Genomic DNA, 72,089 nt, shown 5'->3' on the forward strand with positions numbered 1-72,089 from the left:
TGAATGAGGAGATGAAAAACATGGTGACTGACTTCATTCAAGTCTCAACTAAAATTTCACTTTCTATTGGAAGTCTTTCCTAATCCCCCTTAATTCTAGTACCTTCCTTCTATTATTTTCAATTTATCCTGTATAGAACCCACATAATTGTTTTCATATTGTCTGTGTTAGACTGTGAGCTCCTTGAAAGTAAAGATTGTCTTTTGCCTTTCTTTATATACCCAGCACTTATCATGATGCCCTGCACATAGTAGGTGCTTAAAAATCTTTCACTGACTGAGTCACTGGGGAAGGTGTAATTAGAGAGGCTTTACTTCCAATTTCCCGGACCTTGGTGAAACAGATTTTGGCAATTAATAGGACTACTCGATATGGGGAGGAGTCATGTATACCCATCTGTGGGTAAGGACTTGATAGAAAATGCTTTCTTCATCTATGAAGATGTAGCTGTAGCAGCAGATTCCCCATCTACCAGCATCATCTACCAGAGACAAGTCCTGCATTTGTGGGTCCTGACATTATTCTCAAATGTCTACAAGGTGAGCTGGGGCAATGACCTAACTTTGAGACAAATTAGTTATGACATGGATCTATGGCGCATGTGAGTCCCTGACCATCTGTTGTTCACTGGAATGGGGCTTGAGGGATCTACAGGAAAACTGTAGATGGGCGGGAAAATGAGGGGCAGGGTTTTTTTTTTTACTACAGAGATGCTAGTTTTTAGTTAATGCCAACAGATGGATAGAAAACTTGTCAATTCTTGTTAAGGTCTTGATTTTTACAGTACTTTTTACTAATCTTATTAAACTGTTTGTTTAATTATGCTACTTATGTTAGAGAAACTGAAACAAAACACTGGACCTGAGAAGACTAAGAGTGGCTGGCAGATGGGGGCAAGAATCAATGAATGATAAGTCATGATTGTCAGATATTCTTTCATAAAGAGCCAGGGTGTATATAACAGTTATGGAAGTGAAATGCTGCCTAGGACATCTGGCCCAAATCTGGTTATAGGTCTCTGTTACAAAGATTATATTTGACACCTGTTAGCATTCACTTCCTTTCTACAGGACAGAGCATTGCCCAGATCCAGACCCTTTCTCGTCACCCCTTCCCTACAACATATAATCCAGCCCTCTTTTCTTGTAGCTAGACCAGAGGTTTCATCACGCTTTCTTTGTCCAGTTCTTAGCCAATCTTGGTTGCAGACATTCCCCCTTTGTTTCTTTCTCTGCCTGATTTAGAGCTAATAAGACACATAGCCTCATGTTTAAATAACCCAGCTAGGCCATGAGAGGTACTGATTTCTAATCTCCTTTCACCCCTTTTCTCCTTTAAGGAATACTAATGCATCTGTATCTTTTGGATTATTGTTAAGAATTATAATCTTAAATTATAGATGAAATTTTGGATAGATTCATAGGTTTGTGTGGAGCTATAAATTTCCCAGTTCATGTGCTTATCTATTTTCATTAAATACTCCCTTTATTACAGACTCATTTGAAATCCTGTTTGTTTTATTGACTAAGATTCAATTGCCCCAGTACTCTAACTGGCTACTCCCTAAAAGGTCCCCAGAGATGCTGGCTGGAAAAGAGAGTCAACTAACCCTAGGATCTCTTCCTAGAGTAGGAATTATAACAATCCTTCTAGGAATTCACAGGCTCCCTGTCTCCTGAAAATACATTAAGCAGTGAATAAAAGATCCTTCTCAAAGCTCCCTATCACATAGTCTCAAGTAGACTTTTATCTCCTCAGAATCTTGAATTTTTACCCTACCAAATAAACTTGATAATTGTTCTACAAGAAAACTTAAAGAGTGGAAAGAAAAATAATAGAAAATTGGAAAGGAGAGAGAAAATAGCAACAAAGGGTTTCTAGATCCTGGAAACTGGAGGACTGGTTTATTTTTAGACAGATGATAGTACTATGTGTCACAATAACAAAAAACCCTGTGTTATAAAGTGATTCTCTTCTAAGGATCTTACACCATTTTCTATTTAAATGTTCCAAGACCACACAGTGAATCAGCATTAAAGTTTGGATAGAAGTTATTTTCTCTCCCAGATCAGTGTTTTTATAATTGATAATTATCTTTGGGGCAAAAGGTGCTATGGCTCAATGACATCGAACACAAATAGAAACAAGGATACATACATAAGGATGCCCTGGAGTTGCATATTGACTAAATTATTTAAATGTAGTATTATCTATGGTTTATTGTATTTTTCTATAGTGTGTTAAATATCTCCCAATTACATTTTAATCTGCTTCTGACAACATTCAGGAGTGTTGTGGGTCAGATGTAGTGTGTGGACCATGTCTTTGACATTTCCAGGGTAGTAGATATATTGCTAGACTGAGAAAGGCCTGAGTTCAAATTTTGTACCTTGCAGGATTGTGGTAAGACTCAAATGAGCTAATACATGTAAGAGAGTTTGCTGTCTTAAAACACCATTGTAAATGTCAGTTACTGTTTTTACTGGTAACGTTCACCTCTGCTATGTGACTTTGCGTAGTCCATTAAGTTCATACAAAGTAATGATCATATGATAGATTTAGAACAAGAAGGAATTTTAGGCCCCATAAGAGTCAGCCTAGAGCAGTAGAAAGAGTGATGCACTCAGAGTCAGAAAGATGGGTTCAAATCCTTGCCTCAGTCACTGAGTATGTCAACTTGGGCAAGTCACATAACTGTTCTTTGTTTCAGTTTCCTCATCTATAAAAAGAGAAGGAATGACCCCTAAGGTTCTTCTTATCATTAAATCTATGATCCTGTGGAACCAAATTTTGCAAACAAGGAAACTGAGAATCAGGTAGGTTAAATGACTGGCTATGTTAAGTGTCACCAGGTGCAATGGATAGAGCACTGGGTCTGGAGTCAGGAAGACCTGAGTTCAAATCTGGCCTCAGACACTAGCTGTGTGGACAAGTCACTTAACCTTGTTTACCACAGTATCCTTATCTGTAAAATGAACTGGAGAAGAAAATGGCAAATCACTCCAGTATCTTTGTCAAGAAAACCCCAAAGGGGATCACAGAGAGTTGGACACGACTGAACCACAGCAACAACACATTAAGTGTCACAGCTGGGAATCAAATTCAAGTCCTCTTGACTCCAAATCCATAGGACCACATTGACTACCCCCATGTCATAGGGTAATTGTAAGGATCAAATGAGGTAATGTACATAAACTCCTGTGTCAGTTGTAAAGTGCTATAAAAGTAAGGTTGTATTGTTATCATTTGCAGCAATCAATCGATCAATAAACATTCATCGCCATGACTTGCACTTGATTTTGTTTTGAGTGAGGGAGGGCTGTGCAGGTCACCAGCCTCACTTCTGCTCCAGAGCCATCTGAATCCAGTGAGCAGATATTCATCAGGATGACTGGAGATGACCCAGGATGAGGCAATTGGGGTTAAGTGACTTGCACAAGGTCACACAGCTAGTGAGTGTCAAGTGTCTGAGGTGAAATTTGAACTGAGGTCCTCCTGACTGAGTCCTCACTGCACTGGTGCTGTATCTGCTGCACCAATTGTAAGGATTTGAATTTAGATCTTTTGATTTCAAATCCAGTATGGTTCCACCACACCATACTGCCTCTTCACACAGGGCCCACCCAATGTGGTGATGGTGAGGAAGGAGCCTTCCTCACTCTCTCTTGATATTTTGGAGACATCAATAGAGCACCTGAGCTGTCTTTAGATTGCCTCTCATTTAGCCTCTTCTCTTTTTCATGAATGCATTTATTTAATCATTATGATAAATAAATAAATTGGGGCAGCTAGGTGGTGCAGTGGATAGAGCACCAGTACAGGAGTCAGGAGGACCTGAGTTCAAATCTCACCTCAGACACTGGACACTCACTAGCTGTGTGACCTTGGGCAAGTCACTTAACCCCAGTTGCCTCATTCTGGGTTATATCCAGTCATCCTGATGAGTATCTGATCACTGGATTCAGATGGCTCTGGAGCAGAAGTGAGGCTGGTGACCTGCACAGCCCTCCCTCACTCAAAACAAAGTCAAGTGCAAGTCATGTCATTATTTCTCTAATGGCATGGTCTTCTTTGGCAATGAAGGATGAACACACACTGAAACATTCATTATAATGATAAATATTATTCATAATAATATTGATAAATATGTTAGACTTTGGGTTCAAATCTTGCCTGTGCTAGTTATTATCTGTGACCTTCGACAAGCCATAATTTCTTTGTGTCAAAGTTTCTTCAGGTACAAAATGAAGGTGTTGGACTAGACCCCTCCTGTCTATAAATCTCTGATCTAATGATGATTCTTTGAGTTCAGGACTATAGAGAAATGCCAGTGAGAAAACAATGGGCAACTGTCTCTCAACTTATAGTTTTAGAGAGTTGTCTCCCTTGAAGGCTGTTTCATTCATTCAATAGTTATACTCAATATTCCATAATGTTATACAGTAAAATACAATAGTAATAATAATTGTTGTTGTTATAGTTAGCTGTTGTAACCAATAATATTATAATTTGTCTCTTTTTTTGGTAGAATATTTTTCAGCATTTTAATGAATATATGGGTGTTCATTCTCTTCAACTAGTTTATAAGCTCCTTGAAGGCAGGGATTACTTTTTCTGTTGGTGTGGTTGCTGTTGCTTTTTACTACCAAATAATGCTTATTGTGGTGATTTACCACACTCTGGTTTTTCCTTTAACTTTAGTTTCCATAATTATGTGGCCAATTTTTCTCCAAACATGGATTGGAATGATGATTCAAAATCCACAGGACATTTACATGGTTTATGTAAGGATTATTCTGCCTAATGGAGATTAGATCCATCACATATTTCATGGTTACTCTTATGATTACATTTTTCTCCAAATATAGTGAATCCTTATGGGTTGTAGCCAATTCTTCAGTGAGAAACAAACTATTATTTCCCCCAGGTTACTTGAAATCAATTTGTAGTTTTCAAGAGTATAACTTGATCATTTGCAAAGAATTTTTTGCCAAAACTGATTTGGCTTAAACCATCACCACATACACACACACACACACACACACACACACACACACACACACACACACACCCAAAACCACCGCCACCACCACTAAAATAAAATAACTAAGAAAATAAGCAAGTAAATATTTAAAGATTTCACGATTTTGTGGGCATGGATGAGAGGGAAATTTGCTAACTGATGGTATTCCTTCTATGATCAAGTAGGCAACCTTCAAAAAGCTGCTGCCACCCTAAAATTCATAATCTTGTATCTAGTCTGGTGTCTAGGCTAGGCAGTTAGTGAGACTGGTTCTCTGGAAACACATTGTTTAACATTAGGCCCATAGCTGACTTTTTAACTTGCCAGGACCTGCTCGAATTCAGCTATTAAAGTCTTCACGAACTCATGAAGGTAACTCCATAGTAGTATGAACATCTGTAGGGGACTCTCATCAAGTGCCTTAATGGTATCTATCATGAACTTGAAGAGTTTTACTTCAGTAGCAATTTGATCAGACTCTTCCACCCCTCAACAGGTAGTTCAGGAGTTAAGTCACCACAGTGCTGTTGAATACAACAGCAAGAAAAAAACGAACAACAAAACCTCTTCTATTTCTATGAAGACATATTTGGAGCTAAGAGAATTCCCAGGATAAAATAGCCCCCACACCCTCCAAGAGACAGAGAAAGAGAGAGAAATTCAGGAATAACTGTAATTGGAATCCCAGAAAAGAGACTAGATTAACCACTAGAGCCTTGGGAGCCCTGGAAAACCTAATAATGAAACTGAAGGAAAAGCTAAAGAAGCTAGAAAAAAGTAACCAAGCAGTGGAAACCCTAAAAATGGTTGAAATGGTACTAAAATTTAAATAATACAATAAGTAATATTAGAACAAAGTAAAAAAAAAAGAACAAAACTGGAAGAAAATGTGTGGTATTTACTGAACAAAAAGGTCAGAAAAATAGGAAATGGAGAGGTAATCTAATAATCATCAGGTTCCCAGAGTGACTAAACCAAAGAATATATTGTAAGAAATCTTGAGTTGGTGCAGTGGATAAAGCAACAGCCTCCAAGTCAGGAGGACCTGAGTTCAAATCTAGCCTCAGACACTTGACACTTCCTAGCTGTGTGGCTCCTAGCTATGTCACCCTGGGTAAGTCACTTAACCATGATTGTCTTGCTATGCCCCCCCCCCCCAAGTCATGAAAGAAAATTGCTCAGAAGTACTGAAAGCAAAGAATAGCTAGAGAGACTCCACAGATCACAATGTACCTCAGATGTAACACAGCAAGGAAGATGATTGCAAAGATCCTGAGCTCCTAGGTCAAGGAAATAAAACTGCAGGGCTAGAAGGAATTGATCATAAACCAAGTAATCTTTATAATATTTGCATAGGAATATGTATCACTTAAAAGAAAGGAACTAGCAGAATATGATATAGTGAAAAGCAAAGAAAATGGCTGCCATCCAAGAAAAATATTCTGAAAAGTTGAGTATAATGTTACTCAAAGGGACCCCTGATCTAATTAATGTGGATATTCTGAATTATATGCAGCTGTCTCTTTCTGCATCCTATCAGTTCTCCACAAGGGATCCACTTAATGCACTAAGTACTTTTTTCCACTTACACCTAACAACACCTACTACATGCATCATCCTTGCTCTCTGAGTGATAATCATTTAAATTCTTCAGAAGTTGTAGTATTTCATAATTCATAGCCATACAGCAAGAGGCAGAAAATGGACTTTTAGCAGAATTGACAACTTGCAAGTATCCATATTGAGTGAAAAATTTCTGAGCAAAGTCTTCAAAAGGCAAACAGCAAATGAAAGTACCTTTAAAAATGAAAACAATTGGAACATAGCCACGATGGCAGAGTAGAAAGATACAGCTACTCTAGTTCTTCCCCCATAGCCCATAATATACCTGTAAAAATGACTCTAAACAAATTCTAGAGCAGCAGAAGCCAGAAAAAGACAGAGTGAAAGAGATTTCCATCCCAAGGGAGCCTGAAAGGCAAACAAGAAAGGTCTATTGCACAGGGTGCAGAGCAGAGCACAACCCATGGAGCTCAACCCAGCCTTAACCATGCAGCACCAGCAGAAACAGGATGGAAGCAGGCTTTGGGGGCGGAATCACAAGGAGCAGCTGTGGTTCACAGAGCCCTTAACCCACAAGTGCCAAAGACAGCTTCAAAGGTTGAGAAAGCTTTTTCACCTGGGTGAGAAGGGAACAGGGTCCTCCCCTAGCCCTGGCCCCAGGCAGTGGTGGCAGTAGCAGCAGTATCCATTTTTGGAGCCCTTGGCTTAATGCCCCTGGGGGAATTGAGCCACTGATCTGGGTCTCAGCCCTGAGTGGTGGCCCTGGGGTGAGGAAGAGTGCTGGCTGAAGTGGTGAAGGTGGAGGTGGAGGTGGTTGTGGAGAGAGAATCCTACTCGCAGATCCTGGGCAGAAAAACTTGTAGTTGCTCCCAGATCAGAGTGCAGGCCAGAAGAAGAGTAACCTCTTCTCCATTGAATGTGTCACCTTGGAGGAACTGAGAACATACAAGTCCCTAGAGTATACTCTCTGCTTGACAAAGGACTCAAAAGTCAAGTAACTGTCTGGAAAAATGCCCAAATAAGGGGAAAAAATAAAACTATAGGAAGTGACTTTCTTGGTAAACAGGTATTTTCCTCCAGCCTTTCAGATTAGGAAGAACAAAGCAGACCAACAGAGGAAGACATCAAAGTCAAGGTTTCTTCATCTAAAACCTCCAGAATAAATTTCCAATGGTGTCAGGCCATGAAAGAGCTCAAAAGAGATTTTGAAAATCAAGTAAGAGAGGTGCAGAAAAACTTGGGAAGAAAAATGAGAGCAATGAAAGAAAACCATGAAAAGTGAGTCAACAGCTTGCTAAAGGAGACCCCCAAAAATGCTGAAGAAAAAAATCACCTTTAAAAATAGACTAAGTCAAATAGCAAAAGAGGTTCAAAAAAGCCAATGAGGAGAAAAATGCTTTAAAAAGCAGAATCAGCCAAATGGAAAAGGAGGTTCAAAAGCTCACTGAAGAAAATAGTTTTTTAAAATTTAGAATGGAGCAGGTGGAAGCTAATGACTTTATGAGAAACCAAGAAATTATAAACCAAAACCAAAAGAATGAAAGAATTGAAGACAATGTGAAATATCTCATTGGAAAAACAACTGACCTGGAAAATAGATCCAGGATAGACAATTTAAAAATTATGGGGCTACCTCAAAGCCATGATCAAAAAAAGAGCCTAGACATCATCTTTCATGAAATTAGCAAGGAAAACTACCCTGATATTCTAGAACCAGAGGGTAAAATAAATATTGAAAGAATCCACCAGTCACCTCCTGAAAGAGATCTGAAAAGAAAAACTCCTAGGAATATTGTAACCAAATTCCAGAGTTCCCAGATCAAGGAGAAAATATTGCAAGCAGTCAGAAAGAAACAATTCAAGTATTGTGGAAATACAATCAAGATAACACAAGATCTAGCAGCTTCTACATTAAGGGATCAAAGGACTTGGAATATGATATTCCAGAAGTCAGAAGAACTAGGATTAAAACCAAGAATCACCTACCCAGTAAAACTGAATATAATACTTCAAGGGAAAAATGGTCATTCAATGAAATAGAGGACTTTGAAGCATTCTTGATGAAAAGACCAGAGCCGAATAGAAAATCTGACTTTCAAACGCAAGAATCAAGAGAAGCATGAAAATGTAGACAGAAAAGAGAAATCATAAGGGGCTTACTAAAGTTGAACTGTTTACATTCCTACATGGAAAGATAATATTTGTAACTCTTGAAACTTTTCTCATTGTTTGGGTAGTTGCAGGGATTTTCCATATATATATATATATATATATATATATATACATATATGTATGTATGTATGTATGTATTTATGTATATATAAGGCACAAGGTGAGTTGGATAGGAAGGGATGATATCTAAAAAAGTAATATTGAGGGATGAGAGAGGAATATATTGGGAAAAGGACGAAATAGATTGGGGCAAATTATCTCTCATAAAAGAGGCAAGAGAAAGTTTTTTCAATGGAGGAGAAAAGAGGGGAAGTGAGAGAGAAAAAGTGAAGGTTATTCTCATCACATTTGACTTAAGGAGGGAATAACATCCACACTCAATTTGGTTTGAAAATGTATCTCACACTACAGGAAAGTAGGGGAGAAGGGGATAAGTGGGGTGGGGGGATAATAGAATGGAGGGCAAATGAGAGGAGAGAATAATAAGAAGTAATCACTTTAGGGGAGGGACAAGGTCTAAAGAGAGAACAGAATAAATAGGGGGTAGGATAGAATGGAGGGAAATATAATTAGTCTTTCACAACATGACTATTCTGGAAGTCTTTAGCAAAGCTACACATGTATAGCCTATATTGAATTGCTTGCCTTCTCAGTGGGGATGGGTGGGGAGGGAAGAAGGGAGAGAAGTTGGAACTCAAAGTTTAAGGAATGAATGTTGAGAATTGTTTTTGCATGCAACTGAGAAATAAGAAATACAGTAATGGGATGTAGAAATCTATCTTGCCCTACAAGAAAAGAGAGAAGATGGGGATAAGGGAAGAGAAGGGTATGATAGAAGGGAGAGCAGATTGGGGGAAGGGGTAATCAGAATGCATGGTGTTTCAAGGTGGGGGAGGGGAGAAATGGGGAGAAAATTTGGAACTCAAAATCTTGTGGAAATGAATGTTGAAAACTAAAAATAAATAAATAGACAAATTTTTTAAAAAATGAAAACAATTTTGAACATGAAATGGCTAACTGATTATTCAGTACTTATATTCTGAAAGAGGGAAAAGAGACTGTCTCTTTAGAGTCTCATCTTTTCTAAAAGTCAATGAGGAAACAAAGAAGGGTAAACTATAGACTTTGGTGTTGCAAAAAGGAATCTAACAACAAATAAAACCCTAAGGAAAAATGGGGAAAAGAGGAGTAGAGAGAAACATAATATATCACATAATTGGGGCACCAAAAGACAATATATTCAAATAAAAAAGTATAAGATAGAGAGCAATGTAGATCTCTTGAACCTTACATATCTAGGCTGAACAAGTTGGGATTGATATTTTTTAAAAGAGAGAACATATAAAGGCCTCACTTCTCAAATATATAGAGAATTGAGTCAAGTTTATAATAATATAAACCGTTCCTCAATTGATAAATGCTCAAAGGATATGAGAAGGTAATTTTCAGATGAAGAAATCAATACTATTTATAGTTATATGAAAAATAAAATGCTCTAAATCACTACTGATTAGAGAAATGCAAATTAAAACAACTCGGAAGTACCACCTCACACCTATCAGATTGACTAATATGACAGAAAAGGAAAATACAAATGTTTGAAAGATGTGGGGAAAGTGGGACACTAATTAATTCTTGGTGGAACTGTGAACTGATTCAACCATTCTAAAGAAGAATTTGAAACTATTCCCAAAGGACAATCAAACTGTGCATATGCTTTGATCCAGCAATACCACTACTAGGGCTGTATCCCAAAGAGATCATTAAAAAAAAAGGGAAAAGGACCTATATGTACATGTACAAAAATATTTATAGCAGGTCTTTTTGTGGTGGCATCAATTGGCAAATGTCTGAACAAGTTGTGTTATATGAATGCAATAGCATACTATTATGCTTAAAGAAATGATGAGCAAACTGATTTCAGAAAAACCTGGAAAGATTTAACTGAACTGATGCAAAGTGATGTGAGTAGAAACAGAAAAAATATTGTACACAGTAACGGCAACATTGGCTGACCACTCTTTTCAGCAAGACAATGATCCAAGACAGTTCTAAAAGACTCATGATGAAAAATACTATTTATATCCAGAAAAAAACTGATAGAGTCTGAATGCACATCAAAGCATATTATTTTCATTTTATTTTTTCATAATTTTTCCCTCTTCTGTTTCTTCTTTCACATAGGACTAATTTGGAAATATGTTTTACATGATTGAATATATACAACCAACCTATGTCAAATTGCATACTGTCTTAGAGAGGAGGGAAGGAGGGGAAGGGAGAGAATTTGGAACTCAGGGTTTTACAAAAATGAATGTTAAAATTTGTCTTTTATGTAATTGGGAAAAATAAGATTCCATTTAAGATAAAATAAATAAAAGAGAGATCATAAAAACAGGAATATAATTTTTAAAAATAGGGTATTAGATGGGAGATGAAAAAGAAAGTGATGAGACAGACAGGAAGAGAAACAGGAAAAGATTACTAAGCAAAACAAACCATGTTAAGGAAGTTCAATTATAAAATGGGATAAAAAGAAAGACCTCAATACCTGTTTTTTGGAGTTATTTGAGGAAGGAGAGGGAGAGAGATGACCAGGGTGAGATTTTCCTATATGAACTATAGATCTTTAGGGCTAATTTAATAGTTTTTCTTTTTTTCCCTAAAAAAAATAACTTATCAATGGATTATGGAGACAGAGGAAATATTACAGGAGAATTTGATAGAGAGAAAAGCAAACAACTGTGAGAGCGAACAAAATGAATCCATCATAGAATGAAGGAGGATGGCAGATGGACTCAGAAGCAAACTCCATTTGCATATAAGAATCATATTGAAAATACAAATTTGTGTGGGTGTGGGTGTGTGTATGTGACGAGAGATGGTCTAAGTATTCATAGTTATAACCACAGTTATGGCCATAGTTATTCTTAGTCTGTGATTTCGTTAGTGTGGGGAACTCATGGTGAAGAAATTCCCTCCACTGATAAAGAGCATCGACTCTCTGCAACTTAGAGTGCTGGAAAGTTGCTGGGGCAGTGAGGCATTAAATGATATGTCCATGATCAGAGAGCTAAGATGTGTGAGAGTAAAGCCTGAACCCAGGTATTCCTAAATCCAGGGCCATCCCTAAATTGACTATGCCATGCTCCCTCAGCTTCATTTGGTGCCTTAGTCATGTCCAACACTTTGTGACTCCTTAAGGGATTTTGTTGGCAAAGATACTGGAGTGGATTTGCCATTTCCTTCTCTAGTGGATTAAGGCAAACAGAGGTTAAGCGACTTGCTAGATTCACATAACTAGTGAATGTCTGAAGCCCGATTTGAACTCATATTTTCCCGATTCCAGGCCAAGTGCTCTATCCACTGGACCACCTCTCCACACAGAGTTAAAATGAGGGGATACAGTCAAATTTATCATGCCTCCTTCAAAAATAAATAGGAGTATCTAATATTTCAGGGAAGGCTGAAGTAAATATAGACATGGTTAATAGAAAAGGAGATAATATTATGCTTAAATAAAACATAATGAATCGATATAAATATAATACATTTGTTATTGCTGTTACTTGTGCTTCATTCTCAGAGGATCATGGCATCAGGAAGGCAATGCTGTAACTTGCAAGTCAATTGGATTTAAGGGTTGTGCAAAGTCACCAGCCTCACTTTCTCCTCCACAGCCATCTGGGTCCAGTAGCCAGATATAGATCAGAACAACTGGAGACGTCTCCAGATGCAGTGGGAGACCTTGGTCTTTTTAAGCTACAGTCTTTGCCAGGTCTCAGTTTGACTGATTCATTTAGGGATTAAAACTAAGAAATGAGACAAAGAATGGCCTCTTTCACCTAGCCAAAAAAAAAAAAAAATCAGTCTGGGAGAAGATGGTGTGCTTCTGGCCAAAACAGAAACAGTTGCTATTTACGTTCACTCTGGGCCATCACGGCCCAATCAATGACCAGACAGAGCTTGGGCTTGGACCTATTGATGGACAGTCAATGAGAGCCAGACTGAATTGGGTTTAAGGCATGGTCTTTAAGAAAGAAATCCAGCCCATAAACCCCAAGATATCTTGTGAGGTTTCAGCAATTAAAACTTACCTTCCTTTGGGCAGAGCACCCATAAGTAAGGATATACCTACCCTACGTCTGCAGAGGGAGAGGAAAGAGGAGAGGAAGGAGAAAAGAAAGGAGAACAGAAGAGGGGAAGGGAGGGGAGAGGAGGAAAGGGGAGAGGAGGGGAGGAGAAGAGAGGAGAGAAGAGGAGAGGAAAGGAGAAGACAGAAGGGGAGGGGAGGGGAGAGGAGAGGAGAGGAGTTCCTTTGCTCAACTGGAACTGGGTAATTGAGTCCCCAGTGGGGCAGCTAGTACTACTCAAAGGCGGTTGTTTGTCCTTTGTCCTCGAAAAGGGCCATAACATCAGTGAGGAAGGGTTTTGCAAAATCACCAACCTCACTTTCAACTATAATACACACACACACACACACACACACACACACACACACACACACTCTGAATGACATAGTGTGATAATTGTAATATTTGTGTTGTTTGATGTTATAGTTCTAATGACAGAACCCCATTACAGAGTCACTTAGCCTAAGTGGCTCTAATGCCCACAAAGCATAAATGCAGTTGCAGATAGTTTTGTACTTTTCCAGTGTTGTGACCTATTTTAACCCTGTGTCAAACAGTCCAAGTCTGCAGCTTCTGATTGAATAAAGCACTGGACCAGCTGGAGTGGCTTGTGCCCCACTCCTCCTCTGCTGCCTCACATAGCCAACTCAACCTTCTGCCAGTGCCTGGACCCAAAATACCCCACCCCCGCCCCGAACCTTACTGTAGCCTGATACTGGTAAGTGACCCTAAGAACTTCTCCACCTAATCTGGATCTAGTTAGGAGTGCCCCTTCCCTCATGTGGCACAAGTTATCTTTTCTTCTTCAAGCCTATTTTTTAAGATATAAAACTTCCCTGAACCTCAACTTTGAGCATGTAGCCTCCCTGACGCAAATCCCTCTATCTCATACTGAATTTCTTGTATCTTGTGGAAATTAACCTCCATCTGTCTATATTGCCATACAGTGTATGCCTTTGTTTTTGTAGCCCACTTTCTGCAGGACATAATGGTAAAGCCCTTATTTATACCAGCTTTCCAAGTACCAATTTCGTAGAAATACTCTAATAAAGCTATACTATCTAAATACGTAAAGGAAAAACTTATTGAATGGCAGAAAAACCTAATTAAGAAAATAGTAGTTGTGGGGGTATTTAGTTTACTCTTTTAAGACTTAAACAAACTAAATAAGAAAATGAAAAAAGAAATTAAGTATCTGAACAAGACAAAAAACCTAAATAAACAATATTCTAAATAGCTAGCAATTAATGAATAGCATTATTACTGAGAATAAAAATGACACCTACGAAAATTGTTCTCATCCTGGGACATAAAAAACTCATTAATAAATGCAGAAAGGCAGAAATATTAAATGAATTCACATACCATAACACAATAAAATTTGAAACAATGAGGAAAATATATACAGAAGACTAATATTTAAACTGTCAAAAAGAAACTTCTATCCATCTAGCTGGTTGTAGAAGTAAATTCTATCAAATATTTTTTTAAAAATATATAGTTTGCCACATAGATTGTTTTGAAAAATCAAGAAAGAACAAAACTTTCAGTGATACAAATCTTTTCATGATACACAAACACAAAACATGATACACATGATACACAAACAAGCAAGAGATAAAACTATACACCAATGTCATTAATTAATATTTATGTAAGCATTAAATAAAATATTAACAATGAGGTTATTTCTCTATATTTGAAAAATTACTATAGCTAGGGTGTTATTGCAGGAATCCAAGGATAGTTTAATATTAGGAAAATTATAAAAATAATATTAATAAGAAACCATAAAGGCCATGATTATAACAATAAATTCAGAAATAAAGTCTTCAAAACTATAGCATTTATGTTCAAAATTATTAGAAAGCATAGGAATAAAGAATAACCTTTCTTCAATATGATCAAACTTCCTAAAACCAAAAGTTAGCATTGTTTGTAATAAACATTAGTTTTCCCAGTAAATAAATGAACAAAACAAATTTGCCTATTAATCTCACTATTGTTTGATACAGTGTTACAAATGTTAACTATGGTGGCAAGACAGGAAAAATAAACTGAGGAAAAAATAATAAGCAGAGAAGTTAATTGAGACCACAATGTTAGTAAAGTATTAGAAGCAGATATAAAACAAATATACAAAATCATCAGTCATTCTATATATTGCTAACAAAACTTAGGAGAAAGAAATAGAAATATAAATTCCACACAAAATAACAGTAAATTGCATAAAATATCTGAATTAACCTACCAAGTTAAAAAAATAGAATCATAGACTCTGAAAGGGACCACAGAGTTGGAAAGGACTCTGGAAGCAGTCTAATAATCTAGTCCTACATCTTCATTTTTCAGAAGAGGAAAACTACTCAGGACTTGTATTAATATAATCACAAAAATTTTACAGAAATATAGGCATACGATTGGAGAGATCTGTTGTTCATGAGTGGGTTATGCTAATAAGATAACTGTAATAATCAGATGATATTGCTACCGAATTTATAGATTTAGTGTTATACCAATCAGTCTTCTGAGAGTTTACTTTATAAAACTAAATAAAATGATAGTAATATTCATTTGGAGGACCAACTAATGAATAATTTAGAGGAAGATAATGAAGAAAATAGGGGAAAAGAGCATTGTGAAATAGCAAACGATCTTACAAAGCAATAATCTTAAAAACTATATGGTCTTGATAAGGGAAAATATTTCTAAACAAATGGAAAATTATAAAAAAGAAACAGATGAGACCAACAAAACCTAGAAGCAGATAAACTAAGAAGTTGTGTCAAATAATCCTAAGAATCTTTTTCACCCCAAACTTAAATAGTAGCATGTCATTTTGAGTGAGCCTGACATCCTGTCAATAATATAAATGATTTGTTAAAATTGATGCCGAAATTTACTTTAGTCATTCTGAAAGTATGTACTGAAAAATATAACCAGCTTGCCAGTTTCTAACTTGAAATTAACATGAACTGCCCAGAATAACATTGAATCAGCATGACTTTAAAATTTGGTTATCCTTCCTTTTGTAATTTTGCCTCCTTTCTCTATACCCCTACCCATTTTCTCTTTATTACTATCCACCTAAATTATTAAGTTGACAAATATAAAATAGAAATTTGGAGCAAGCTTGGTCTGAGTGCTTAACTATATCCTAACAAAGCTTAAAAAGCAAATGTGGAAGCCTCACTACCATATAGTTTGAGGCAATTCATTTCCCCCGCATCGTTTAGCCTTTCCAAACACAGAGTCTTCCCAGATCTGGAAGAGCTATATTTCAGCCTAGAAAAAAAAATGAGCTATCTATATATTGGAATTATCATTTATCTTTCATTTTAAAAGCATATTATCATAAGCATCCCCCTGTTTATGAACTTTCTATTAACTTTCCATACATGCAAAGAGAGGGCATGAGGATCTATGTCCAAAGTCTGAACCTCATGCAGACAACTACCTCTGTCTCCTAGTTCTAAATGTCCAGGGAATTTGTGACTTGACAGATTACTAAATTGTAAGTTCATTGAGCTCAGGGATCCTGTCTTACCTTGAACAGTTGTCTCCTAGCTGCCTAGCATAATGCTAAGTAACACAATAAGTATTTAGTTAATATTTATTGAATGAATAAAGGTCCAGAATCCTAGAACTAGAAGAGACTTGGAATCTGGAGAGAAATTGCTTCTCTGTTTTCCTCATGTTTTATTATTTCTTATTCTGTCATATTAATGTGTCACAATTAGTTAAACTGTTTCCAAATCAAAGAGCATTCCCCTAATTTCCAAGTTTTCCCTCTATATAGAGTACTCTTATCAATATTTTAGTATACATGTGACTCTTTTGTCACTGACTCCCTTGGGAGAGATTAGATCTCTGGGTCAAAGCTAATTAGCAACCTTTCTCAAATAATTTCAAATTGATTTACAGAATGATTGAACAAAATCACAGCTTCTCCAACAGTACATTAGCGTATGTGACTTTCAACAGCTCCTCCAACACTGGTTTTTTGCAGTCTTTTATCTTTTCTATTTTGATGGATCTGAGGTGAAACCTGAAAGTTACTTTAATGAGTATTTCAATTATTATTAGTGATCTGGTGTGTTTTATATGACTGTTAATATTTTGCGTCTTTCTGTTGAAAACTGTTTGTATCTTTGACCCGCATATCTATGGAGAGAATTGCTCTTTATCTTAGATATGTGTCATTTTTCCACTCATAGAGGATCAGTCTTTTATCAGAGATATTTAATGGAAAGGGATATTTCTAGTTGGCACCTTCTTCTCCCATCCTAACTCCACTGATTTTGTTCATGAAGAAACTCTGATTTCACTTAATCAAAATAATTCATTTTGTCTTTTGTGATTTCCTTTATTCCTTGTTTGACAATAAATTCCCCCCTCCCACATTCCCAGCAAGTATAGGCTTGAAAGTTACTTTCTTCTATTTCTTTCCCAAGCTCAGACTCTTAGACTCTTTTCTTTAAGCTTTCACTTCTGTCACCACGATCAGAAGACTTTTCCTGGTTCCTGCAGTTGCTAGGACCATCTCCTGGCATTGTTCTGACCCATCTTGCTGGGACTCTGACTTCTCCAGCATGTAGACTTAGGTGCAAGGGTGCAGGACAGCGTTAAGTGCTATCATTTACACAATGACTGCTTTCACAAAGGTCCTCTTAAGGACTGCAATCTAAACTGGAAAAAGTTGGATTCAGAGCAGGAAGCAACAGTAGATCTGGGGAAAAACATGAAGTTCAGAACCAGAAAACCAATGTTTGAGCCTCTTCTCCTCTGTCCTTTAAGTTTGTGACTTTGGAGCAACTTTTGGCCTTAGTTTCCTCATCTGCAACTTAAGGCTGCTGGACTAAATGATTGATAAGGTCCCTTACAACTCTAACCTATGATCTTAGGAGTTTAACAGTCTGCTGATCCAGTCCACCTTTCATAGGTGTGAGAATCTTCATAGTTTCTGTTCACAGGGGCTCTAAGTGGAACATGGCCAGTGCTGTCTGCCTGAGGTTGAAAGTGAAACTCTGCTGAGCTACCCAAATGGAGACTGGCAAGGGTGGGTGGCAAGGTCTCAGGTTTATTCAGAAGCAGGCCTAGACCTGTAGGTGGAGAAGTTTATCATTTGTGGTCCCTGAGCCTACTTGTTCCAGGAGGTACTCAAGCGTACTTGGAAAAGTCTTGGCTTTAATGTTAACATCTATATTAACTTGGGAAAACCTCTTCACCTCAGACTCTCAGTTTTCTTCATTCGTAAAATGAGAGAGCTGAACTAGATCATCTCTCGCAGCACTAACGTTCTGTCTCAACATTTTGTGATCTGTGCTTTTTTCCTTATGGGTAGCTTCTCCATAATTCATGACCTGCTTTTAAGGATCCCTGATATTCTTCCTTGAACAGGGGTCTTTAAAAAAAAAAACCAAAACAATAGTATAGTTCTGGACCCGAAGTCTTGGGTTCAGATTTTGCTTTGCTACTACATCTGTGACCTTGGGTGAATCATTTAATTTCTATCTGCCTCAGTTTCCTCATTTGTAAAATAAAAACGATAATAGCACCTTCCTCTCCAGGTTGCTGTGAGGATCAAATTAGATATTTGTAAAGTGCTTTCCAAACCTTAAAGTGCTACACAAATGTAAGTTATTAGTATTCTTTACTACTTAGCTTCCCTAAACCTCAGTTTCTTCATACCTAAAAGGAAAGAGTTAGACTAAATGGCAGCTGAAGTCCTTTCCAGTTCTAAATCTCTGATTTTAAGACTGTCTTCCTCTTCTTGAGAACTTTGCATCCTTTACCATTCCCCATAGTACCTGATAGGGCTCCACTTAATCCATGGCACCAAGTAATTTTGTTAGTTTGGGTGGCTCTCCTAGGTAAAGTGAGAAGTCATCAAGATTCACTCAGATTCACCCACGGATAACCAGCTTTGCCATTGAAACCACAGGATAGCCTAACCCACATTATCAGTGTGAGAGAAGATCCTTGTCAGACCTAATTTTTTCATCTTAGAGTTTTCTCAAGGAAGATAGGGGTACCAAAGTTGTACACAAAGAGTTTTCCTGCTCTTATAAATGATCCCAAAATTCTTTGGATCTTGATGGGTCCAAATTGAGATATTTGTGAGTGCCCAGAGAGCCCCATATAAATACTCTGAGGACTCTAGTCAGAAACCTAGCTTGAGAGACATGGAGGACAGTAGGAAGGAATGACGGAAGTATCTCTGTCTTTGCCCCATTGTCTTGAGGTAATGTTCCTCCTCACCTCCTTTCTAACCCCATCCAACAACTTCTGATGGATTTGTGGGTACCACATATAGCTCTATTGAGGAGCCAGGATGGGCATTCTCAGGAGACATGGGAAGCTGTCCATCTCATGGGAACTTCAGAACCATCTCAAGGTCATTCTTTTGAAATAAGATGACTAGCACAGTGCTTTACACATAATAGACTTTTAGCAAATGTTCATTGTATTGAATGGAATCTAATTTTTATTTAATTACACTTAGAAATCACAAATAATATATCTATAATTATCAATTTATGATGAAATAGTAACACCTTAGAGTCATAGTAGCTAAAGACAACTTTCCAAAAACAATATCCTCATACCATCTGACTATAAAGGATCATGATCAGATCATTCAATAGCACCCCATTTTGTTACTTGAGAGGGTTATCAGTGGAGGTTCTCTGCTTCATACAAACATTTGGGCTCGTCGTTTTGCTCTATATTCCTTAGAGGGAAAGGAATTAAGTCTTCATATTTCAGAAAGCTCATCTTCATTCCTGTGGATGCATCTTGCACTGACAAATCTTAACCCCTCTATACTTTAACAAAGAATTCTTAAGCTTGGATTCACAAACCTGCACCCCCAGAGTCTCTTAGATGGAGAACAATTACATCTTTATTGTAACATAATTGGTTTCCTTTGCAATTCTATATCTTTTATTTTATACATTCAAAAAAATTATTCTGAGAAAGTGCTTCACCAAATTGTTAAAGGGGTATGATGAAAAAAAAAGTTTACAAACCCATGAGGGCTTAGCAGATGGTGCTCATGAACTGCTGTGGACAAAAATTGTCTAGTGTCCAACTTGCCAATGAAGAGTCTTCCTGTGGTCAGCCTGGATAGTCCTTGAACAACAGACACAGTCTGTCACTGGGCTTATATTCAAAGCCTTTCCAGCTTGGTAGGAAATGCCAGAACTCAGGCTCTGCTGGCAGAGCCATTAAAAAACTCCCCTTCTCCATGAGTTTTTGGAGATATTAGCAGAGGATGCTATCAACCTTAAAAAAATGGTTCTTGATGCTCAAATGACATAGAACACTGGACCCCAGGAAGGCAATTTTAACATGTGACTTTGGACAGGCTTTCATTCCATTCACAGCTGCTGTGATTTTACAAGAAAACATCATTATTAATGTCTACTGACGGTGGCAATAATAACATATTTGTTTAGTCCTTCACCATAGAGAAAACGCTTTTGCAGATATATTTCACTAGATTTTTCACAACAATGTGGGGTAGAGAGGGCAGATACAAAGAAAGCAAGAATTTTATAAAATTGAGGTTGGAAGATGGAGAATTTATCTTATGAACCCTTTTGGCAATTTGAAGAAACCTATGGACTGCCCCCAGTTCAGAACAATATTGTTTAAATGCATCAAATAAAATTCATAGAATTACAAAGCAAAATAATGGTATATTTTTTAAAATAAGTCACGGATTCCAAATTAAGAACCCTTGATCTAGAAATATGAGTTTATGAAGTCCAATGGACATAAGTGATATCACAAATAAAACTTACTCTGCTTTTTCCTCTCATCCCAATGTTTCTCCTAATCAGAGAGGAAAATAGACAGACAGAAAAAAATGCCATATCCTTATTAGTTAGCAATTAGACATGAACAAACTCATTTAAGCAAAAAAGAAGAAAAACTCAAGGGGTACATGATAGTTGTCTTCAAACATCTGAAGGACTAGCAAGTGATGGAGGAATTAAATTTGTTCCACTTGGCCCCAGGAGGCAGAACTGGGATACTGAAAGAGGAAAATTTAGACCAGATAACAGAGAAAACAAACAAACAACATTCTAACTCTTAGAGCTTTCCCCAAGTGGACTAGGTCACCTAGAATAGTAATGAGTACTCCCTCCAAGAAGGGAATGGATGATACCTTGTTGGGTAAGGTAAAGAGGAGATTCCTGTTATATATGGATTAGACTAGATGGTTTTGAGGTCCCTTTTAGCTTTCAAATTCTATGACTCTATGATTTTTTTCATTGGTTACCTCCAAAAGTACTTTGTGTTTACTCCTAAGCTTCTTCTCTGAAACTGAGGCCCATTATTTAGAACGGGGTTACTTAACCTGAAATCCCTTAACAAATTACAGGAAGTTCATAAACTTGGATGACAAAAAAATGCATCTTTATTTTTACTAATCTTAAATATTTCCTTTAATCATTTAAAAACATTATTCCAAGGAAGGTCCATAGGCTTCACCAAGCTGCAGAAAGGTCCTTGAAACAAAAATAGGGCAAAAAGCTCTCGTTCAGAAGGATGCAATTTATACCTGGGGTAACTCCAGCTTTTTTGTTTTTTCTTAAAGGGATCTCCATGAGGATGAAATGACACAGGTTATTTGAGCCCAAATAAAGATGATGGTTTGGGATGTCTTGCTTTTATTCCTCTTAAAAGTCCAAAATAATGGGTCAAAACACACGACTGGTTTGCCTCAGCAGAAGAACTCATTAGAGTGCCATTCCCTGATTTCTTTCCACTCCCTTTTCATCTTGTCCTTTACACTGTTTTTACTTTTCCCTTTGGTTGTTATTCTCTCCATGCCTCACCCTTCAGCAAGGCCGAGTTTATTTTGATGGAGACAGTTGGCAGAAGTTGGAGTCATTGGAAACGAGCAGCTAGTGTTCTTTTCAAGGTGAAGGAATTTAGGCGTTTTGGACTATATCAAAAGGTTTGGGGTTTTGGTTTTTTTTTAATTTTTCAAAGACTTGGAAAGGGAGAAATTTCATGACGTTTAAGAATCTTCTTATAGGGAATAATATTCCAATAATGGAATCAGTTCCACCCTTGACAACCAAGGAAGACAGGGTAGACAATATCTCCCTCTTCTTCGTGGAGGGAAAGAGAGCCTCCCCAGTTGTCTCCTTCCATTTCCCTGGAACCAGAGAATTGCTTTGAAGTCACTTATGACCTGAATTGGTCCTGGGAAATAAATAGACCTTTGCTCATTTCATAGGGTACCGCCCTAGGGAAACGTTTTAGGGACCTATCAACTTGGTCCTCTGACTCAGACTTGGGTCACTCTCCCTTTGGGGACTTCACACTTGACTAATGTCTAGTCAGGTGAAACTGTTATATATTCTTCTAGTGCTATTTTTTTTTTTAGGAGATTGGGGAGGAAGGGGAGGAGAGGAGGTAAGCTTGGACATCACCACTTTGCTTTGGTCTTTAGCCTGTTCCCCCATGTGGATAGTGTGTGTGTGTGTGTGTGTGTGTGTGTGTGTGTGTGTGTGCATGTGTGTTTGTAGGGGATGGGGGAGGGGGAACCTAGATGTGAATCAATGAATCTTTCTACTCTCCATTTATTTGCATTTATTCTCTTTCTATTGATTCAGTGTTTACTTAAGTCGATTCACAAACGTTTCAAGTAACTAAAACATACAGAACAAATTCTGTGCAGGTAGAGGATACAAGTAGAAAGGATGAAACAATCTCTGCTTGCAAGAAGATTAGACTTAATGGGGAATACAAGAAATGTGTATATAGGATATATCAAATAAACATAAAAGAACAAAATACAAATAAGTTCAAAGTAGTGTGATACAGAGGCACTAATAGTTGCTAGGATCTAAAAAGGCTTCATGTAGAAAGTAGTACCTGAGCTGCATATGGAAGGGAAGGATTCTGTCAGGTGGGGGTGAGGAAGGAATTCTTTCCCCAGATGAGAGTACAAAGGCACAGAGAGGGGAGATAGTATCAAGTGTGAGAAATAGAAGGATAGACAGTTGGTTGGCTCACAGGGAGAAGGAGGGGGTGTAATGTTCAATAAGACTGGAAAGATGGGTTGAGGTTAAGTAGCATAGGGCTTTAAAAGCTAAATTGGAGAAGGAAATGGCAAAACACTCCAGGATCTTTGCCAAGAAAACCCCAAATGGGGTCATGGAGAGTCGAACATGACTGAAACCATTCAACAGCAACAGTGATAAAAGCTAAATAGAGGAGTTTTTATTTTGTCTTAGAGGCAGTAGGAAGCCACCAGAGACAATTGAACAAGGGAGTCACAAGGTCATACCTGCACTTAAGGCAGTGTTACATGGGATGGACTGGCATGGAGAGAATTCTGAAGCAAGAGAATGAATTAGGAGACTTGCAATAATCTAGGTGAGAAGAAAACGGAAAGGGAATAAGAATTTATGAAGCACCTACTATGTGTCAGGTACTATGCTAAGCACTTTACAAATATTAGCTCATTTGAGATATAATAGTCTTAACTAAGGTGGTAGCTGTGTGAATAGAGAGAAATGGTCATGTGTGAGAGACGTTGTATAAGAAGAAATGAAAAGATCTGACAACTGATAGGATATATAGAGCCCTGGAGGATGAAGAATTAAGGATAATGCAAGGCTATGAACCTGGCAGACTGGAAGAGAGGTGGCTTTTATAGAAATAGAACATTTTGAAAGAGAGAAGGGTTTGATAGAGAGGAAGTAGAAAATGGATTCATTTTTGGACATATTATGATTGAGACGTCCTAGGCACATAGTTTGGAAGGTCCAATAGGCAATTAGTGATATGGGACTGAAGTTCAGTTTAGAGATTGGGGATGGATAAGTAGATCTATGAGCCATATGCATGGAATTGAGTCAGATGCTGGTAAGCTGATGTGATTACCAGGAGAGAGATTATAGGGGGAGAACAGGAGAGGGTTTACGGACAGAACCTTGGGGATATACCCCTAGTTAAGTGTGATGTGGATGGTAAACTAACAGAGTTAATAAAGAAGAAGCAGGCAGACAGGAAGAATGATGTGTATGATGAGCCAGCAGAGTTAATGGAGAAGAAATCATCAAATAGAGCTTCTTTTGAACTACAAGAGAGTAGTGTGCCAAAAACTCACAGAGCAAAGAGTATCTGGGGGAAAGAAGAGTCAACAGTGTCCAATGCAGCCGATAGGTTGAGAAGAATGAGAACCGGGAAAAGACCATCAAATGTGTATCATGACACATATGTGTACTTCTTATCTCTCCTATTAGAATACCAATGCCTTATAAGTAAGAATTATTTCCTTCTTTGAATTTATGTCTCTAGACACAATATATGTCTCTTATACACAATAGGTACTTAATACGTACATGCTGACTGATTTCTAACTATAATAATAGCAATACTCAAATTGATCTTTGAACTCATTGAGGAGATTTACCTGCAGTGACATGCATCGTGACTCCTTTAGCTACTTAACTCCTTCATGTCCTCTTATAAGTTTATAGGACTTAGAAGTTCACAGTGCAATAGTCTCTAGGGATCTTAAAGGCTGTTTAGACCAATCCTCTAATTTTATAGATTAGGAAATTGGGACCCAGAGCAGTGATGTGACTTGCCAAGGGTCATACAAGTAATGAAGAGTATAATGAGGATTTGAACTTAGATCTTTTGATTCCAAATCCAGTATGGTTCCACCATACCATACTGCCTCTTCACAGAGGGCCCACCTAATGTGATGATGGTGAGGAAGGAGGCTTCCTCATTCTGTCTTGATATTTTGGAGACATCACTAGAGCACCTGAGCTGTCTTTAGATTGCCTCTCATTCAGCCTCTTCTCTTTTTCATGAATGCATTTATTTAATTATTATGATAAATAAATAAATTGGGGCAGCTAGGTGGTGCAGGGGATAGAGCACCAGTGCAGGAGTCAGGAGGACCTGAGTTCAAATCTCACCTCAGACACTTGACACTCATTAGCTGTGTGACCTTGGGTAAGTCACTTAACCTCAATTGCCTCATCCTGGGTCATCTCCAGTCATCCTGATGAATATCTGGCTCTGGAGGAGAAGTGAGGCTGGTGACCTGCACAACCCTCCCTCACTAAAAACAAAGTCAAGTGCAAGTCATGTCATTATTTCTCTAATAGCATGGTCTTCTTTGGCAACAAAGGACAAACACACAATGATAAATAAATAATGCACTCTGCCTTATGTAAAATGTAATGGTGGAGATAATATAGCCAATAAACATGGTCTTATTGCTATGAATGCTAAAGACCCTAAATGAAAGTGTTCCCCTTTTTAGAAAGCTTTGGTGACATGAGGCTAGCTAACTTTCCCATCACTCAAACAGTTAGTACAACTTGTATAGCCCATCCCAGCTTCCAGACACTGGTCAGATTGTTGAGTTACACCCACCCTATCCCCTCAGGTCCCATAATTCTAGGAAATCATATTTACTTTTTTGTTCATTTATATCTGGTGGCAAGTGCTCCGACTGGGATGGAAAAGAACACAGAATGGTATGCAAACTCTCCAGATGGTCCAAACATCTGTGTCAAGCAAGTTGCTATTGGACCTCTGTTTAAAGGCCTCTTCTCTACTCCCCCACATCTCACTCTCAACCCCACCCCTGTCTTTGCTACCAGCCACACTGAGAGAATGCTATGTACTCTGATTTGCTGCCTGACCTTTGCTAATGATTTGTTTGTCCTACCAGACGTCCGGACAGTCTAATTCAGGCTACAGATTTTGACTGCCAGGACTTTCCTTCTTCATGTTATTTAGGCTCCTTTGCCTCTCAAATATATGACTGGGCTACTGTCCTTTCTCTCACTTCTATCTGTTACACAATTTGCCAGTGAAGTGGCTAGGTTTTGCTTCATTTATTTATTCTTTCTAAATTTTTTTTTTAAATAACAGAATTAAAATAACTGATGATTTACCCACCTGTCTCCTCAGAGGTTTTCCCTCCAAGGCTTCAGAATCCAGTTGGCATTTCAAATGGATGTCATTACTGTTTTTAATCTCACTAACACTTTGTGCAAAGTATTACCAAACTGATTCTACAACAAAGTCCCAACCAGAGTTTCTTTTCTTTCCCAATTGACTTCAGTAGTGTTGGTTTAGAGGAAGTTCCTGCTTGCCTGTCACACCTCCTTCTTGCATATCCTGCCTGCAGGCACCAGGCAGAGGGGTGGAGCTCTGGACCTGTTTTGTATTACACACAGCAGAAAGATGATTGGCTCTCAAGAAATAAATAACCAGATCAAGCCAAGGAAATAGACTTCTTGGAGCAGAAGATGAATGATGTATCCTAGCTGCAAAGCTTCCTGAGCCAACCACACAATGATGGGATAAGGATCTCTCTCCTCTTCGTCTTGATTAGCTAGCCCTCTTCAACTTCCAAAGCCATCAAAGTCCTTTTGTCTTCTCCTGTTTTCATCTTCCCATGGAACCTGACTCCTCACTCAACTACAGTTTTACTCTATACTCAGCAATGGTGCTGTTCTGCCTTGGAGATCTACTTTAGGTCCAGACATCAAATGATGCTCTGAGATCCCTTCTAGTCCTCAATCCTGTGACCAATGACTCAAGATTTATCAGAAGAACCAATGTCTAAACAATCAGCGAATGATCCACATAGAAAGAAGAAGTAGAAGACCCTTAGTTCATTGACTTTTTCCTCAAGGGAAGTTTTAATACCCATACACATATACACGTATATATGTTTAATAATTTGAGTGATAAACATGATTGGGAAATAGCTTTTGTAACATGAAGGGAAAACTAGATATAAGGTCAAAAAAGTTGTCTTTCAGTCATGTCTAACTTGTTGTGACCCCATTTGAAGTTTTCTTGACAAAGAGATCTGCTATTTCCTTCTCCAACTCATTTTATAGATAAGGAAACTGAGGCAAACAGAGTTAAGTGACTTGCCCAGTGTCACACAGATAATAAGTGTCTGAGACCAGATTTGAACTCAGGAAGATGAATCTTCCTGACTAGCACTGTATCCACTACACCATGTAGTTTCCTGGGGTCAGAAAGTCCTGAGTTCAAATTTAGCATTAGCATTAACTAGATCTGTGACCCTAGGCAAATCACTTAACTTCTGTCTGCCTCAGTTTCCTCAACTACAAAATAAGGACAAAAGTAGCACTTGCCTCCCAGGGTTATTGTGAGGATAAAATGAGATAATTTGTAAAGCATCTTGCTAACTTTAAAGCACTATGTTATTATACTAATTATTATTTATGTTAATTATTAATAACAATTTATACTCTTGTTATACAATATTTGTACATTACTATGTTATGGTGTTAGAATACATTATAATAAGCACTTCACAAACCTAAAGCCCTATATAACTACATTAATTATTTATATTAACATTAATCACTAATATGAAAAACATCATAGTTGTATATAATATTGTGGTTACTGATATAATTATTGTTACTATCAATAATTAATGTTATAAACAGTGATTATTGGTGCTTATTAAAATAATATTATTTCTAGTTATTATTCCTTTGGTGAGGGTGCAATAGGGTCAGTGCCTAACCTTTCAACATAAAGAATAAAGACTAGATACCATGCCTTTGTGAAGATCATTTAAAAATAACTGGTGATGCTTGGTCTAGAGAAGGGATGGATTATGGGTGCACTTGATAGCTATTCAAGCATTTGAAGGGTCTCCAATGAAAAAGGGACTAGCCTTGTTCTTCTTGGCTGCAAAGGGCACAACTGAGCAATGGGTGGAAGTTTCAGAGCAAGAGATTCAAGCTAGATGGCAGAAAAATTTTCCTCAACAATTAGAGTCATCCCCAAGTGAACTGGGAAGACTGAAGAAATCAGGAGATCCCTATCACTGGTGGTCTTCAAGTGAAGGCAAGATGATGACTTTGGAGGGATGGCGACAAAGGAGTTTCAAAGATGGCCTCTGAGGCTCCTTCTAATGCTGAAATCCTGAGATCCTTCTATATGTTTCCATTTCTATACTCCCATGGCTTGATAAGGAAAAGATAACTTAGAAAGGTCCAAGGATGAGCAGGAGACCTGACAGCAGAACAATAGCCAGAGGAGGGATAGTGGAGCTGAAGAAGCAGCAGCTGGGATGAAAGTGAAGATACAAGAATCTGATGTTTGGGAAATATGCAGAAAGACTCTGTTTGTCCACCATATTTGGAGGAACAGTATCCAGAGAGAGTTTCAGCTGGATGCAGACTAGATTAGGATTCCTGGAGTTATGTTGGTAGGATCATGTGGTTGTGGGCAGCTAAGTGTCACAGCAGATGGAACATAGGATTTGGAGTCAGAAAGACCTGAGTTCAAATCCTACCTCAGACACTTACCAGTTGTGTGATGCAGGACAAGTCCTTTAACCTCTTAGTACCTCAGTTTGTTTTTTATTTATAAAATGAAGAGCTATTAATGTCTTCATTTTACAACTTCAAAAGGTTATTGTGAGAGTCAAATGAGTTAACATAAAAACATAAGAGTTTTCCAAACATTAAAGCATTATAAAGTTATTATTAGTATTAGGGCCTCCCTAACTTTGCTTTTAGACAGAAGTAGGTTATTTTTTTTTCCAGAGAAGCCTTGGAGAATGATCTTAGAGAAGGACATGAATCCAGAAGGATGGTTGCCTTCCAAACTCATCTCAGATTATAGCTGTTAAGGTCACAGCCAAAGAGTTTGAAACAAAATAATCCAATAAAGGGGAAGGAGTAGGATTTTTTGTGCTAGTACAGGTGCACATTCACCCTCTGAACCTAAGCTAAAAAATATTAAAAAGTATGTGCAAATGAGCCTGTCAAAAATCCATTTAAAAACTACAGGTTGATTTAGCGGTCACAGCCAACTTTAGTTGAACTGGGAATTCCCCTTTTTATCTATGGAGGAAGGTAGTCATGGGAGACAGAATGGGATGTCATGTAATGGATGGCATGTCCTTAAAATTAGGAGCACTGGGGAAGTGAATGGGATGAGAAATCAGTTCCTATGGCAAAGATATCATTGGATCAAGGAAGCAAGAGAAAACCACCTACTCTCAGGATTCCTTCTTGCTTTTTAATTGTTCACAGATGAACAGAGGCTGAAGGTACTCTCCCTTTGTCCCCTACCCTCCAGTCTTCTAGTCCTGTGCCTACAAGATTTAATCTAGCCCCAGTGAAAGAAACAATAGCAAATTGGAGTTACCAAAAAGGATGTGTAACCTGTGGCTCAAGGCCAATTGTATGAAACTCTCTCTTCATTGATGGAGACTGATTGCTTACCTCCATGAGGGGCAGATGAGACTGGTGAAATCTGGAGAGAAAAGAAATCTGGGCTCTTCTTGCTTCCAGTTTTGAGAGAAGAGACTGGTGATTCCAATGTCTCTACAAAACCATGGAGGGAGAAAGACTTTGAGAAGGAGAGAGGTAAAGAAACTGGCATTCTCTATCATGCCCCTATCCCTACTTTGCTATATGAAGGACTTTGGGGAATTTCCGTTTGGTGAGATCTAGAACTCTCTCCCTTTGGGTTCATTGTGGAGCCTAAATAATAAATAAAATGTATGTAGAGCACTTTGAAAACCTTTATTATTCTTATTACTGTTGTTTGGGTCACATTGGTTAGAGAATTTTCACATGCTTCCAAAACTAGAGAAGTTCATCAACTTTTCCAAGAGATTATGCAAAAGCTGTTCATCAATTCTTCTTTACGCAAGCCAGCAAAAATGATGCACTGGAAAGATACAATTCTTCTACCTAGCAGATGCTCTCCAGGGATTGATAATTCAAAAGAGACAGTGACCCTTCTAGTAAAGTTTCCATGGGATCTCTGAACCAACAGAGCAAGTGGGTCATATATATGTCAGCCCAGGGTGGTGAAGCCAGGACTCACATTTCCAGACTGTCCATTGGGATTGCTCCAGGAAAGTTACAGAAGAGGTTTGACACCTGGAGAGCCTAGTGAACTGAACTGCTCTGCCTCAGCAGGAAGCATGTGAATGGCATTCCAAAAGCTGACATTTTCAGTCTATTTTAACAGATGTGCTGTGTTTTCTTCCCCTTTTATCTGTTACTCTTCCCTCCCCATAAAGTGGGCAGGAGCCACCTTGTCAATCTGTCGACACCTTGTCAACCCCTGATTGATACTTTCTACCCCCATGTACATCTTTTTATGAGTTGTTCAAGGGCAAGGTGTTTTCCTGAGATAGCTATGAAGATAGAATATATACCTTAAAACCCTCATTCCCACCCCCATTTACCATGAATTACCACCATGTTATTGAAGAGACTTGTGGGACATTAACACATTAAGTCATAAATTGAGTAGGCCCAGTGGTCATATTAGATAAAAAGTTAGAAGAATTCTGTGTATTGGGGGGAGGGGCAAGAATAAATCTAGACACTTCCTACCCTACTGTCTATTGCACTGAAATGATTGAAAGGTGTTCATTCCTTTATGCAATTTATTACTTAACATGGCATGCACACACAATTATCAATGATAAACAGCCCTGGTCATTTCTGGCTTCTTCCAAATAGATACTTTGATGATGATCTGTGAACTCATCAATATGGGGGCACTCTCTTCACTGCTACAAATGGCTCCTCATCCTGCATGAATTTTGTCTCTATCCTTGCATATATCCTTCACACTGGATCTACTTAATATGCTGGAGCTTTGCTTGGGATCTTTTATATATAGTAGGTACTCAATAAATGGTTGTTTACTTGACTTTAATATTTTTTGGATGCCAGTGCAATACTTGGGCTATTGATTCATTATTCCTCACTTCTACTGCAAAACCAATCTGCCTCCCTTTCCAGACATACATATCTTTGGAGATATGATTTAAAATATTTCTTGTGTTCATGTTGTTGTTGGTAATATTGTGCAACTGGCTTATACCCACCATGGTATCTTCATTGTCCTATAGGCTACCTGAAATTTTGTTCCCTCTGAGATTATGTTTCATGATTAATAACCATATGAGCATCCTTAGTAAAATCATGTGTGTGTTCATCCTTCGTTGCTGAAGAAGACCATGTCATCAGAGAAATAATGACATGACTTGCACTTGACTTTGTTTTGAGTGAGGGAGGGCTGTGCAGGTCAGGTCACCAGCCTCACTTCTCCTCCAGAGCCATCTGAATCCAGTGACCAGATATTCATCAGGATGACTGGAGATGACCCAGGATGAGACCACTGGGGTTAAGTGACTTGCCCAAGGTCACAGCTAGTGAGCGGCAAGTGTCTGAGGTGAGATTTGAACTCAGATCCTCCCAACTTCTGCACTGGTGCTTTATCCACTTCACCACCTAGCCTTAGTAAAATACTAGTGTTGCAAAGATAGCCTTTTGTTGCAGGAGGCACGTTAAGAGTGCTACACACTACACAGTGTCCTAAATGACTTCCTAGAAATTTTTTTCTTCTTATTTAGTTTTAGGCATAGATTATCATCCAATTTAAATGCCTTGTCTATAACATAATATATGGATGGATTAACTCAATTGCCTTCTCATCCAATTGCGTACCACAATGTGGAAAACAGGCATTCTATTTTTTTAACCAAATGAATTACTAGATTTATCTCTTTTTAGTGGCTTTAGGTTTTATGGAAGGGGCCATATAGTGTCATGAGGTTTAATGGAATTAAGAGTGTCATTTGCAAAAAAATTTCATGAGGAGAATTTTATCATGCAGAGGGGATTCCCTCTTCCATTTGGACTTTGCACAGGACATCCTCCATGATAGTGGTAAACATCTTTAGTGAGTATTTTGCCTCCCTGTTTTATGCCTTATGCCTATTAATAATTGGAGGAGTGGGGTACTGAGCAAAATTGTATCTGTGACTGCGTTTATCAAGGAATGTTTGACATTTACATGTAAGGCATCTTGTTGGAGAAGAGTCTTTTAAAAAATAAATTTATATTAATATCATTGTTTGTATTTCACTCACATTTTCCAATGTATATCTCCCAGAGAACCAACCTTTACAACAAAGAAAAAAAGGAATTTTAAAAAATGTTCAGTAAAACTAAACAACATATTGACAAAGTCTGACATTATATGCAGTTACCCACACCCTACCTCCCTACGCACCACTGCAAAGACATGGTGGGGTGGAGGTGTCTTCTCATATTTCTTATTTAGGTCCAGACTTGGTCATTATTATTTTGCCGCATTCAGTTTCTTTGCTGTTCTCATTTATAATATTGTAGTCAAAATGTATGTTGTTTTCTTGGATCTGCTTACTTAATTTTATATCAGTTCATATAAATCTTCCCATGCTTCTCAATGTCAATCATATGCATCATTTTTAATGTAGAGTAATAATATTCAATTATATTCTTATAACACATCTCATTTATTTGTTTTCCAATTAATGGGCATCCTGAGGAAAGTCTTCAAGGCTATGTTTGTTATGAAATCAACAAAAAAGTCAACAGATTTTGTATTCTCTATAAATCCACAAGCAACATGACTACAAAAATGTGGTTTTCCTTAAAAGCTACATATAAAAATCAGTCAGCCAACTAGCATTCATTAAGCAATTGCTACATGCTAGCACTTTGGTCAACACTGAGGACACAAAAAAAGCAAAAACATAATTCCTATTGTCAAGGAGAATTTTTTTTTGCCTACTAATAATTTATTCCCCAAATTTGTGAAAAACAGCAATGACTTAGCAATGATCTTCATTGGTCATATCCATCATAGGCAGTCCTATTAGAGCCACCACCATTGTACTCCTCCCCATTGAAGTCATCCAAATTATAGACATCTCTGTCATTGTCACTCAAATCCCAGGCGTCTTCATCAGTAATGTTAATCATGACAGAAGAACATCACTGCTTAGCACCACTTCATCAGTAATCAATATTTTTAATGTCTCAAGGCCACCACACAGATCTTTTTGAGGAAAGGGAAAATCTTTCCAGAGGTACATAAAATATATTTTCAATACAAAATGTTCTTGAGGGTCTCTCCAGTGAGATTGTTTTTGGACTCATCACATTCAGGCTCGTCATAACCATCACTGTCATTCTTCATCTTGGAATTCTCTATCAGATCTCTCTTCATTGTTAAGAGGTAAGAAAACTTTATTGAACACTGCCTTCCAAAGGTATATGCCTCCTTTCAGGCTTGGATATATCACTGTACCAATACATTTTATAATTTTTTTCATTACGTAGAGATTTATCAGTGTTTGGCATATTTTTCACAAAGTCCTCTGAGTATAGAACCCAACAGCTTCCATTTCAGGTGGTGATTCCCCTAATTCAGTAAATTCCACTGAAGAACCATAGTGACTTGCTGCATCTAAAGTCCAGCTCTGAAATTGTGCTCTGTCCCATTCAAACTTTTGACCTGGATGTCAAAATAGTATCCTTCCCAAGAACAAGGGACTAACTTTGGAATTGCTGCTAATAACTGTACATAATAATCTAATGGGAGACACAATTACAAATGATTATTAGAAACAAGATATGTAGAGCATAAATAAAATGGAGATAATCAACAGATGGAAATCACTAGCATGAAGGGGGATTGGGAAAGCTTCTTGTAGAAGATAAGATTTTAATTGAGACTTGTAGGAAGCCAAGAGGTGGTAATGAGAAAAGATAGAGTTTCAGGCATGCAAGACAGGTTAGGAAAATGCCAGGAGTCTGTCTATTCTTTTATATTTTCAATAATGTGAAATATGTACATATTAACCCCTCTTGTATAGGTTTTATAAATATGAGGAAGCAAATATTTTAATCAGTAGTTTCTGGTGTATGCCCACTGATATGTTTTTGTATAATGGTTCAATCAATTATCTCTTCATTCTTTAAAAATGTTCCCCCTTTTAAAAAGAGTCAACATGGTAGAAAGACTATTTTTAGAGTCAGAAATCCTAGGTTCAGATTCCAACTCTTCCCTGACTACCTAGGTGACTTTAGGCAAGGCATTTTACATTGGGAGCAGAAGATCTGAGTCTGAAAAATGAAAGGGTTGGACTAGGGGGACTTCTAAGGTCTTTCCAATTTCAAATTTATAATCATGAAAATTAATCCTTGAGTGACTTGCAAATTGTGTCATCTTCAGTATGTCTTCTTTCTGTATTTCATCAGGTCCAGCTGCTTTTCCTGACTTCATTTGCTTGAGTCTCATTTTCACATATAGCACATCTATAGTAAATCAGCTACTGAGTACAAATGTTGTGTTTCCACTCTCATTAATAATGGTAATTATTGATTACCTAAAGAAATGCTGACACAGCTATTCCATTTCACATTTATTTGTTCATCTCCTTCCAGTTTAATTTTCAAATGCTTTGGGGTGATCTGGCTTAGTGCAGTCTCATCCCAAGCATTCCTTAGCTTTGTTTTTCCTTCCACTCCTTTTCATTATTTTGTGAGCTAATACTGCTCATAAGTTTCCATGCTTCTCCTCGCTGATGTTTTGGAAGGTGGTATTCTGACCTAGTGTTACCCTTGGCTGTCTCTTCTCTCCTTTTTGGCAGTGAGTTTGCTGGCTGAGACAATTCCTGGGTTCCTTTGGTCTTTTTCATTATGGTGATCATTTTAAATTGTTTTAATTTCACTAAGAAATACTTTTACTTCTATTGTTTCTTTTTGTTTAGTTTTAACTGTTCAAATATTTTGTGAGCGCTTACAATTGCAGGCTATGTCTTCTCTTCATGCTTATCTTTTTTTTCCTGATTTCTAATTTAAATGTTGACTTGAACACTGACTCATTGATGGTTTAATTGCACACAAATAGTTAATTCTGAAATCACTCCCACACTGGTGACAGATCATTTCCTGTCTGTTACAGTATAATCAATTTCATTGTTGGTGATTTCGTTTGGTGCTCCCCATGTCTACCATAATGATATAACGGCATCAGGCTTCTGTGTAATTTATCAGCCTTTGGCTTCTTTTGTTCTTTAATTCTGAATAATTTTTTCTGCTATATATTTCACTTTTCTCCTCTAGGTCTACTTTTCAATGAAGTTATTGAATATTAATATGTATATTGATTTGGTTTGGAGGGTCTTACCAAGTTCAGAGAATTTCCTTCCTTCACCATATGCAAGAGATACTGGGAAACAAATCTCAAATTATCATGATGATATTTGAGAGCACCTGCTGGAGGAAGAAATGGCATACTGTTCTATTTTGTTGCCTGGGAAAATTCCCCATTAGCTCCACCCTAGTTCTAACTACTCTAAAAGATGACACACTCTGATGCCATATTGTATATGAAGCCTTCCTGTCTTGGTATAACCTGTGAGAATTTACCCTCCACTGGCATAGCCCTCAAGGATCTAGAGTCACCTCCATGCCACTGTGAGACATTAGAGTAAGATTACTCAGGATAAGGTGAATTAAAAGGGTTTATGCCTTACTCAAGGACTTGGGAAAGACCAGGGCGGCAAATTAAGCCAGATAAGGTAGAGAATGCTGTGTTTACTTTGCAGTAACCTGTATTTTAAATATTTAAATATCTGAATGTTTAAATATTCAAAATCAGGCCCACTGTCAAAGCAGGAATTTTGCAAGACATACTTTGAAGTTTCCCTTTAGAAAGACTGTGTAAGATCCATCTGCCACTGATGCTGGGCGGCAGACGCCTCTCTTTGTATCCTGGGAGATGTCATGGAAACATGGGAGCCAACCCCAAACCTTCTTTTCCCTCTTTATTCTCTATATAGTAAAACTCCAGGATTCCAATTTAATACCTAATTTCTCCACTCCAGGAGAGTTGGTGGGGATCTCTATTGAATATGTGAGACAAAATCTTTTATAGCAGAACCATAAAATACCGAGAAATTTCTCTTCTTGTAAAGTTTGGGACTAAAATCACTTGATGATGAACAAAGAATCACTCTTTCAAGTATCCTTTGGGGAGAGAAAAAGTATTTGGCTCACTGAAGTCCCACTGAGAGAGATTTGTTTTGAATTCTGGTGCCTGTTCTGGAGGGAGATTTTTTTTCTTTTTAAAGGTGTCACAGAAGCTGTGAAAAGGTACAGATCAGAGAATATAACATTCCCCAAGGGACTTCTCAGCAGTTCACACTTCATGTGCCAGACTCCCTTGTTTCAGGATAAGTATTTGACATGCTTTGTTACCTGATTAAACCTGCATTTGTTTAGTTCTGGCTTATTACTGTCTGAGGCACTCTGTTGTGAAATGAAAATTACTGCCATTTGCCTGCCAAATGCAATGATTCAGAGAATTATGAATTAGGATTCTTTAATTACGGAGATCTACACCTGATAGGTTAATTTCAAAACAAAATTAACCACATGGACTCCATTTATCATCAAACTGATTCTATTGAATTACATTTTGCTTAATAGACCATAGTGCTTCCCTATTAATAAAAAGCATTGGTAACAGGAAAACAATGAACAATTAACAATGTCCTTTGTTAAAAAAATAGTCATTGATTCACCTGTGCCCTAAAATGAAGGAAAGAATTACATTTTCCCAAGGCATCCTTCAAATATCCATTATATTTGGAGGCCATTTCTTGGGCAATACCTTACATATTTTGTTTTATTATTATCATTCTGCATGACTTTTATATTAAATCGTAGTTGACAATATTTTGCTCCAGGGGACTGGGAAGGCTGCACTGAATTTGGGGTTGAAGAAAATGATTCTAAATCCTTGTTCTGATACTGACTACTAGTATTACCTGGAAGAGGTCAAAGTCTCTAAATCTGTTTCCTGATCTCTAAAGCAAGGACCTCGAACTGCCTAGCTCTTTTATTGTCTCCTCTGCCCATAAATCTATGATGATATGGACCACATAACAATGTCTGATCACTACCATAAGCAACAGCTTGGAGTTAATAAAATGATTTGTGGGAAAATGTATGTTTTAGAAGGATGTGTATTACTTACTGGTTGATGCTGTTTTGAGTACATAATTACCTCATTCTAATCCTCTCATTAAATCTCTTTGTTGTTTTTTTTTCTATCCCAATTTTCATCTAAATGGTGATTGACTTGGTAGAGACCATTTCTATCTCTGCATCATGTTAGGGCTATACTATAAGAACTTAATCCACTTTAACAATCATGACAAGTCATCTTTATCATCCTCATCTAGTACTTAGCAGTCTGGTGCAGTGACTGCCTTGATAGCAGAGATAAACGTGTTGAGGCATCTTCTCAAGATCTGAATTCCAAGCCATTGTTTAATGTGATATTTCAATTAGCAAACAGTCCCAAATTATTAACAGCATTTGAACAAAATATGTCCTCACCTTAAAAAATGGAAGAATATAGAAATGAATAAGGAGAAAAAAAGAGGCTCAGTTATTTACATTTTTAAATAAATCTTTGCTTTCATAGGTAGCTTCTCTTTGCAGGATAGGAAGACAGAAAAGAACAGGGAAAGTCACATTTAATAACATGAGAAGAAAAGTGAAACCACCTTAGTGTTCCCATCAATTGGTGCAGTTTGGATAATTTAGATAATATTTACATGGAACTACTGACTTGACAATTCTTTTCGTTCCTTTCCTTTTGAGGAGATATATCTATGATCTAGTCATAACTTCAGCTGTACAAGTGATTCAATTTGATCATTAAGATAACCCTAAAATTCAAACTGACTCATTTTCAATCCAGTGGAAAAAAATTTTTAAAGAAATAAATGAAGTTAATTTTCAACTTAATATCATAGATTTAAAGGTAGAGGAGACCCTAGAGTTTACCCAATTCAACTCCCTCATTTTACAGTTGAGGAAACTGAAGCCCAGGGAGATCACGTGATTTACCCAAGGTTTCACAGATAGTAAATGACAAAGCACCCAGATCCTTTAGCTCCAGATTCAAATCTCTGTCCATTTTACTTAACCATTTTTCTCTTTAATCTTAATGTCAAATTCAATTCTTTTTTGCGCATAGTTTTGTGCCAGAACAGATGTAAAATAAATTAATATCTAATCTCTCTAATCTTTTGTAGAATTATATCAAATTTAACATAACCACTCATCCAATTTCTCAAGTAACTATTTTACTGAGTAAGTTTAAGGAGAAGGGAATATGGATATTTATTTAGGGAACTGGGTTAGGGGAGACAGGGAGTACCCAAGTTAGTCATTATTGTAGGTATTTATTGAAACAAACTATGTCCAAATAGATATTCATTCAAATGAACTAATTTGTTTAATTATTGAAGAACCATTAGCAAAACTCTTAATTAGTTGATTATGAAAATGGGCATGTCCTGTGTTTCCATGGTCTGTCCTTTTGTGATACAATTAATAGATTTTTATGAGGAGGTCATGGACAGTTATTTGAACCTAAGTGACACTGTTGGGAACCACAAGTCTGGAATGCTTGGTGACCAAGCTCTCAGTGTTTGATGGGAAATGAATTAGTGGATCTTGTCCAGTTTCTATTGGCAAGGAGTCCCTGCAACCAAAATCACCAACAAGCACGTCCTTGGCAGCTTTGGTGGAAGTCTCAGAAGAAAGAACAAAGCTTGAAAAGGTCCCTGACCCTGAACAAACTACCCTCTTCCTGCTCAGAATCAGTTCCTTCAGGATGAGGTGGGAAAGTTGTCCCTTGCTTTTCTGCCTTGCCTATTTGTAGGTTTACATAAAGGAGGATCATTGTTTTCTGGGGCTGCCCATCTGGCACCTCAAACAAGCCCCACTTTTATTGAAGAACATTGAGAAAAGAAAATATCTCCCTTCTTCCTCCTCCACCCCAACCTAATGTGGGGATTAATCTGGGCAGCAGACTAAATCAAACAGGTCACTTTGAAGTAGTGGTTACCTTAAGGGCCCCAGGCCTCTCATGGTGCTGGACTGTGTCATGGTCAAGTCAACAAACATTTATTGAGCACCTACTATACAAAAAAGGACCAAAGTAGTCCTTGATCAAGGAGTTCACAGTCCAATGAAGGAGACAACATACAATTAACTAAGTACAATTAAGTACAGGATAAGTTGGAAGCGCATAACAGCACATATTGCTTTAGTGTAAATAAGGGTCAAAATTAATTTTAAATTAACTGAACTACAAGGAACAAAACATGCAAATAAACAATGTAAGTTACTCATAAGTTACAAACCCATAAGGATCATGAAATTACCAAAATTTAGTGGTTATTTAGTCCAACCATATATGAAAGAGATCCTCTTTATACAGACCTGACAAGTGATCATATAGTCATTTCTTGAAGACAAGGAGGAGGAACTTACCACCTCTTGAGCCAACCTACCGTTTTTGGACAGTTCCAACTGTTATAAAGTTGGATTGTTTTTGAAGCTCGTAGTAGCAGGAAAAGAGAGAAGTTTGAGACTATTGAGGTTTCAACGTTGGTATGTAAAACATGATTCTCACAAGTGAATCTTAAGTTCTTAAACAGAGATTCAAAGAGGAGCAGAGATTCTCTGTATATTACTGTTTATTATTAAAAGAAGAATGAGAGAATCCCTCTGTTTCCCTTAGAGTATTTAAACAATAGGTTGTTTACATTTATAAAAGAATTCTATTTGATTCTCCCACTCAGCTTATTCTCCTCTTTTTCAGATAGAGGCCTTAGCACAACAGTGGTGGAAAAAATCCAGAACCTCCAATTTTTCACACAATCCAAATATTAAAGGTTACACCAGTGAACTGAATGAGCTTTTCATAGCTATCCTGAAGCAATATGTATGTCATGGAACTCCTTTACAGGTGAAACAACCTCATTTACAAGATCTTTTTAGTACCCGAGTAACTTAAACCTCTATGAATGCTCTCTAAAAGAAACCTTTCTTAAATCAAATTGTGCTCAATAGGGAATAGTGTTTAAAATTATGTTCTGATAATTAGAAGAGACTATAAAAATTAATAGCCTATCCCATGGTAAGTACAATAGCACCAAGAATTTGGTGTCATCTTGGCTAGTCCAGACAATGTCTTGAGGCCCTATGGTAAGATAGCTCCAAGTATTAAAGAATTCTAACTTCAAGGCTACAGAGGTCCCCAAAGAACAGACATTAAATATTACCTCTTCCAGTGAGAACAATGTGTTTTAAAAGCATACAGTTAATGGTGAAATAATGTATATATTCTAGTAGATACTATATTGGTCCTAATAGATGCCACTTTTGAATATGCCACTCGGCTAAAATGAAATCTCTTTGAAAGAAAAGATATGTATATTCTGTATATGTGTGTATCTGTATATATGTATCTATAAATTTGTGCATATACCTATATATACATGTGTATATATACATATGCATAGAGTGAAAAACTACACAAATGATCATATAAAATACATTTCCTTTGCAAGTTTGTTTTGCATTTCTTTTGATTTAATAAGGGTGCCTTACTCATTTTTATGATCATTATTGGCCTAACTAACTTTTGCTATTAATTTTTTCCCTTTGTAGTTTTCCCTCACACAATAAATATGCACACTTGAGGGCCACATTCAGGCTTTACTTGAGTCAGAAGGGGAAAAAAATATAGCCTTCATTAAGACCAATAAATCTGCTTATGACTAGTTAGTGGTAATTGTCTCTTCATATTTTTGTTATTATTCCTATTTTATAAAAAAAGTTCTAAAATATCAACATCTGAAGTATTTCTGATTCTTTAGCTCCAGATATTTCCTTAGAATAGTTTTGGCCTGTCACTAACTGTGATCCCCAAAATGAACCCATGGAAATTGGTGACCATACTCCAAAATATTTCCCATTGCCCTTAGATTTTGTTTGTTTCTTTTTGGTCTTAGTCAGAGGAATATTCCTTGCCTGTGTCTATACAATAAAAACTTGAGTTAAAAAAAAGGAAAAAAAGTTTTACCTAGTGTTCTCATTCATTTTGCAGCTCAAGCTAATGTCATGGATTACAATTCTGCTGGAAAGAAAAAAGATCGGATTAACATGCAATCAATTCAGATTTTATGTACAGGAGATCTGGAAAAAAAGACTACATTAGTTATTTCTTACTTCAAAAAAAACCTTAGAAATATGTGATTTCACAATCCATTACTTTTCCCTGGTTTAAATTTGTACCAGATGTCAGCCCTCTGAGAAGAATATGATTCCTGTACATTTGTATCAGTAAGCACCTCAGCATATGCAGGGGGACCTGCTATCACAGGTTCTTAGAACGGCATTCAGAAAAGGAAAGGCAGCTTTTGAGGGGTTAACAATTGCTTTAGTTAAGCATAAGTATCATTCAGTTAGTTCAGGGGAAAAAGTCAGCACCTTGAATTTCAGAGAAAATATAGAGAAATCAAAGCTCAACAGACATGGCTTCCTCTGCCTGTCCATAATCAATACATACATCACAATTTAACAGACAGGTTCAACTGTCTAACCATAGTTACCAGAATGGGAAGCACAGACATCTGGGTTTTCAAAGCCAGGGGGCTCCTTAGTGGCTTCCCAGAGTCTTGTCCGGCCAAACAAACTCTTCCAGTTAGTAAGCCCCAAAGTAAAACCTCACCCTCAGAGTATTAATGCACTTTTCAGAGCTGGAGGGCATAAGCTTCTGAGTCAGTGCCTCAACAGAAAAAACACAAGATTCTTGGGACCATCCTACAAAACAGCTCCCCTAATCAAGCTTCTCTCAATGGACAGGCCCATCAATGTGTGGGGAAGGTCTTCTTTAATCAATTATTCAATCAGAGGCACTTTTAGTAAAACAAAAACAGCAAAAGATTCTATTTTGCTTAGCCTTACAACATTCTGCATCTCGGTTTATTGTTAAGAATCAAAGTAGAGTTCTTCCTTGGATTCAGTGTCATTTAATATAAGAATAAATTTAGATATATTAAAAAACAACAACACAGCCTCATACTATAATTTACATAAGGGAATTATATATATATAGCCTAACATTATAAAGCTACAATTTCAGGCCGGGTCCTAGAGACATATTAAGCCTCAAGAGTGAAACGCAAGGAGTTGGTTTATATCATCAAAACCCCTTGACATATATAGGCTTTTATTTAGGCACAGTGTGGGAGGATACCACGCTTTTATGATTACTGAACCTTATATTTTAACAAATGGTTTTTCAAATTTTTCAAATGACAGGACCAGATAGTTATAAAGCCAAGGCATAAAATAGGTAGAAAATTTCCCCTCTCATGCAATTATCACTTATATTTTCTCTCTCACGGGGTTGCTTCTTAAGAGTTTTGTCAGGTCTAGCATTCTGAAAATAAATTGGAGTGAAAGATTTCTAACTGCTCAACAATATTGGATAGAATTTTTTAAAAGTCTTTGGACAAAGGACCCATCTGAATTTCTATTTATCTATTTCTGTTATAGGAACATAGGATCTAGATAGAATCTCAAAGGTCATCTCATCCATTTTCCTCCAGGAAACTGAGATGCAGAGAGAGAAAAAGAACTGCATAGAGGACTATTTTTATTCAATATCACACTTAGTCCCCTATCCTATAAGACCTTTGATTGAGTTTCCCATTTTGTGCTTGTTAGCAGGGAGAGGCGAGAACTGAATGGATTATAAGGTCATATTAGGTAGCACTTTATACTTCCCTTTTTTTATACCATTTTCCCTATTTTCTTCTATTCTCCCATGTTCCCTTTCCCCCTTCTCTCTTCCCTTCTCCCTTCTCATCACTTTAAGGCATCCATCTTTTTGTTGTCATTTAGGGCAAAAGAAATTGCTGAGCCCTACTTTTTGGATCTGTCTGTGTGGAGGCACATAAAGACCTAGTTAGCCGTATACATGTAGGGGATAAAGTGGGTAGAGCACTAGACTGGGAGTTTGGAAGAACTAAGTCTGAATCCTGCTTCAGACACTGCATGACTGTCGCTTAGCTTCAGTTTCATTTTCTTTGAAATGGGGATGATTATAGCACCACCCCCTAGGATTGATATAAATGAGATCATGTATATAAAGAGTTTTACAAATTTTAAAGCAATATACAAATTTTAGCTATTCATTTTTACAATCTTTCATTTTAACTTCTGAGCGTCTTTAATGTACAAGGCTCTATGGAAGGAGAAGATACAAAGATGAATGGGATGTGATCCTTGCCCTAAAGGAGCTTACAATCTATAAGAAAATATAAAGAATATATCACATTATGGTTAATACAAGTTGAGAGTAATGCTCCATGAAAAGTACAGTGTTTTATGTTTCAAGGGAGTGGAAAAATTACTTTCAACTGGTATGCTTAGGAAAGGCGTAATGTAGTAGGGGGTTGTATTTGAGCTAGGTTTTGTGTCAATTAATGCAATTTTGATACACAAGGGTGAGTTAGAACATTCCAGGCAGAAGGACTGGTGTGAACAAAAGATAACTCTCCTTACATCCATCCCTTTCTTTCCAAACGCAGCATTAACAGCTTAGTTCAGGCCTTCATCATCACCTTTTCCCTGGACTATTTCAACAGCCTCCTCTCTTCCCTTCTCCAAACTGTCCTCCACACACCTGCCAAATTGATATTCCAGAAGTGCAAGCTTGACTGTCACTCAACTGCTCTAGAAGCACCAGTGATTCCTTCTAACCTCTAGAATAAAATGTGCTGGCTCCAGACTATCTTTCTAGACTTCTTCTACATTATTCTTTTCATATACTCTCTGTTCCAATAAACAGCTTGGCTTTCATTTTTCCCAGCATTTTTCATTATTCCATCTTCACTGTGTGCAAGTGGTTTTTTAAGCTTAGAATGCACTCCCTGCCTCCCACATCATAAAATATGTAGCCTTCCCTCACAGCTCAGCACACATACTATTGAGGCATGGGTAAACCCCTTCATCACCACTGCCCCCCCATTACTTTATATGCATTTGGTCTTTAATGTTTTTGTGACATTGATTCCAATAAAATATAAGCTCTTGGAGACTATTTCATCGCCAGTGCCCAGCCTAGTCCCATACTTGACACATACTGAGTATTAAATACATTTTTGTTCAATTTGTAGTAAACAGGAAAGTGACAGTGAAACAGTTTAATGTCAACTCAAGGAGTATTTATTAAGCACTGGGTTAAGTGCTGAGCATATAAAGGCAATCCTTGCCTTTAAGGAGTTTATATTCTAATAGGGGAACACAACACATAAAAGAAAGGTTAAAAGAGGTGAGGAAGGGAAGATATTTCCACTAGGTCATGGTAAAGAAAGTGCAGAGAGTGAGGAGTGGGGTAAGACATACCTAACCTGGATGATTTCCCTAAAATAGAGATTCCGTCAGGAACCAGACAGATGGAAGAAAGGACCTGCAGAGGTGGAGCAGAACTCCAAATATGAGAAGTCCAGGGTGAGGAGTCTTCCATGGTAAGGTCTTTTTTTTGGGGGGGGGGGGGAGTAAGGTAACGTAGAGAAGTACTGAAGATTCAGTAGTAGAACTAAATCGAATAGAAAATAAGTTTATATAACAAATAGTGATGGTTAACATCTATATAACACATTAAGATATGCAAGTTGTCATTATATAATTATATATTCACATATATACATGTGTGCAATATATATTTATTTTCATATAATTTGTAACTTAGATATACATGCAGGCATTTATATGTATATGTATATACGTTTATGTATGTAAACTGACTCTCATAACAAGCCTGAGAAGGTTTTACAGATGAGAAAACTGAGGCTGTAAGATAAGTATCTACAGGATCTGAACTCAGGTTTTCCTGATTCTCAGTGCACTTTGCAGCTGCCAGTGGGAAAAAGCTAATAAACTGGCACCGCATTATGGTGATCCTCCACTATCAGTCTAAGGACTTTGCTTCAAAGATAAAAAGGAATCATGGCAGATTTTTTTTTTTTTAGCAGAGGAGTGACGTAATCAAAACAGCACTACAAGGAAGATTAATATATTGTATTCAAATTTGAAAGGGAGATGATTGAAATCAAGGAAGAGACAGAAAAATTCTGCAAGAACCCAGACATTAGATAATAAAGGACTTAACTATGGTGGTTGTGGCCACAGGAGGAAGGAAGAAATAAAATGAAGTGAAGTGGCAAAGCAAAGGTTAGCAGCACTGGTATGTGTGCAAGTCATAAGAAGAAGCAGTTCCACATGGAGATTCTAAAACAGGACAACTCAAATACTGCTGCCATTGATAGAAATAAGGAAGTAGCAAAGAAGACCAGCTTTGGGAGGGAAGGTAAGTTTGGTTTTAACTTCTGAAGTTTGAGGGGCTTATAGGATATCCAGGTATCACCATCCTTTTGGAAATCAAGACCCACCTATGTATGGGAGAGAGGCCAGGGTGGGAAATAAAGATCTGGGCATCACTCACATAGAAATTATAGTTCAAGCCATTAAAATAGATACTGTCACAAAATGAAGAATATATAGAGATTAAAGACAGAAATTTGGAGAACATCAAAATTTAAACTGTGGGAGGAGTAGGGAATGCCCAGAGAAGCATTCTATTTCTGCTTCTTACTTAGATTTACCATTTACACATCATCAAGTTTTAAAATTTGACATTCCTTTCAGATAAGTACAGAGTGATTTCCCCCCTTAATTTTCACAATATTAGACACAGAGTAAACTGTATGAACATTTCCTTGATTTTTATGAGAATATTTTTGCAGACTAGTTTAGCTAAAAATATCCTTCCTATAAAGGAAATATAGGAAAATGGAGTATAATGACCAGGTAGATTACCATAGAAATTTAAATTCTGTGAGTAATGGATTTCTGAGAAGTGTGATTGATTCTTCAAAGCCACCCGAGAATTATTTGAGCAATGAAATAACATTTTTAAAGAATTAACACAACTTCCCCAAAATTCTTTGCTTACTAATGGGAAGCAGCTCACACACTAGGAAAATGTGGCTCAGAATTTCAAGTTTATAGCAACTGTGTCCAAAATGATTCATGGGGATTTTTTAACTAGCCACTCCACATTAATCTATCTTATTATTTGACCTAAATCTGCAGAAAGAAAAATTGCAATTCCTCAGTCAGACAGTCAACAAGCATTTATTAAGCACCTAGGGGAGTCAGGCATTATGCTAAGTGCTGGAGGTACAAAGAGAGGCAAAATACAGTTCCTGCCCTCGAAGCACTGGGTATCTAACCTGGGAGACAATACAAAAAGATATACCTAGGAGATGAATACAGGATGGTTGGAGTTATCTCAAAGAGGAGGCATTAGTACTAAAGGAAACAGGGAAGGGATTCTTGCCAAAGGTGGAATTTTAGCCTAGACTTGAAGGAAACTGGGGGAGGCATGAGGTAGAGTCAAGAGGAAAATAATTTCAGGTAGGTCCCTGAGTCGGGATATGAACGTGCTGAATTTAGAACCAACTAAAATAAAGCTGAATTCTAAATAAATATAATACATTAGAAACTTCAGGAAATGACAGAAAATCCCAACTTGTTTCATGAGTGCCTGAGTATTAATAAATTGGGGTAACACTGATATTTGAGTATTATTATTATCTTTTTTAACATATCAGGTCAAAACTTATTAGGTTTTATGATGTTAGCTGTAGACATTGATGTGAAAGGAAAATTCTTTCTCCCTCTCTCTACCTCCCTCCCTCTCTTCCCCTCTCCCTCTCCCACTCTTTCCCTCTCCCTCTCCCTCTCCCTTTCCCTTTCTCTCCTGCCCCAGATTTACATTGTAAATAGAGATGTGTGGGTTTCTAAACACCTGTGTGCGCTCCAGAACTAACCACCTACATACCAATTTCCTTAAGGTACTTGGGTGTTTATGACTAGAAATTCAGGTTTCCCACCACCAAACACACTACCTAGTTAGCAGTATAAGGTTTCTTTTTTTGGTAAAATGCCTTGCTTCATCAGCCCCTCTGCAAACTTGGCAGCCCTACTTGCCCAGAAAGCAGATGCCCCTGACTATACTGCTATTGGGGCTGAAGAGGCAAAAGTAATATTTACCTCTAGCAGGTAGGCTGTGAAATGTATTTTCAACCATTTTTTTTCCCGTAAGTATTTCTAGCTTAAGTCTGTACATGTATTTCTCAGAGTCCCTAACTTCACGTTCTTCATAATCTGCATCTCCTTCAGAGGTGTAATTGTGCGTTTGGTGGAGGAGAAGGTTGGCACAGTTGCACAGAGGACACCACAAGGGCAATTCTGCTGGGAAAGGACAATCCATGCACCAGAAAGTTGTAGACTTCACCCTTGAGGGGTTCTGAGAAAAAGTTGTCCAAGAGAGTGATGTTAGGGTATAAGGTTTCTGGGCATGGGGGCCATATCCAAGGACTTTGAGGTGGAGAATATAAAATGGCCAGGAGAAAACACTCTTCAACTTAAGTGCAAGCTACAATTCTGTCTTGGATCAATCAATCAACATTCCTTTCTTAAGCACCTAGAAATGTCAGGCGATTGTGCCAGGTGTTGGGGATGAACATCAAAAACTAAGGTATCTGCCCTAAGGAAGCTCACATTCTGTTGGGGAAGACAGCATATACAGAAATTCATGTACAGAAAACATATTTTCAAAATTTTACAAAGTAAATTTTGGGGAAGTGGAGACACTTGCAGCTGGAGGAATCAGAAATTATTTCCCATAGAAGGCAGGATTTGAACTGAAATCTAAAGGAAATGAATTGAGATGGGAGTTAATTCAAAGAAGTAAGGGAACAAATGATATATAGTAGATCTCCATCTATTTTAATTGGTAACATTTAACAACTCCAAATATATCTATAGATATATGGATATAGGTAGATAGATATAGATATATAGGTAGATATATTTTTAATTTTCTCTTGAAGGGTATGATCATGAACTCTTTCATAAACGCTCTTCTAGGCACCTAATATTAAGGCCAATTTAACCCACCTGCCCTCATTGACTATCCCAGTGGGCTATTATTTTTAAATGACATAGTGCTTCACATCTACCATCCTAAGGTTAGGAACCCTTGTACTAGTGATGGTGATAGATGTGTTCTGAATTCTTGCCATAGAAGCAGCACATGTGGAACCAAGAGGTTTAACTACCTGCCCCACAATTTCTTCACTGTCTGATCCTAGGCAGGTCACTTTAATTCTCTGAGCCTCAGTTTCCTTCCCTATAAAATAAGGATAATAATATTTGTATTATCTATCTCACAAAGTTTCTAGAAAGTACTTTTTAAACTTTAAGGCACCATAGAAATGTAAGTTCCTATAATTTTCTGTTCCCCATTTGGGGCAGAGCATGTATTTTGAGACAACTGATGAAGGGCAGGGGAGAGGAGGAGTGCTGCCTGTGAGTGTGTAACTTTTCCCTGGAAGAAGTCAACTAGTTGGTGTTGGAATCAAACCCATTTTATACCTGTAGAATCAGGGTCCTGGGTCTGTCTCGTTTTATTGTGTTGATAGAAAAATTGATATCTCTGCAAAGATCTAAGGAGTATTCTAGGGTTTGCTTACATGAAGAAACTACAGGGAAATGCATTGCCATGGGAGAGAAGGCTGTTCCCAGGCAAGACAATGGCAAATACTTGCATGATGTGCTCTTAGAATGTTCTTAAAATATTCTAATCACAGTTTGGTCTCTGTGTCCTCATAATCATTAATTCATTAATCTCTGAACTTTGTGTTTTCCTCTTCTGGCACTATCTTTCTGCCATTCATCTTTAACTCTTTACTTCCCTTAGTTCATCCTTTGTCTCCTTAACTAAGCTGCAAAACGAGAAATTGGCCAGCCACACTCTACTTAGTTTAAAAACTTGTTTGTGAGTCTGTGGTCCTTTTCTTCCTTTGTGTACACAAAAACAAAAATACCTTAGTTAAGTCCGGGAAATGCCAACTACTGAAGTGATGCTTTGTCTTAACTAAACCACCTGATCTAAGTGCCCTCAGTAGCTGTCCCCTCATCTTATTCTGTCCTGCATGCATGCCAGGCCTCTTTATGCTGTCTTTGTAACCACCCTCTTTTCACTCCACTTCACACCCTCCATGCTCCAGGAAAAGCTGTTCTATGAGAACATTTAATATTAACATTGCAATTTTTTAGTCACAAAACAAAGACATGTTGACTATCCAAGATCATGGCTTTAATGTGGCAATATCTGCAAAGACATTTACTGGAATTTCATTTTTAAAATAGGAAAAGTCGTTCTTAAATTTATGGTGTCATTACTTTTGAATGCCCATAAACAGAGCTTTCAGATAGTCAGTCACTATGGAAATTCAAAGTATTTTTTAAATAATTATTACCATGGAAAAGTCATTACCTGACACTTTGGAGCTTTATTTTAGTTCACTCAGGCATTATGGAATATAGCACTAGTGTTGTTTAATAAATGGTACCTCTGGTTATCTTCCCTCCTCCTCCCAACCACCCTCTAAGAAATAAGTTTTCATTTGGGAGGATGTGAATTACTCTGTTGCTAGGAAAAGACATCAGCTCATGGTTGACCTCATACATGAAACTACTGAGCAGAGGTATGTTGGTAAATGTTTAACAACTAGCTTTCCTGAAGAAAAAAAAGTATATATGACTCACTTTTAAGTTCAACTGTATTACTAACCTTTTCTGCATCTCTCTCTTAAGAGTAGCCCATCAATAAAACAGAAAATTAAGCCCTGCTTTGTAACATTTACTGATTCCTGAATTATAAGTGTTGTTCAATTGTTTTCAGTTGTGTCCAACTCTTTATGGCCCCATGGACTATACTGTCCATGGGGTTTTCTTGGCAAGGATACTGGAATAACTTGCCATCTCCTTCTCTAGTGGATTAAGGCAAATAGAGGTTAAGTGATTTGCCCAGGGTCATATAACTAGTAAGTGTCTGAGGCTAGATTTGAACTCAAGTCTTCCTGACTCCAGGTCCAGAGTTCTGTCCAAGGAGCCTTCTAATTGCCTCAAGACATAAATTCTCCTAACTAAAAATTCAACAATCGATTTTCATGAGATGCTAAGATGTGGCTCCCACACACCTCTATAATACAAAATCTTGAATTTGAAGTTGTTTCCATTTTGATCATTAATTTATGTTTTTATGTTTACAAATTCATTTTGAAAAATTTAATAGTTTTATTTAAATTAATAAATAATACATTTAATAAAACAATATGTAAAATAAAAATATATAATATAAAATGAATAATATAAAAACAGGGGGAGGAGCCAAGAGGGCAGAGTAGAAAGACACACATATGCTAGCTCTAAACTCACAGCCCATAAAATTTCTGTAAAGAAGAACTCCCAACAAATTCTGGAGCAGCAGAAGCCACAGAACAATGGAGCAGACAAGATTTCTGTTCCAGAGAGACCTGAAAACCTGACATGAAAGGTCTGTTGCACACTGGACCCAGAGCAGAGTCCAGCCCTGCCTTGGCTGCTTGGCACCAAGAGGAGCAGATCCGAACTGGCTTCAGGGACAGAATCTCCAGGGGCCACGCAGGTCCCTCCATCCACAGGTGACAAGGGTTAGTGAGAAGGTCTCTTTGGCTGGTCGAGAGGGGAGTGGGCTGTCCCCATAACTCAGGCCCCCTCGGGAGACAGAAGCTGGGCACAGCGGACAGGGGCTCCCCAAGCAGGCAGGAGCCCAGATCCATTCTTGAAGATCTCTGCATAAACCCCCAGAGGGAACAGAGCCCCAAGTGGCAGCCCTGCCTCCACCTGAGCACCTAAACTTAATCTCACACTGAATAGCAGCGCCGCCCCCACGTAAGCCCTGAGGCTGGGAAGCAGCATTTGAATCTCAGACCTTAAGCGCTGGCTGGGCAGATCTGGAGGCGAGGTAGGGGTGGAAAGAAAACTCAGAAGTCAAGTCACTGGCTGGGAAAATGCCCAGAAAAGGGAAAAAAATAAGACTATAGAAGGTTACTTTCTTGGGGAACAGGCATTTCCTCCCTTCCTATCTGATGAGGAAGAACAAGGCTTACCATCAGGGAAAGACACAGAAGTCAAGGTTTCTGTATCCCACACATCCAAAATAAATATACCATGGGCTCAGGCCATGGAAGAGCTCAAAAAGGATTTTGAAAATCAAGTAAGAGAGGTGGAGGAAAAACTGGGAAGAGAAATGAGAGACATGAAAGCAAAGTATGAAAAACAAGTAAACACCCCGCTAAAGGAGACCCAAAAAAATGCTGAAGAAAATAATACCTTGAAAAATAGGCTAACTTAATTGGCAAAAGAGGTTCAAAAAGCCAATGAGGAGGAGACTGCTTTAAAAAGCAGAATTAGCCAAATGGAAAAGGAGCTTCAAAAGCTCACTGAAGAAAATAGTTCTTTCAAAATTAGAATGGAACAGATGGAGGCTAATGACTTTATGAGAAATCAAGAAATCACAAAACAAAACCAAAAGAATGAAAAAATGGAAGATAATGTGAAATATCTCATTGGAAAAACAACTGACCTGGAAAATAGATCCAGGAGAGACAATTTAAAAATTATGGGCCTACCTGAAAGCCATGATCAAAAAAAAAGCCTAGACATCATCTTTCATGAAATTATCAAGGAAAACTGCCCTGAGATTCTAGAACTAGAGGGCAAAGTAAGTATTCAAGGAATCCACAGATCACCACCTGAAAGAGATACAAAAAGAGAAACTCCTAGGAACATTGTGGCCAAATTCCAGAGTTCCCTGGTCAAGGAGAAAATATTGCAAGCAGCTAGAAAGAAACAATTCAAGTATTGTGGAAATACAATCAGGATAACACAAGATCTAGCAGCTTCTACATTAAGGGATCTAAGGGAGTGGAATAGGATATTCCAGAAGTCAAAGGAACTAGGACTAAAACCAAGAATCACCTACCCAGCAAAACTGAGTATAATGCTTCAGGGGAAAAAATGGTCTTTCAGTGAAATTGGGGACTTTGAAGCATTCTTGATGAAAAGACCAGAGCTGAAAATAAAATTTGATTTTCAAACACAAGAATGAAGAGAAGCATGTAAAGGTAAACAGCAAAGAGAAGTCATAAGGAACTTACTAAAGTTGAACTGTTTACATTCCTACATGGAAAGAAAATATTTGTAACTCTTGAAACTTTTCAGTATCTGGGTAGTGGATGGGATTACACACACACACACACGCACACACAGAGAGACAGAGAGCACAGAGTGAATTGAATAGGATGGGATCATATCTTAAGAAATGAAATTAAGGGGTGAGAGAGAAATATATTGGGAGGAGAAAGGGAGAAATGGAATGGGGCAAATTATCTCTCATAAAAGAGGCAAGTAAAAGACTTTTTTAGTGGAGGGAAAAAGAAGGGAGGTGAGAGAAAAACATGAAGTTTACTCTCATCACATTCCACTAAAGGAAGGAATAAAATACACACTCATTTTGGTATGAAAACCTATCTTACAATACAGGAAAGTGGGGGGCAAGGGGATAAGCAGGGTGGGGGGGGATGATGGAAGGGAGGGCAATGGGAGGAGGGAGCAATTTGAAGTCAACACTCTTGGGGAGGGACCGGATCAAAAGAGAGAATAGAAGCAATGGGGGGCAGGATAGGATGGAGGGAAATATAGTTAGTCTTACACAACATGACTATTATGGAAGTCATTTGCAAAACTACACAGATATGGCCTATATTGAATTGCTTGCCTTCCAAAGGGAAGGGGTGGGAAGGGAGGGAGGAAAAGAAATTGGAACTCAAAGTTTTAGGAACAACTGTCGAGTACTGTTCTTGCTACTAGGAAATAAGAAATACAGGTAAAGGGGTATAGAAAGTTATCTGGCCCTACAGGACAAAAGAGAAGATGGGGACACGGGAAGGGAGGGATGATAGAAGAGAGGGCAGATTGGTGATAGAGGCAATTAGAATGCTCGGTGTTTTGGGGTAGGGGTAGGGGACAAATGGGGAGAAAATTTGGAACCCAAAATTTTGTGAAAATGAATGTTAAAAGTTAAATAAATTAATTTAAAAAAAAAGAAAAGAAAAAATAATAATATAAAAATAATAAATTTCCATTTTAAAATTTATTCATTTATGATTAAGATTTAGAAAGGAATGATCCTTAAGTATCTAGCTTTTTAAACATGTCGCAGGAATATTGTAATGTTCTCCTTCTTCCTACCTAGGCAGGTCTGATTGTAACCTTATCTAGAATCATCAGACCCTGATGCCTTTTCTAGATGGGACAGTCATCACTATGCAATAGGAAAAGCATCAGATTTGAAGTCAGAGAACCTCAGTTCAAATCCTAACTTCAGCTTGCTGTCTTGGACAAGTCACTTTATCTCATTGGGTTATATATAAAAAGTTTGAGAGACCTAGTTTCAGGGTAATTAATTATTTTGTTAATCATGCTAGCAGATAATTAATAAAATAGGTCAATAAAACTCTTGAATGCCAAAGACCTCTCATGGTACCCATTCCATCCTTATCTGACCTTAGAAGAATGAGTTTTCCTAAAGGGTAGCAATCAACTCTGACTGGTTAACAAGTAATGAAAGAATGAATACTATAATGAGAGGTGGACCTATTCTAAGGAGAGACTGGGGAATGTGACTGATTATGTCACTTAATTTCAAATAACCTCCAGCCTTGGGCAATCTACACCAATCTTAAAACCTTTTTCCATTCTTTTTAGTGCTTCTTAAACTGTGGATCACCACTCCATAAGGATCTAATCCCCTCACCCAAGCCCAAGTAGAATGCAATGAACAGGATTTCAACTTAAATAAAATTCTTCATAAGATTCTTTAGTGGAGTGTGGCAACAAATCCCTCTAGATAAGATGGTCTAAGTTGGGGAAATTTTTGGGTAAGGACAAAGATTTCCTTAAAAAGGAAATAACCCTGCATCTTCCCAATAGTTGGTTATTTAATAATCCTTTCTCTCGGTTGGCTCTCAGTGTGTTCACCTATAAGAGGAGGAGATGATTAGCCTGAAAGGTCTCTAAGACCTTTCCCGGCTTCAATTTTATATTTCTAACACACATGAAGACTGTGTGATTTGATCAGAGTAGAATGAGAGTATTGCACTCTCAGTGTGAGAATTCCATCCACCAACCAGATTACAACCAGCTTTGACTTAGTAGAAAAGTCCTAGGGAGTTGTCTGGGGGCATAGAGAGGTTAAATGGGTTGCTGGATGTGACATAGCTAGTGGCAGAAGCAGGATTACTCACTTTTAATGAGTAATCAGCTTTTATTGCTAGCATAAATATGTCACAGATTGAATAAAATCATAAATTACAGTTACACCCAACAGCTTCTCCTATAGCCAGGAGAACTCAGCCTCACCCTCATCTCTCCATGTCACTTTTAAAAATTCTCTGGACTGTAGCTAGCAACAACCTTCTCTACCTGAGGAGTATGTTGGGGTCAGTGTGTTGATATTCCTCATTGGAATCTTCCTTCCTAGGCACTCTAAATAGTACTTCGTCCAATGTGCTTGATTTCTAGCCTACACTGTTCTTACATAAAGTTCAGTCCCTCCTTCTCTTAAATAGCCCAGCTGCTCTTCATAGACAAGTACAGCTGTGTCTCCTTGAGGCTCAACACTCTACACCCATGTTTAAATTTTTAATTGCTTCTTTCATAGAGGAGGAGATGATTGATGGCAGTTATGGGAATGCTGCTACTGATGTTCTATTTAAGCACATTATTTTATTAGATCAAACAACTCAACTAAAGCACAATCTTCTATGTCCAGCAAGATTTTCCTGAACTTCATCCCATCCCCACTTGCTAGTAGTTTTCCCTTTCAAATTAGCTTGCATTTTGGACTTAAAAATTTTCCAATGGACTCGAGGCAAAACACCTTACACATCTAGAGAAAGAACTATGGAATTGGATTGCAGCTAGAAACAGACCATTTTCTTTTGTATTATGTTTTGTTGCGTTTTGTTTTGTTTTATGGTTTGTCCCATTCATTTCAATTCTATGCAACATGCGTTTAATAGGAATGTACATGTAGAACCTGTATAAGACTATACACTGTCTCAGGGAGGGAGTGGGGAAGGAGGGGGGCATGAGGGGGAGGGTGTGGAAAAAAATCTAAGATATATGGAAGTAAGTGTTGAACACTGAAAGCAAATAAAATAATTCAATTTTTAAAAAATGACAAGCAGAATGGTTTGAAAAAAACCTGGAAAGATTTACATGAACTGATGCAAAGTGAATTGAGCAGAACCAGGTGAACATTTTAAATAGTAATAGCAATATTGTACAATGATCAACTGTGAATGACTTAGCTATTCTCAGAATTATAATGATCCAAGACAATTACAAAGGACTCATAATGAAAAATACTATCTACCTCCAGAGGAAAAACTGATGGAATCTGAATACAGATCAATACATACTATTTTTCACTTTATTTTGGGGGTTTTATTTTCTTTTGGTCTGTTTCTTCTTTCACAACATGAGTGTTATGGAAATATGTTTTACGTGATTGCATATATATAATCTATATCAAATTGATTACCATCTTCAGGAGGGAGGAAGTGAAAGATGGAGGGAGAAAATTTGGAATTCAAATGTTTTACAAATGAATGTTAAAAATTGTCTTTACATGTAATTGGGAAAAAAATAAAATATTATTTTTAAAAAATGAGCTTGTATTTGTTTTTCATTTACCTACACATGTATGTGTTGTCTCCCTTGGTAGCTAAGCTCCTTGAAGGCTAGGAGTATTTTGCTTTTGTCTTTCTACATTCAGGGCTGGGCTCACAGTTAAGGTCTAGGTTATCTCCAACTCCTTACTATTAGAATTCACCAGTCAGGTCCTCCTTGGGACAAGCACATCAGGTTCAAGGTTTTCTGTGGGTTAAAAGGCCTATAACTGGAGCTCACAAGTGTCACTAAAGTATTTTCCCTGTCTTTAATCATTCAGAGGACACAATTCACTTAAAACCAAAGTATTTACTACTGAGCCATAATAGGAACAAAAAGAATATCTTATCCATAAACCTGAGGCATACTTTTTCACAAAAATGTACAGAGAAGAGGGGAAATGGAAACATAAAATTCACAACTAGAGAGGCAAACCTGTAGAAATGCTTAAAATCCCATCTGACTGTCCATCCAGGTCATTTTCTTGCTAGCTCCCCTGATATTGAATACCCTAGACTCTTGGACTTCCTGAAGTCATGCCTTGGGTGACTTAAATCATTCAACCTTGGTATCACGCCCTGGGGCTATGCTGTCTTGATTGGTCAATGATCAAGTACAACACACAGAGTCTTCTGTGGTCTAAATCTAGATGGTGCCAGACCCCCTTCTTATCATCCATATAGTCTTCCTGCCACTAGCATACTTTTACCACACTATCATTCTTAATTTCAACATCTTGATCTGGGAAAAGTAATGAAGTTAGTAGGCCACTGCTTTTGGAAGCCTTATTTGTTAATTCCCTTATGGTTCTAGTCACCATCTTTGTGACTTCTCAAACAAAAACTCCCTTCCCTGGTCAACACTCTCATATACGCTGTTTTCCCTTGTTAGAATGGAAGCTTCTTGAAGGTACATACTCTCTTACTTTTGCATATGGACCCCCGTACTTGGCACATAGTAAGTGATTAATAAATGTTATTCATTCATTCACTATCAGTGAAAGTTCAAAATCTTATAGAACATTGTGACACCTCCAAAGGAAGTGAGAACTCTCAGATACCTGGAGGGATGGAAAAGTTCTAGGAAGAAGCAGTTGGGAATGGGATGGCATTTTGGTGTAGTGGTAAGAGTCCTGGATTTGAAGTCTGCAGCAGAGACAGGAGGCAATCTATGCCAAGCAAATCAAGCCACCATTTCTGCCTTGACCACTATCTCCTCTCAGACTCTGATGGGGACAACCTAGGACCTTGAACCCAAGAGCTTTGCAAAAAGCAACTTTTTTTTTTTACATTTGAAAAGAGACTTAACTGAGTTTTATTTTATTTGACCAATATATTTCCAAACTAAGTGATCCATTTGTTTACATCAGTATTCTAAGTTGCATAGTATTGACTTTAAAGTTGTTGTAACTTATTTCTTTGCCTTCAAAAACATCTAATTTTTTTTATGGTTCATAATCATAATACTTCTGAAACATCCTGATATTGAACATACCCACACATTATTCATATTAGTCTTATGATCATCCAAAATTACTACACTGTTAAAAAGTTACTTAACAATATGTCCCCAAGATTTAGAATGTTATATCTAAACATAAGTTAATCTTTTGGTCACTTCCTTAAATCTTTAGTTAATATTTTGAATAATTCCTTGAAATTCTTTTTAATTTAATTTATTTATTTAAGTTTTCAACATTCATTTCCACAAAATTTTGAGTTGCAGATTTTCTCCCCATTTCTCCCCTCCTCCCACCCCAAAATGCCAACCATTCTAATTACCCCTATCACCAATCTGCCCTCCCTTCTAACATCCCTCCCTTCCCTTATCCCCATCTTCTCTTTTGTCCTGTGGGGCAAGATAAATTTCTATACCCCATTACCTGTATTTCTCATTTCCTAGTTGTATACAAGAACAATACTGTACAGTTGTTCCTAAAACTTTGAGTTCCAACTTCTCTTCCTCCCTCCCTCCCCACCCATCCCCATTGGGAAGGCAAGCAATTCAATATAGGCCATATCTGTGCAGTTTTGCAAATGACTTCCATAATAGTTGTGTTGTGTAAAACTAACTATATTTCCCTCCATCCCATCCTGCCCCTCATTTCTTCTATTCTCTCCTTTGACCCTGTCCCTCCCCAACAGTGTTGACTTCTAATTGCTCCCTCCTCCCACTGCTCTCCCTTCCATCATCTCCCCCCACCCTGCTTATCCCCTTCTCCTTCACTTTCCTATATTGTAAGATAGGTTTTCATACCAAAATGAGTGTGTATTTTATTCCTTCCTTTAGTGGAATGTGATGAGAGTAAACTTCATGTTTTTCTCTCACCTCCCTTCTTTTTCCCTCCACTAAAAAAGTCTTTTACTTGCCTCTTTTATGAGAGATAATTTGCCCCATTCCATTTCTCCCTTTCTCCTCCCAATATATTTCTCTCTCACCCCTTAATTTCATTTCTTAAGATATGATCCCATCCTATTCAACTCACCCTGTGCTCTCTGTCTCTCTGTCTCTGTGTGTGTGTATGTGTGTGTGTGTATGTGTAATCCCACTAACTACCCAGATACTGAAAAAAGTTTCAAGAGTTACAAATATTTTCTTTCCATGTAGGAATGTGAACAGTTCAACTTTAGTAAGTCCCTTATGATTTCTCTTTGCTGTTTACCTTTTCATACTTCTCTTGATTCTTGTGTTTGAAAGTCAAATTTTCTTTTTCAGCTCTGGTCTTTTCATCAAGAATGCTTGAAAGTCCTCTATTTCATTGAAAGACCATGTTTTCCCCTGAAGTATTATACTCAGTTTTGCTGGGTAGGTGATTCTTGGTTTTAGTCCTAGTTCCTTTGACTTCTGGAATATCCTATTCCATGCCTTTCGATCCCTCAATGTAGAAGCTGCTAGACCTTGTGTTATCCTGATTGTATTTCCACAATACTTGAATTGTTTCTTTCTAGCTGCTTGCAATATTTTCTCCTTGACCTGGGAACTCTGGAATTTGGGCACAGTGTTCCTAGGAGATTCTTTTTTTGGATTTCTTTCAGGAGGTGATCAGTGGATTCTTTCAATATTTATTTTGCCCCCTGGTTCTAGAATCTCAGGGCAGTTTTCCTTGATAATTTCATGAAGGATGATGTCTAGGCTCTTTTTTTGATTGAGGCTTTCGGTCAGTCCCATAATTTTTAAATTGTCTCTCCTAGATCTATTTTCTAGGTCAGTTGTTTTTCCAACAAGATATTTCACATTATCTTCCATTTTTTCATTCTTTTGATTGTTTTGTGATTTCTTGGTTATAAAGTCATTGGCCTCCATCTGTTCCATTCTAATTTTTAAGTAACTATTTTCTTCAGTGAGCTTTAGAAGCTCCTTTTCCATTTAGCTAATTCTGCTTTTTAAAGCATTCTTCTCTTCGTTGGCTTTTTGAACCTCTTTTGCCAATTGAGTTAGCCTATTTTTCAAGGTATTATTTTCTTTAGCATTTTTTTGGATCTCCTTTAGCAAGGTGTTGACTTGCTTTTCATGCTTCTCTTGCATCTCTCTCATTTCTCTTCCCAATTTTTCTTCCACCTCTCTTGCTTGATTTTCAAAATCCTTTTTGAGCTCTTCCCTGGCCTGAGACCACTGAATATTTATTTTGGATGTTTGGGATACAGAAGCCTTGACTTTTATGTCTTTCCCTGATGGTAAGCATTGTTCTTCCTCATCCAAGAGGATGGGAGAAGATATTTGTTCACTAAGAAAGTAACCTTCTATAGTCTTATTTTTTTTCCCTTTTTTGGGAATTTTCCCAACCAGTTACTTGATTTTTGGGTCCTTTGTCAAGAGTAGGGTATACTCTGCGAATCTGTGAGATCTCAGTTCCTCCAAGGTGGTACAATCAAGTGTGTACACTGGTCTGGGAGCAGCAGAGATTTCTGTGCCCAGAATCTTAGCAGAATTTCCTCTTCACAACCACTTTGCCTCCAGTTCCACCAAGCCAGCACTGGGGGCCGAGATTCAGATAAGCTGCCAGGGCAGGGCTGCCATTCAGTGTGAGATAAAGATCAACTGCTGTTGGGCCTCTACACAGGGCTGAGATAAGAATTAGCTGCTCAGTGCCCCCAGGGGTTTTACAATTCAACAATGGATGCAGGCTGCTCTAGGGGCTGCTGTAGGAACTGCTGCTGCCTGCCTGATGTGGCCTCTGTGGCCGCTGCCTGAGGCCAGAGCTATGGGAAGGCATTTTTCCCTTCTTGGCCAGCTGAAAAAACCCTGTCACTGACCTTTGGCACCTGTGGGTTGAGGGGTCTGAGAACCATTGCTACTGGGACTGGAGATTCCACCTCCCAGGCCTGCTTGCATCCTCCTCCCAGAGCCAAACTACCAAGGCTGGGCTGGGCTCCATTCTATGTCAGGTGCAACAGATGTTTCCTGTTGGCCTTTCAAATCACCCTGGGCTGGAAATCTCCTCCACTCTGTTGTTCTGTGGCTTCTGTTGCTCTAGAATTCGTTGAGAGTCTTTCTTTACAGGTATTTTATGGGCTATGAGGGGAGAGCTAGCATATATGTGTCTTTCTATTCCATCATCTTGGCTCTGCCCCCAAAAAGCAACTGTTTAAGCCCAGCACTCTCAGTCATCCCTCCAAGAAGCAAACCCTGTGGAAATGCACCTTGGCACTGTTGCTTCAGGTGCTATAGTCATAGCCACCAAGAACCCAGAAAAGAAAGTTCTTGCTGCCAAAGTTCTTGCCTATCAAATGGTTCAGTATCAGAAACTGATGTGATTTTATTCATAGAAATGACAATAAGGAACAATAGTTACCTTCTGCTTTGCCACTGCACCCTAAGGGCTATTTTCATCTGACTTGCAATTGCAACTATCTGTATGTGTTGTTGCCCATTAAAATGTGAGCTCCTTGAGAGCAGGAACTATCTTACATTTTTCTATTTGTACCCCAAGTGCTTACACAGGAGTTCTTTACACATAATAATCACTTAGTAAAAGCTTCATTCATTCATTAGATTTACATTTTAAACACTGAAACATGAAATACTGTGTGGAACTTGTGAATAGATACATATGAGAGAGAGAGAGAGAGAGAGAGAGAGAGAGAGAGAGAGAGAGAGAGAGAGAGAGAGAGAGATCTTTTATTGCTATGTGATAGGCACTGTGGCAAGTATTAGGGATAGAAATACAAGGAAGCAAGAAAGTTTCTACCCTCAAGGTACTTACATTCTAATAGGGGAACACAACACATAAAGGGAAGTTATAAGGGACTTGGTGAGGATGGTTGCATGGAGCCAAGGAAGTGAAGTCTGGAGAGTGAGATGTGGAGCCAAGAGTGAAGTGAGCATGGCTAGGCACTTGATGAAATGGTAGTCCAGGTTAGCAATTCACTAATCATCAGAGAGGGCCTCAGGGTGGAGGCATATTGATGATGGTTAAAGCTGTTGGTGAAGAGGTGAGAGAAGTCCAGAGAGGGAGCTGGGTCAAGAGTAAACAGATAAATTACTTTCATGTCAGATCTGCAGTCTGAGTAACTCATTCAAAGTCTATCTCTCCTGACAAACTATGCTCAGTTTTGGGCTTTCTAGCCCTTTCATTCATAGTATCTTCCAAGTGGTGATCATTTTTTCTTTCGATAAGTTATTGCAGAATCACCTTGTGCTGAGCAACTAGCCTCTGATCTCTCAAATCATGAGGTTGCCATCAAGGCTAGAAATACCCATCTCAAGATCAGTGTTTAGTCACCCATGCTCAAGGTAAGAAAAATAAAGCAGAAGAGGCAGCCATGGCCTTAAGATTTAGTCTTAGGCTCACCTAGACAAGCATTTCTTCTAGTCACCATGTGCAAACAATCACCATATCTGCTGGGGTGCAGTGAATGAGAAAGAGAGATCCTGACCCCTTTCCCCTTCACTGGAAGTCCCAGAAAGAGCTTAAAGAGCCCCAATACCATTAATAGGGAGGAAGGGAGTGAAAATGTTGAGTTCATCCTTTTAAACATTACTGTGTGGGCAGCACCTCCTGGCAAAGTGACTGATTCCCTTTAGTATATCGCTGCCTCCCACTCCTTCCCTTAGGGAGAACAAAGGATCAGTTAGGAGCCTCTGGTCATGTATGTCCTTGAGCAAAAGGCCAGACCAGGCCAGGCCAAGAGAACAACAGTCCAGGATGTAAACTCAGCCCCATGCTGGGCTGTAATACAAGCATGTGCCACACTGGCACTGTTTGAAGGTGAAGCGTCCATCATTACTGCTAATACTATTGGTTTACATCCATGATTTCATTGATGTGGAGAAATCACATTTTAGAAACCTCCTGCACCAGTGCAAATCCCTGTTAGAGACTTGTCCAGGACACCAAAAAGGTTACGTGATTCTCCTGTGATCACATAGCCAGGATTTTTCAGGTGCAGGATCTGAACCTGGATATTATAGACTCCAAGGTCTTACTGGATGTCACGAATGTACAAGGGCCATACTGCATACCATGTAAATCTATAATAAGTATGCCATGCTATCTCTCAGGAAAAAAAAACAAAAGAGAAATTAATGTCCATTAGAAAACAAAGAAAAATTAGTGTCCTTTAGAAAATTGCCTTCCCCACCAATGTCTCATTTTTAAGATCTGTTTTAATTGAATATTACAAGCTTCATCTACTAGGTAAAGACATACTTTATTTTTACAAAAATGATTACCTTTGAAAATTTGTGCTTAAAGTGATGTCAAGATGCTAAAAGTACATTCCCAGTCTCAAGTATCCATCTATGTTGGACATAGGAGGGAATCTCCAGCGAAATAGATGAATGAATTAAAGCACCAATAGATGCAGGCATTTTTAGCTTGTACAAATGGAAGATGAAGTTAATAAAAGAGATTCCTGGAAATGATGAACATGTTACAGGAAACTCCAGGGAGGAAAAATGTCCTATTATTTTAAAGGGTGGGACTGATGGATAGTGTGGGAAAAGAGAAATTTCACGTTAAGAAAACACAATGTTTCCTTCTTCAAGAATTTTAATTCTGATATCAAAATCATAACAATTATATAATGGGAATAGTACTAGACTGAGAGACTTAGGTCCTAATCCCTGTTCTTGTGTGATGTTGGGCAATTCACTATTCTGGACCTCTATTTCCTTACCTGTAGAATTAGAGAATTGGACCTGATAAACTCGAAAGTCCCTTCAAGGTTAAAAAAAAATGCTATGATTCTTTAAGTCTGACTTATCTTACAAGCTTTGAAATATTCTGCATCACATATTACCTTGGGCAAATCCACTTAACCTCCTAAACTTGTTTCCTCATCTGTAAAAAGGGGCTTTTGGGGTCCCTTTAAATTCTGGAGGTCTGTGTTTACTTCTATGGCTTACCTTCAAAGCAATCCTTTGAAGAAAACTTTCCGCTGAAAATATTTATGTTCATTTCACTTAAGGAATTGATCTTTCCAGCAATAAACAATATAATAAATTCACAACCAAACTCTAGGAAAAACAAAACAAAATAACCATTTGCTTTTACTGCCTCCATCCCCCTCATACTGCCACACCACCTGGAACATGCCTGATCCAGAAAAGTAAGTAGGGTCAAGTTTTATTAATACTCGTATGGGAGACCACCTGGGAATACTAAGTGCTGGAGGCTTTATTCTTGAAAGGTAGCATGGGATGCAGGAAAACCTGGGGTCAAATCTCTCTTCTGACATTTATTAACATCTGAGGTAGAACAGTGGAAAAAGCACTGAACCTCAAGTCAGGACCTAAGTTCAAATTCTGTCGTAGATACTTACCGACTGTGTGTTTCTGGGCAAGTCACTTAACTTCTCTCTGCCCCAATTTACTCATTAGTGAAATGAGGATAATAACAGCACCTACCTCACAGGGTTGTGAGAATCAACTGAAATCCTACATAATGTTAGCATTCTCCTTAAAGTCATTTAACCTTTCTAAGCATCAGTTCCTTATCTGTAAAATGCTAAAGTCTATTCCTGCCCTAAATCTGAAATCCTGTGATATGCCAAGCATTTTGCAACCCATTGATACTGGTTTCCCACTGATCACTTTATCAAAATGACTCCAAACTTCCAATGATCTCTTAAGTGAAATTTCCAGAATTTCTTTCTGTCTCCATTGTACTTTCTCTGCAGCTTTTAGTGCTTCTATCACTAATTTCTCTTGGTTCTTCCCCTTCCCATCTGACCACTCCCAAATCTTTTCTTTTCTTTTTTTTTTTTTTTTGCTAGATCATCATTCTTCTCCTACTAACCAAACTTTGATATCTCCCAAGATTTTCTTCCTGGGCCCTCTAGGTGATTTCATTAACTCCCACTAATTTAGTTATTACTTCTATGAATATGACTTCTAAATCTATGTATCCAACCTAAATCTGTTTCCTTAACTCTAGCCCGAAATTATCAGCCACCTGCTGGACATCTCTATTTGGATGTCCTATCAACTCTCAAAAAAAGGATAGAATTTCTGCTTCAGGTGGTTGTGATTATGAAAAGAAATGATGGAAATTAAGTATAGCAGTTCAACTCATTTTCTTTTTGGTTATTGCTATTGCCAAAGAAAATTTGGAAAAGGTAAAACAAAAGTGGCCATTAAAAAATTGAAGGCCAAAATATATAAGGAGAGAGTTTTTTAAAAGTACCTAGCTACCAAGTTCAAGTGACTGAGCTTAGATAAACTACATCCTAGGGTATTAAGAAGAATTTGTCTTTATAGAAGTGATTATTGATTGCTTTTGGTCTTTGCCAAACAGTGGAGAATTGAATGGGGGTATTCCAGTATCAAAAAAGGGCAAATATTGTCTATTTTTTTAAAAGAATGGATCTGAAGAACAAAGGCTAGTGAGCTTGACTTTGACTCCTATAAAAATTCTAGAATATCTCATTAAAAGGGTCATTATTAAAGATCTCTAAAAGGAAGCAGTGATCACAGACTCAGCATGACTTTATTGAGAACAGATTATACCATCCCATTTGACTTCTTAGAATTGACAGACTGATAAATTATGGGAATTTTGAAGGTATAGTTTTACTAAATTTTTAGCAAAGCAATTGACAAAGTCTATAGTGCTGGTCTTGTGAAAAAGATGGAGAGAGGTGAGCTAGATCATCATATAATTAGTTGTATTCAGAAGTGGTTGAATGGATAGACAGGCACACTGATATAATGTTGGTGGAGCTGTCAAATGGTCTGCCCTTCTGGCTATAAATTTTTAATTATATAATTAAAGAGATCTATTTATATTCTTTGGCAAAGCAATCCCACTTCTGGGTATGTACCCCAAAAAGGTCAAGGATACAACGAAACATAAACTACATACAAAAATATTCAGAAAAGTTTTTCTGTTAGCAAAGGACTGGAAACAAAGTGGGTGCTCATAAATTGGGAAATGACTGAACAGACTATGACATGAATATAATATATTACTGTTGAGCAACAAGAAATGATGAATTTGAAGAATTCAGGGGAAGTTTGCAAGATTTGTGTGAGCTGACACAGAATGCAATAACCAAATTAAAATATGCACAATAGTGGTATTGGTGGATCAAAGGGTATGAGTAGTTTTATAATTCTTTGGGCATAATTCCAGATTGCTCTCCAAAATGCTTGGATCAGTTTATAGTTCCACCAACAATAGATTTGTGTCTCAATTTATCCACATCCCCTCCAACATTTGTCACTCTCCCCTTCTATCATTTTAGCCAATTTGATAGGTGTAAAATGACACCTCAAAGTTATTTCTCTAATCAGCAATGATTTACAGCATTTTTTATATGACTACAAATTATTTTAATTTTTTCATTGGAAAACTGCCTTTTCATATCCTTTGATAACTTATCAATTGGGGAATGACTTGTATTCTTAGAGATTTGACAAACTTCTTTGTATTTTCTAGATATCAGATTTTTATCTGATAAGTTATCTGTAAAAAATATTTCCCAAATTTTCTGCTTTCCTTCTGATGTGCACTACATTTGTTTTATTTGTACAAAAGCTTTTTAATTTAATGTAATCAAAATTATTAATTTTATACCTAACTTTTCTGTCTCTTGTTTATTTATAAATTGTTCACCTATCCATAAGTCTGATAAGTAATATGTTCTGTGTTCTTTTAATTTTCTTATGAAATCTCTCTTTACATCTAGGTCATGGATCCATTTTGACCTTATATTGATAGATAGTATAAGATATTGGTAAATGCCCATTTTGTACCACACTGCTTTCCAGTTTTCCCAACAGTTTTTACCAAAAATTAATTCTTATCCCCAATTATTGTCTTTATACTTGTCAAATACAAGGTAATATTTATTTGTTGCTGTAAATTGTATGTCTATTCCATTGATATACCTTTCTATTTCTTAGCCAGTACCTAACAGTTTTGATAGTTACTGCCTTATAATTTAGCTTAAGATCTGGTACTGTTAAACCTTCTTCCTTTACATTTTTTCTCATTATTTCCTTTAATATTCTTGACTTTTTGTTTTTCCAGATAAATTTTGTTATTTTTCTAATTCTGTTAAAAATGTTAATTTAATTAGGATGGCATTGAGTATATAAATTAACTTGGGTAAATGATCATTTTATCATATTGACCTTGCCTAACCATGAGCAATTAATATTTTTGATATATTTCCAAAGATAATTAGGGGAAAAAAACAAGAAACCATAAGTTCTAAAATATTTACAGCACCTCTCTGAGTGGTGGCAAATAACTCGAAATTGCAAGGATACCCATCAGTTGGGGAATGGCTAAACAAATTGCTGTGTATGATTATGATGCCATAAGAAGTTAAGAGTTCAATGATTTTAGATAAAACAAGGAAAGACTTGCAGGAAATACTGGAGTGAAATGAGCAGAACCAAGGGAACATTGTATATAGTAATAGCAATATTGTTTTAGGAACAACTTTGAGAAAATAAGTTATTTTGACTATTATAAATACCCAAAGTAACTATAAAGGACATATGAAGAAAGATGCTCTCTGCGTCCAGAGAAAGAACTGATAAATAGAAGTGTGTATAGAACAATTTTATACACACATATTTCACACATACACATGTATATATATATATATACATGTGTGTATGTATATATATACATGTGTGTATGTATATATATACATGTGTGTATGTATATATACATGTGTGTATGTATATATATGTATATATATACATGTGTGTGTATATACACACATATTCCTATTTGTGTCTAATTGTAGCCATTCCTAGGGCAGGGAGAAAGAAAAAGAAAGAAATGTATATGACAATTTTGTTGTATATTTGAAAGAAATGGCAAGTTGTGCATAGTAGATTTGCAGTTTCATGTACATCTTTTTTATTTTACTGTTATGGAAATGCTTGTTTTGTTCCATAAATTAAATTTTGTTCCATAAATTAAAACAAAATTATGTGTATATATATATATATATATATATATATATATATATATATAATAACCATCACAACACAAATGGCAAAAGGAATAACAATAATCACCAAATACATTCTAATTCTGTATAACTAAAGTAGTTATGGTCCCAGAGAACAGACAATGAAATATGCCTCCCTCCTCTTGGCAGATAGCTGGGTGACTAGTAGGGCAGAATGTTGCGTTCATTGTCAGATATAATCGCTGTATCATTTGGAGGGGCTTAATTGTTCTTCTTCGTCACAAAGGCAGGGTCAGTTAGGAAGAGGACAGTAGACAACCCTAGAAACGATCATGGGAAAACAGAAGATATAACTAAAACATGTTTACAAAACAAAATAATGCCCCTCTCCCTGCAAGGCCATAGTCATTAAAAAATACCAGGTACACTCTTTCATTCTCTTCTGTTTTATTTTTAAGATGTGACCTGTTGATCAGATTTCATATTCACTTGAAGTTTATTGTCTGTTATGGTATAAAATGCTGTTCTAAGTCTAATATCTTGCTAAACTACTTCTTAGTTATATGAGCAATCAATCGCTGTCAAAGTTTACGTTCTTGGGCTTATGAAATTCCGGGTTACTTTTTTCAATTATTTCTTCGTCTTGCTCATTTAATTAGTTACATTAAACTAATTTTTAACTAATATCAAAGATTTTTGATGCTGACCGCTTTATAATATAGTTTCATATCCAATATACTTTATTTTTTTGGTCTGTCTCTCTGCCACCTCTCCCCATCTCTCCTTTGAAACTCAACATTTTGTTCTTCCAAATGAATTGTTATTATTTTGTCTAATTTTATAAAGTATCTCCCAGTAGTTTGATTAATATAGTGTTCAATTATAAATTAATTTAGGTAATGCTACAATTTCTTATTATATTGGCATGATCCAACCATGAATACTGAATATCCCTATAATTAATTAATTATATGTCAATTCTTCCTGTATTTCACTGGAGCGTTTTGAAATAAGTATGTAAAACTGAATCTTCAAATTCTTCCAGAAAAAAAAATTGTTATATGTCCTGATTACAAGCAAAAAGATCAACTATTACTCTGGTCTCAAATTCAAACTTCACTTGTAATAGTATAACACTCATCTACTTACACTATTAAATCTTTATTTTGCTAAACAAAAGGTTGTTAATTTAATTTTGTCCAAATAATTTGTCTTAAAAATTGGACAAAGGTAGTGGAGCTGGAGGATGTTGATAACGTCAGAAAGATCTTGATTTATCTCCACCATTCAACATTTACTAGCTATGGGATCGCATGAAAGTCAGGGCCCCATTCTTAACTTCAGTTTTCTCACCTCAAAAATGTGCAGTGCACATTCAGTTACTTATTTGTTGTCATTTTAGGCAAGCGAAATCTATTTTTCAGCAAAGTAGGTGATGCAGTGAATAGAATGTTGAACTTGGAGTCAAGAAGTCCCAAGTTCAAATCTATCCTCAGACACTATGTAATCTTGGACAAGTCACTTAACCTCACTCTGCTTCAATTTCCTCACCTGTAAAATGGGAGTAATAATAGAAACCTAATTCCCAGGATTGTTTAAAGGATCAGATGAGACAAAATACATGCAAATCTTCAGGTGCTATATAAATACTAGCGATGATGATTATGAGGAAGATGATGACATAAAGAACTATTTCTTATTGCACCACCTGATTCACTAGTAATTCTTAGAAGCCTTAAGCAGAGTTCATTAAAAAACTAAATTATTTTGGATTGCATTTCTTTTTGCTCTGAATCACTCCCTTTTTCTAGAAAGAGAGAGAAGATACAATAGTTAAAATTAGCTACCTTTTTTATAATGTATTATGAGGCATTAGTTAATAATTTTTTCTAATATGGGATGAGCAGTTGGTTTGAGAAGGGTGACAATATGTTTGCAACATAATCCTGGTCTTAATAACGAATTCTGATGTTAATGTAAGACTGACACAGACCTGTCACCTCTGCAACATAGATTTGAGTTTTAGCAGCAAAGAGATTTTTTTTACTTGAAAACTGATCCTGCAATTTCAGTCGCCCCTCAGTTGGTGGCAGTAATGATTATGTAGTACTGGGGGGTAATTGGAGGTGGGTGGGAGATGGGATGATGGGGGGCTGCTTAAAAAATTATTATTTGTTACCAGGCCATTTTAAGATAAAATTAGATATCATTTCAACTTATGTAATATAAATAACCACCAAACCAAACCATGATCCATAAACTTTAGATGCTACCCTGCAGATCCCTCATCTGATTTGTGTGCTTTCTTATAAGGAAGCAGGTGTCTATGTTGATTTCCCACCATATCCGTGACATGCCTTGCCCTTTCTCCTCCTTTCCAAGGTGTTGTGTTCCTCTATTAAAATATATATAAAATTATATATATTATATATATCTATATTTTTATATATTTTAAAATTTTATATATTTTAAAAAGTCTTAAGATGGTGACTACTTTGAATATTTTTCTTTGTATCCACAGAACTGAACACAGTGCCTGGAACATAGTAAGCACATAATTAATGCTCCATCTAGGAAGGAAACAAGCATTTATTAAGCACCTACTATGTTCCAGGAACTGTGCTGAATGCTTTACTATTATTATCTCATTTGATTTTCACAACAACCCTGGAAAGTAGGTACTATTAGTATCCCCACTTTACAGATGAAGAAACTCAGGCAGACAAAAAGGTAAAATGACTTGGCTAGGGTCACCAATCTAGTAAGTGCCTGAGGCTGGATTTGAACTCAAGTCTTCCTGACTTCAGGATTCTATTATGCTACCTAGCTTCCTCCAGGCAGCTATCCAGTTGTCTATTTTATACACACACACAAATATGCACGTACATGTATATATGTACACATATGCATGTATGGGTATGTATGTATAGGTGCATATATACATATATACATGCATGTACTTGTGTGTGTCAACAATTTAAAATGCTCTGATACTTAAATAAGTATATCCTTCCTCACCAAGTTCTCTCTCTTCTTATTCTTAAATCCATCCCTTTCTGAAGTCAGTTTTAAAAAGAGACCTTCTCCTTTCACCTACTCAATTTTATTTACCAGATTCTTTCCATTGACTTGACACTCAGCTCTGGCTCTGACTTACTTCTGTTTAAGGAATCATTACACTTGCTGCACTAGGTTGTTTAGAAGACAGTTTTCCTTTCAAGCCAGCTAAATTCTGCCTCTCTCCAGCGTTATTTTTTTTTTCTCTAGCTCTTCCTCTCGGGACAGTTTCCAGAATTTATTCAAATTCAGCTTGGCTTTTAAATCCCAAAGGAAAAGGTCAAGAGCAAAGTCAGAGAGAACAGACCATTAGTCTTTACACAATAGTTTGCTAATTGAAGAAAGCTGCTTCTGAGAAGGACCCTGACTCCAGAGACTGGAGGCTTGGGTTCAGCTACTGGCTCTGATGCTTCTTACCTGTGTGACAAGGTCAAGTCACTTAACCAGTCCTGTTTTCTCATCTGTAAAATGTGTATGTACGTAGAGGAGAGGGGGAAAGAGTGAAGGGAGGAGGTTGGCCTCTTAGGTCCCTCCTAGCTCTCCATCTACGATCCCAGTAAACTAAGGGAGATTTTTAAAGAGATAGAAATAAAGTTTAGAATAAAGTCAAGCTTGGACAACACTTAACGTAGCTTAATTATGAAGATAAACTCTATGAAAAAGTGAATTGTTTCTCCTGAGTTTTACCCAATGTGGGAATGATCCTCTATATTCTACCCACTAATTTTAAGGAGCATGAAGGTATGTTGCTACGTGTACATAATGTGTTTGCTTAGAAACACATGGGAGACATTATAAACAAAAATATAGGCCAAAGTTGTTCGATGTTACAGAGTTAGAGAATCTTTGTGAAATGATCAGAATCAAGCTGGCAGAATTTTCCTTGCGTTGTGGTGAGAATGATATAATGCTTAAAGAATAGAAAGGATGATGAAAATTATTCCAGGAATATAAAGTCTAGGTTGTTAGAAATTTGGTGATAGCTAGCCCAGAAACCACAAGATAATAAATATGAATATGCACTGAATTTCATTAAGAAAAAACTTATGAGTCAGGCTTCCTCTCCTACTTATTAGAATTTTCATAAGTTAACAAGATGTTACCAATTTTTCAAATGTGAATTGAAGAAATGTAATACTCTCCATGAAGGAAAGAACTGACAGATTCTGAGCCATGTAAAACAGAAATAATTTCGGGGATAATTCAGTGATTCTTCTCGGGTTCATCCTGAGATTAAAACTGTGAAGCAGAAAATCAAGTCCAATAATATTAATCAATTCAACTGGCTAAGACAAATATTTCTTTTTAAAAATAATTAATTTATTCGTTTTTCATTTTCAACATTCACTTCCATAAGATTTTGAGTTTTAAATTTTCTCCCTCCCTTTCCTTCCTCCTCCCCAAGATGGCATACAGTCTGATATAGGTTCTACTTATACATTCATATTAAATATATTTCCACATTAGTCATGATGTAAAGAAGACTTAGAACTAATGGGAGGAACCACAAGAAAGCGGAAACAAAGCAAAAAAAACAAAAGAAAAGGAGAGCAAATAGTCTGCTTGCATCTGCATTCAGACTCCATAGTCCCTTTCTCTGCATGTGGATAGCATTTCCATTGTGAGTCTTTTGGAGTTGTCTTAGGTTACTGCATTGCTGAGAAGAGCTAAGTCTATCAGTCAGTTATCACACAATGTGGCTGCTACTGTGTACAGTGTTCTCCTGGTTCTGCTCATTTCACTCAGCATCAGTTCATATAAGAAATATTTCCTAAGCCCCACAATTTTCTCTCTCCTGTACTCTTATTGCTTTTACATTCATTGAACATCTAGTTCCTGTCTTATATTACACAATCATTTTTTATGATACATATTTCCAGGCTCCCAGAGGGCGAGGGAAAGTGTTTCACATTTCGGTGTACCCCTTTGGCACAAAGCCCTCTATGCAGTTCAGAGGATCAGAATCTGAAAGGGATCTAGAAACCACTGAATTCAATTTCCTCATATTTTAGATGCAGAATCAGGGACCAAAATTGATGGCAATGTTGTATCTTGACCAAAGTCACCCAGAGAGCAAAAGCAGTTAGGAATTGACTATAAATCCTTGTCTTCTGACTCCAAGGTCAAACCTCTAATGCAGCACAGTAATGAATTGATTACTAGAGATGGTGCTAGGCATTGGAAAAAAAGCAGAAAAGTGGAAAAAAGATTTCCTATCTTCGGGGTTTGCCATCTAAATAAGACTTGAGAGTCTACAAAGTAAGGAAGAGGAGTCCCGAGGGAAATGTAGGTAATGAAAAAACAAAAATTATCAATATAATTTTATTTTTAA

General features: G+C 37.3%; 1 pseudogene; it reads right to left on the reverse strand.

The window, feature by feature from the left end:
- Positions 1-32,591: 32,591 nt before the first annotated feature.
- LOC140507652 (small RNA 2'-O-methyltransferase-like) lies at positions 32,592-38,723 on the reverse strand (annotated as a pseudogene).
- Positions 38,724-72,089: the final 33,366 nt, after the last annotated feature.

The sequence above is a fragment of the Notamacropus eugenii genome, chromosome 5 (assembly GCF_028372415.1).
Source record: "Notamacropus eugenii isolate mMacEug1 chromosome 5, mMacEug1.pri_v2, whole genome shotgun sequence".
Taxonomy (NCBI): domain Eukaryota; kingdom Metazoa; phylum Chordata; class Mammalia; order Diprotodontia; family Macropodidae; genus Notamacropus; species Notamacropus eugenii.